This window comes from Ostrea edulis, chromosome 5 (assembly GCF_947568905.1).
Source record: "Ostrea edulis chromosome 5, xbOstEdul1.1, whole genome shotgun sequence".
In the NCBI taxonomy this organism is placed as follows: domain Eukaryota; kingdom Metazoa; phylum Mollusca; class Bivalvia; order Ostreida; family Ostreidae; genus Ostrea; species Ostrea edulis.
In genome coordinates, this window is record NC_079168.1 from 24,356,651 (window position 1) to 24,428,739 (window position 72,089).

Consider the following 72,089-nt stretch of genomic DNA (forward strand, 5'->3'; position numbering starts at 1 on the left):
TGGGTTCTCCGAAGAGATGCAATGGCTCCTCCCCAATCACATGACTAAACAAACCAAATTGATTTGTTCTTATACGAACCTTATATACCCACCAGGAGTTTATATGATCAAGATAAAGAACTTGCGGTGGGTATGAACATTCAACAGGGGATGTTACTACCCTTAGGTACCTGATACCACCTCCGGTATGTCCATGGGTCCGTATCTGCCCAATTCTTAATTTTGTATTCTTTATAGGATTCATGAAATTAATCACTGTTCGACATCTACACCTATTCATATAGATATTACAAAAATACGTAACATATATAGATATTACAAAAATATGTAACACATATAAATATTACAAAAATATGTAACATATATAGATGTTACAAAAATATGTAACATATAGATATTACCAAAATATGTAACACATATAGATATTACAAAATTATGTAACATATAGATATTATAAAAATATGTAGCATTTATAGATATTACCAAAATATGTAACATCTATAGATATTACAGAGATATGTAACAGAAATACGTAACATATATAGACATTACAAAAATACGTAACATATATAGATATTACAAAAATATGTAACATTTACAGTGTATTGATATTACAAAGATATGTAACGTATATAGATATAACATGTACAAAGATACGTAACACATTTAAATATTACAAAATTATGTAACATATATAGATATTACAAAAAACATAACATATATAACTATCACAAAAATATATAACATATATAAATATTACAAAAATATGTAACATTTATAGATATTACAAAGATATGTAACATATATAGATATTACAAAAATACGTAACACATGTAGATATTACAAAATTATGTAACATATATAGATGTTACAAAAATATGTAACATTTATAGATATTACAAAGATATGTAACATATATAGATATTACAAAAATACGTAACACATGTAGATATTACAAAATTATGTAGCATTTATAGATGCTACAAAAATATGTAACACTTATAGATGTTACGGAGATATGTAACATATATAGATGTTATAAAAAATATGTAGCATTTATAGATATTACCAAAATATGGAACATATACAGATATGACAAAAATACGTAAAATATATATATATTACAAAAATATGTAACATATATAGACATTAAAAAACTTCAATAATACCTAACAATTGCTAAAATATGCTCATTGTGAGTCTGTTTTGATCTATGTCATACCATTGATCAAACATGTTGAAATAACTAAAATATCGCAGTATTGTAAAGGAAGTACGTGCATTACGAGTTACAAAAGAAGTACATATAACTTTATAAATACATGTATGATATCTACCAAACATTAGAGAAGCAGTCCAAAATATACATGTAGTTGTAGTTCTCAAATATAATTACGAACAATATATTTGACAAATAATTAACATTATAAACTCGATTCATGACAATGGTTAAGAAACCCCTTCTAAAAATAGCCAGATCAAAATTAAAGCTTTGATTTTCTTCATGCTTAGAATTTGATTACTTTAATGTGAAATTTACATAGAAAATATTCTTATTTTTAAAAGGTATGAATTATATCTTATGAATTGAAACCAAATGGTGATCAATTATAAACAGATTAATAAAACCAGAAACCGCTTCTCAATTGAGAGAGGTATTGACAGGATTATGTCAAATCATTGGAGTTGTTAAAACTTACTGAAATAGTTAGAGATGTCTCTTCAGTTCATAAATGCTCTAACCCAGACAGTAATCGATCTTGACGAAGATGAGAAACAATAATGCATTTCTCTCTACAAGAAAAAAGGTTTGGTATTCGCTGCATGTTATACTTTTTATGCAGATTGTAGTTTGTGTTTCCTGCTTGTATGCGACATTCAGATATATCGACGACGTTTTCTCTATAAGCAATAACAATTTTCATTCATATATCGATTCGATATATACCAATGAACACGAAATAAAAGACACCATAGAGTCGTCCACTTCTGCTTCATACTTAGATATTTTATTGAAAATAGATTTTTACGGCAAACTAATAATTCACTTTTATGATAACGGGATGATTTCAGTTTCTCTATCATCAACTTTCCATATTCATGTGGTGTAGCAATATTCCATTATCACCTGCATGTGGTGTTTATATCTCTCAACTGATTCGATACACAAGCACGTGTTTTGTGTATCATAAGTTTTTAAATCGAGGCAGGATACTGATAAACAAGTTGATGGTACAAGGATTGCAACAGTCTCGTTTACAGCTAACGATAAAATATGTCACACGTGTAGTTTAAAATGATGTGATTAATATATATGTACATATCTTTGTAGATTCATTGATATCAAAAGAGACACGAAACCTCGCTTTAACGAGCCCAGCTGGAGTCCGCCTTATTTGAGATTTGTTTTTAATTTCTCTTAACGAAAAAGCATATAACCTCGTACACGCATGAGATAAAAGCTCTTGATATAACATGGCGGGCTTTACGAATTCCTAGAGGTCACTTCTGATTCCTAATGGTCATTACTAATTCACGATGGATGTGACTTATTCATGGTGGTCGTAGTAATTCATTCAATGGGCATTCAAAGAACCTCCATTTTAAAGAAAGAGAATGAATAGTGTAAGATCGGTTAAATCTGTCAGAAATAAATTCTCCCGTTCAACCATAGAGATCATATCTAATTGATTTGGTTAAAGACGTTCAAAGACCTTTGGCATGATTTGAAGGAGAATGGCAATAATTGTGCATACATTATCATCTGAAAGTATTTAGTGTAGTCAATGCTAATGTTTTTTGTTACTAATGGGTTTTTTTTTTATTTCACATATACGACAGCCAGATATGTAAAGAATTCGAATTGATATTTATTTACCTTTCACATATAACAGATAGATTTTACACAAATTAATACTTTAGTCATGACCATTACAACAGGAAAGATCATAAAAACGTTGAAGATACATGCATAAATGAATGATTGACTTATCTAAATATCTGATAATGTACTGTTTGTTTGAACATTCAAATATTCTAATTCCACACGCTCACACGTGAACTTTAAATCACTATCACTGTCAATTAGCAGTGATAAACAATTAATTTCTTATTCTACCTCAATCCTCAAGGAAGTGCGATTAAATTTGCCCTCCATCTAAATTTCTTTGTCCTTTTGAAAATGAACTTCTGTAGCCAATGCTTGATCCCAAAACCAATTCTAAATATAACTGTATATATAAGGAGTTGGAATTTTCTCGTTTGTATCATTTCAAAACTGTCAGGCAGTGGAGAGCCCAGTATGCTAATCGTCCATTGTTTATTTAAATGATCACGTTTACCTACAATAGGAAAATGTGTTACTTTTTTTTTTTTATAGCGGTTTGGAAATTAATTTCCCGATTTCAATTAGATAGTTTTTAAATTGAATTTCGCAATGTTTTGATCTCAGTTAAAACAATAAAATCAATTATACTAAATCGGTTAATTACTAATTTGTATAATTAGTAGTTGCTTTATATATTTGTCATTAGTACATGTTCGTGTATTATTGTCAATTACCGGAACACCCTTTGAAATAATTTATCATAACAACCATTCTCCTTGTTTCTTCGTTTGTTTGTTCGATTTTAATTTCGTTAAAAAAGTGACATGGAATTTATGAATTTATATATAGTAAAAACTCATTGATAAAAAAGGATATAGTAAATTAAATGATGTCAATCGATAACCAGAGAAAACTGTCATATTTGCAAATATCACTTCGTCTCAATTTAGCATTCCATCATGGGTGATATTTCGAAAATAACCTTTACTTCAAACCACAGATATTGGCTAACTTTAAAAAAAAAAAGATGTTCGTGAAATCATTAGATGAGCAAGTGCTTTTTCATATCATTTGCTTCAGGTTTTGTCTTTGCACAATAATGTATTGAATACAGATTATAACCAAGTCTCTGTCACCCACGATAACCACAGGGCGTGTATCTAACTGATGCACTTATATGCAATATTTACCAAACTAAGCAAAATAAAAAGCTTATTAACCAATCAAAAATGTAATTATATCTATAACATGCATTTTCTGAGTTTTGGATTTTGTTGGATTATATAATTCAAAATCCATCTTATTGCAACATTTACATGAAAAAGATTTTTTATCAATTACAAAACTATATGCAGTAACAATATTGACTTGAAGAAATTGTATTTTATATGTTATTTTGCATCTCATTCATATACATTATTATTCTATATTATATAAAGAAACGGTCTCCGATACATCAGTCAATGCCCAAATGGCAATCTTGATACATTTTTCCTTTTCGGGAAAATCAAAAGTACCATTTAATATACCATCATGACTTTAAAACCACCTCTGTCACAGATAAATCTCATCTGACAGGTAAACCTTTCACCTGACAGGTAAGGGATTTACCAATGGAAAAATGCTGATGGAAAAATTAGATTCCCGAAATTTCATTTTTACATCCATATAACTATTACAAAATTTAATATGTTTTCATGATTTTTTTTCGAATTTTAAAGAAAGATTTAAACAGAAATAGGAAGGAATTTGAATATGTATGAAGTAAAATGCACAAAATACAAAAGACTCTACAGTCTCAAATAAAAATTGAGAATATATTTTGAATTATTTTAACGTAGTTCCACCCACTTTCACAAAGTCAATGATTTAACAAGATTTATGCATGACAGGAACATAAATTTTGTTGGAGTCTTTTTTAATAGCTATTGTAAAAAATCGTGTTAACCATAAATTATTTCAAAAGTCTAGATTAAATATGAATAATCAATTATGAGTTTTAAATATTGAATCCAAGGGTAATAACTCTGTTTTCGCTAAATTATTCATCAAGTCCATTATGCGATAGATTTCCTTTAATTTTCACAAACACTTTGTATATTATTTGAATAAACAGTTTCATAAAATTGTTATGAATGAAAGGTGAAAATAAAAAACAGTGATCAATCTCATAACTCTTATAAGCAATACAAAATAGATAGTTGGGCAAACACGGACCCCTGTACACACCAAAGGTGTCGACCGGCCACACCCGTCGTGAGCCCTATATCCTGATCAGGTAAACGGAGTTATCCGCAGTCAAAATCAAAATCCTATTATATCGCTTTAACTAGTTTTTGTGAATTTCTTATAATGCTCTTTAAGGAAATTTGCAATTTTCTGACGTTGACACAGGTATGTGTTTGCTAATTGATAAAAAAAAATAAATATATTAATGCCGCAACATACTTATTTTATCATCATTATATGGCACTAAGATATATTATTTGAAGAATCAACAATCAAATATAAGAACCTATAATTCCAGAAAGGTGGAATTACCTTAAGATCTCATTCATGTTTGTGTTAACCCAAATTCGTGCAGTTACAAACACAACATCAGCTCTTAGTGTGATGCAAAATAGGTCGTTCTAGCACTAGAGTAACGGAGACTAATATAATCTAGGATTTAGACTTATCTTACGCCAGACAAAAACCAGATTCCTTGAACAATTTAATTCTATGTTGTACTTGATGAAAATGATTCATAAAACACACTGGTAAACTGAAATTAATAAACTCAGTATAAATAATATCAAATGCAATATGACTGTTTTAAGCAGATATATACGATCAAATAGTTTTGAAATACAGAGTTACGTTTCCCTGTTTAATATATGCAAGTTCAAAGGAAAACAGAAATATCAAAGTTACAAAGTTTGACATCTATACAATTTATACAAACAAATACTCGTATTATGAAACGAGACTAGATAAAGCCAGACATGTGAGCTGTAGGATTTAAATATTAAATCACGTGTACTATATGTTTGTAAAATTGCTTTATTAAAAGTGTATATACTATATATACTAGTTTGTATACACTCCAATATAGACTTCGCCCTAAAATGACCCTAAACTGTCATTTGTGAGATGATAAGAGTTCCATCAATCATTTACCTCCAGAATGATTCGTGATTTTGTTGAATTAAATTTGAAACCCACAGAACTAATAGCAATATTACCAAGCCACAGCACGAGAATTGTAGCGTTGAGTTGAACGAAAGCGTACGGTATCCCGCCGATTCATCAAACTGAAGATCTCCTCTGATGAAAATGGATCGATTTTATGACAAGAAATTGATAGATTTAACTAAAAACCGAACTCAGTAAATTGATACCTTACTTTAACTAGCATATAATTAGTGGTACATGCATCACGTGATGGATAACTGTTGTCTATAACATTACAAATATTACATTAATCATTCTAATTTATACCAAAATGATCTGTGAAAAAAAATATAGAAATGATTTATTGAATGACAAGTAAGAAAATAATAGATTCATTTTTCATTTTAATAAGAACAAGGAAAAATGTGTATTTTTCAATCAGTAAATCTTAATAATCAACGTTTTGAGTTTATTTGTACATTCGGGTATATATACATGCACAATCGGAACATTGAGCCTGTAAGAATGTGGGAGATTGACATCACAATTGAAAAGAGCATATACGACTCAGCCGGAACAACTGTGAAAACCTTGAAATCATTTTCCATCCATATGTATGTACCACGACAAATATAATGGGTGCCAGGTGCAAACATGTGATGCCTTCTGAAATACATCGTCAACTTCCCATATTTATATAGCAATATTACATTATCACCTGCATATGGTGTTTATATCTCTCAGCTGATTTGATACACAAGAGCTTGTTCTGCGTATGGTCAGTTTTTAAATCGAGGCAAGCTACTGACAAATAAGTTGATGGTACAGGGTTTTCAACAGTCTCGACTTAAGTCAGAATTTCGCAAATTCTATGGTCGATCTAGTTCGTCAATACAACCTATCATCGGTTCAAATGCTGTCTGACGTGTTTCACAACGAACAGTGAGCAATCTCATAACTCCTATAAGCAATACAAAATAGAGAGTTGAGCAAAGACGGACTCCTGGATATACCAGAGGTGGGATCAGGTGCCTAGGAGGAGTGAGCATCCCCTGTCGACCGGTCACAACCCCGTGAGCCCTATATCCTGATCAAGTTAACGGAGTTATCCGTAGTCAAAATCAGTGTACCAAGAACGGCCTAACAATCTGCATGAAACACGTCAGACAGCATTTTACCCATTGATAGGTTGTATTGGCAAACTAGATCGTTATAACGACCATATAATTTGCTATATGTAAAACTTATACGGTACCAATTTTGATGCACCAGATGCGCATTTCGACAAATAATGTCTCTTCAGTGATGCTCAACCGAAATGTTTGAAATCCGAAATAACTATGAAGTTTTAGATCTAAATATAGCAAAAAACAGCGTGCCAAACAAGTGGAGCCAAATTCGTCCAAGGATAAGAGCTATGCATGAGGGAGATAATCCTTAATTTTGAAATGAATTTCTAAATTTTATAACAGCAATTAAATATACATCCGTATTTTCAAGCTAGTAACGAAGTACTTAGCTACTGGGCTGTAGAGACCCTCGGGGACTAACAGTCCACCAGCAGAGGCCTCGACCCAGAGGTCATAATGTAAAACTTATATGGTACCAATTTTGATGCTATATGCTGATTTTAAACGAGACTGTTGGAATGCCTGCACCATCAACTTGTTTGTCAGTACCTTCCTTCGATTTCAAAACTGACCATACGCAGAAAATGCTCTTGAGTATCGAATTATTTGAGAGACGTAAACACCATATGCAGGTGATACGGGAATGTTGCTACATAAATATGGGGAGTTGACGATGGAAAAGTTGAAATCATCCCGTTTGTCATAACGTTGAGTTGTTAGTTTGCTGTTAATATCTATACTTTCAATAAAATATCTAAGAATGAAGCAGAAGTGGACGACTCTGTGGTGTCTTTTATTTCGAGTTTACTGGGATGCATTTATTCGACATATGAATGAAAATTATAATAGATAATACGTCGTCGATATAACTAAATGGTGAATTGAAGGCCACAGCAAGATATTTTTTTCTTCTAACAGTGGAAGGTTTTGAATAAATTCTGCTTCATAGGAATATAAAAACAGGTCAGCTAACAAAGGAGCACAATTTGTGCCCATGGGGATTCCAACAGACTGCTGGAAGACCTGATCACCAAAGACCACGAAGATGTTGTCAATAAGTAACTCCAACATATTTTTTTTATTTTGACTTCAATACTTGTGCGTATAATCTGAGTGGCGTTTAACAAAGTAATTTTTGGAATGACGGATCACTAGATAGGAATATTTGCGTTTTCTATTCTTGTTGAAGAAGCAACTGTCTATGATGTCAAAAAGTCTAGTCTTTAACTTATCGTGAGGAATGGTCGTGTATATAGTTGAAAAGTCATACGTTTTGATGTTGTTGATTTAAGAAAAGTTTTGTGATTTCAAGTTTACTAAAAGTTCTTTAGAAGTTTTATAATCCACATTTGATTTACACCACTTCTGGCATATGTAGTCGCACAGTAGGTTTGAAGTTTCTCCTTCACAGCTATTAATATTTTCATGAAGAGCAATGATAGAGGCTTGGTGGAACATTTACTGAATCCAGTAATGTATCTTTCTTTGTAAGGATTTTTATGAAGTTTAGGAATCCAGTATAGGGACGGTAACTCATATTTATCCGACCAATGTGAATCCCGCTGCAATAACTATATATAATAAAGTACATACTTACACGTGATACTCCGGTATAGCCTTCTACACAGCCACAGAACCGGATACACGAATTCCTCCATTGCGACATGACGAACAGAAACAGTTGTCAATGACTAGAAAATACAACCAATAGAAGAGAATGTAACTCTTCAGAGTATAGTAATCACTTGCACTTATCGTATTTTTGTAGGCACGCTGCCACTTTACTTGAGTATGTACAATTTTCCACTGGTGAGCGGCTCTGCGTTCATTTTTGCTATCTGTCAAGGTCGTCTCTGGTCATGGTCATTGATTGGCCACTAGAGAATCAGATTAGTATATATGAACATCAGCATTTAGTGAGGAGGAGGAGAAGGTGTAAGAAAGTCGAACACGAAGATTAAGATTTATGGTTCTTCATCTGGGGGAAAGGATGGGCGTGGGTACTTATTCCTTTTTAACTATGGAGATCAGTGGCGGATCCAGGAGTTTTGAAAAGGGAGGAAGAAGTTGACTTTGATGGAATCTCAATACTAGTTTAAGAAATCAATTGTAATTTTCTAATCCATATCAAGATGAAAAATGAATTACCGTGACGTTCATGGTTATCCTCTGTCTCGGTCAAAGGGGAACAACTCTCTTTAGAAAATCAATCGCTTACCAAAGCATATGTATGAAAATGGTATGCTCATTTGCTATAATTGTAAAGTTAACCATTTTGCTGAAACGGGAATAAAATGCAAAATAACAATAATCCTATACCTTTTTTTTTTAATTTCTTGTCATTTCTCACGATCATAATGTAGTACATCATTTGTAAATTGCAAACACGAACCATATTTCTACTCTGTCTTTTAACTTCGACGATATTTATGCATAAAATGTGCAAAACATGAGATTTTGACTGTCTTCAAACTATGGGATTGTTAGGAAACTTAAATAGTGTGTGTTTGTAGGGAGTTTACGTAAACGTCTCAATGATCCAGTAAAGTGCAGGGTACTCTACCAGCATCCTAGCCTCCAAAGTTACCGCTACTCGCCATGATGACGAAATACCGTATTGCGGTGTAAATGCACATTTGGTCGCCTCGGCAATTTTGGTCGCTGACGACTACTCGTGCCGCACGGATCGTCGTCGGGCAACAGAACGTGCAGTTAGGGTGGACACGAATGATCGTCAATTTTAGACCATACTCGAGCACGAATGCTCGCCACCCAAGCCCCCAGTCCTAAACCACAACTTTGCTTTTCCCCTCCCTCTGCTCCTCCAGCACATATTCCCTTTCTTTCTCTTTCTCCCTTCTAATCCACCTCCTTCAAATTCTTCTCAAATTTATCTTTTTCTTCTGGTTTGATCAAACCGAACAACATGGTGGTTAATAGCTACGGGAGATACAACGCTTTCTGGTAACCCTCTGAGACCAATCAGATGCTACAAATCACAGCAAATTCTATTCCGATTCGAAACAGCTCTTCAAACTTTGGACATGTTTCAAGTCTGCAGAGAATAGACTTAGTCTTGCATATCATAAAGGTGGCGTAAAGGGGTAGGCCTACAAGCAGAGAGAGAGAGTGCATGAAACACGACATGGATATACCAAAAAAAACTATAGTATTCCTCTATAGACAACAATACAATGCGGTTTGCCAATACAACTTATTGTTGGGTCAAATGCTGGCTGACTTATTTCAAAACGATTATTAGGCGGTTCTTGGCACACTAATTTTGACAACGGGTAACTCCGTTTACCTGATCAGGATATAGGGCTCATGGCGGGTGTGACAGGTCGACAGGGGATGCTTACTCCTCCTAGGCATCTGATCCCACCTCTGGTATATCGATGGCTCCGTGTTTGTCCAACTCTCTATTTTGTATTGCTTATAGCAGTGATGAGATTGATCACTGTTCGTTATCTTCACCTTTCATGCCTATTCATCATCATGTCAGAGCTAATCCCGCGCTGCCCTCTAATCACCACCATGTAATCTCTCTCATGCCAAATTCAATAACAGAAAAAGAGAACTGTGTTTGTGCTAAATGCTGTAAAACATAATGGATTCATTTTGAAAGAGCCAATTGCAGGTATGAAAAGTGCTTTATACCTATGAAGTTGCAAATGTATAGATTTCCTTACATCTGTTCAAGATGTCTCATTGATGAATTTTGACTTCATGAGTTATCTCATAATAAATACAAGACATCAAATATGTTTTATAAGATATCGTATAAAAGTAAATTCCTGTGATATTTCATAAAGTCTATAAGATATCTTACAAAGTTTAAATAAAGTCGACCGGTCACGCCAGCTGTGAGCCCTATATATTAATCAGATAAACAGAGAAATCCGTAGTCAAAATCAGTGTGACAAGAACGGCCTAACAATCGGTATGAAACACGTCAGACAGCATTTTCCCAATGATAGGTTATATTGGGAAACTATATCATTATAACAACAAAGAATCAGTCTTCACGAAAAACTTTGTGAAGCACAGACCCTTCGGGCCTCCCAGTATAATAATTTTGCAAGCCCGAACAATATTTTAATGGCCCAAAATGTTTTTTTCTAATTTGACCACTTGCTGATTCTACACTATAGATACATGTATGCTCTACTGTAGGAAACTGCATATCAAGATGATCATAGTTAGAGAAAAACTGACATTAAAAGGATTATATTTTTTTTCAACATATTAATCTCGCAGATGACATCAGCAGCTCATGTTCTACTTTGTTTTGTAAACACCACGTTTTGTTTTCTCCAGAGTTAAATCTTAGCAAAGGCCCACCCTCGGTCCAATGGGGCATGAATTTTCGTTCTCTTTCTCCTTGTACGACCGGGTTTTTTATTTGGATCTGATGGTTGTGATTGCGAAATACGCTTGTGAGGTTTTGAATTTCACGGACGAGCCCCTTCCCTAAACGGACACTGGAAGTTATTGTAAATATATAGTATGTGCATGTATTTTTATACATGCACATACTATATATTTACATTAACTTCCAGTGCCCGTGCCTCCCTATACTTCAGAAAAGGCAGCATGGTTGATCGTTTTTCGATGAGAAATTTCACTGCTAAATCATGACAAAGTCTTAGTCAATCTCACGCTTTACTTGTAATATATACAAAACGTACAATAAAACATTTACAGGCCCTCCGGACTCCTGGGTTAAATATTTTTAGAAGCCCGATCTCGATTTTTCTGGCCTCGGGCCACCGGTTAATGTCAAAGACTGTAGAATTTGCGAAATGCTGATCTTAATTTTTTTAAACCCAACCTCAACTTGTTCGTCATTAATTTGCCTCGATTTTAAAACTGGTCATACGTAGAACAAATACTTGCGTATCGAATCAATTGAGAGATATAGACACCAACTGCAGGTGGTGTCTATATGGAATATTGCTACATACATGTAAGTACAGGAAGTTGGCGATGGATAATTTGAAATCGTCCTGTTTGTCAGAAAGTCGGAAATGGATTAGAGACAGCAAATGAATAGAGACAACTCTTTTTTTACTGATTATTATAGCGAGCAGCCTTTGGGACCTCTCGTAAAGCGGTGTCTAATAATAACACGTGAATAGGACAGAGTTTGGGCTACATTATTTACCCTTATTTTCTTTCGTTCGAGTCGCATGGCTTATGCAAGACGTCACCGAATCGCTTACGGCTTTGAGCAGGGAGGGATCTTTATCGTGCTACACCTGCTGTGACACAGGGCCTCAGTTTTTGTGGTCTCGTCCGAAGGACCGCCCCATTTAGTCGCCTCTTACGACAAGCAAGGGGTACTGAGGACCTATTCGAACCCGGCTCCCTACGGAATTGTCTATAGGAAGACGGTTTATTATTATATATGTTTAAAACGCCGAGTTGTTGTGGACTGTTTCTGCTGACGTTAACTTATCTTGCCTATGTATGTATGGATGTTATCATGCAGCCTGTGTATATTTCTACCTTTTAACCACAGGCACTTGTTTCTGTAAATAACTTATGACCTCTGTATACTAATAATAACACAAGGTACCTAGTCCAGTAGAAGGCCAATCTCTAAAGCTTGTGAAAAGCGTGAAACGACTACATCAATCGAAATTGGGATAAGACAGACAAAGAATCCACACATTTTGGAGGAATTGTCACCGCAAAAAAATCAGAAAAGGGGGGGGGGTAGTTGTATAGACCTATATATATCAGGTGTCTGTGGAAAAAATATGGGGGGATGGAGTCCCTTTTATTTTTTGTAGCATTTCCCCTATAATGTTAGTAACTAAATTATATAAAAGAAGATCAATTGTGGTTAATGGTCACCATTAAAATCATCCTTTTGCCTGTTATTTTTAATTCATCTCTGACGCTCTATCTTTCTATAAATAACTCTAAAGAATTCCAAAGGTAATTTTAGAAGAACGTGCTAGCCAGTCAAAATCGCCCACGTATTCTGCGCGGTATCAGTACATAGCACTTCGTGGTATAAAACGGAAAATCGAGCTGGAGACCCATGTTTTGTTGCAGTTTTCGGCGATAAGAGGCAATGAATGCAGTCATGTCATACATGATGGTCTTTAAGTTGAATGATTGTACAATACAAAGGTAGTAAATACATTTGCATCGCATTCCCTGGAAGCTCAAACGGCCGACATTCTCAGGAGGTGCCATTCGGTGTCACTTGAAGCTAAGTACATTGTGTTATTATTAGTATACAGAGGTCATAAGTCATTTACAGAAACAAGTGCCTGTGCTTTTAACCTCTGTTTTTTTAAAGCTTTATTCATATTTTTTTATTGTTTCAATTTCATGTCGAAGTTCTTTCCAAGTTCTTCAAAGTTTACGTTTATTGGTGAACAGTTTGACTTCGAATCTGTAGGGTTAGCTGTAGCTGCTATGATGTAGCCCTCTCCGATTTTTTTTTTTTTTTTTTTTTTTTTTTTTTTTTTTGTGGGAGAGGACTACAACTCCTTAGGATCTCCATAATGGTGCAAATTCGGGAGTGATTCATTCCCCCAACATTTTCGATCAGTCTATACATTTGCTGACTTTCTTTACGTAAATAAAATGATATTCTATGTTTCTTAGTTAATTTCTTAATTTACATTCTGCAACTTACGATTTGTGAGGCTCTATTCTACCGGGTTTTTTTTTAACATTTCGATAATTTTAATTTCTCGATTAATATTTGAGCGCCATGTTTGATGTACTGAAGTTTCAACTTCCGATCGTCAAGTCATTTACATATGTCATATAAAGTAGTATTTACATCAATGGACAGGTACGGAGGTGAAAGCTATTTCGTCGGTATTGAAAAGGTTTTAATTTAATACCAAGTTAAAAACCGAACAGCAGAGTGTAAATTCTTTCTGCAACCATATGATTTTTCTTTCTTTGTCGGAATGGCCAGAGTAACTACATTTTCGCGCTGATTGTCAGTGTTTAGATTTTTCAGTTGATACACCGACGAGATCTCGCGATAACAAGCATGGCGGAGCAGACGAAGAATTTTGCGTGCTGTACATAATATTTAATGAATAATACCTTTATTAGACATGCCCGGGCACAAGGCTGGTACTCCTTTTGGTGTAAACAACATTTGGAACTAATACACGGAGCTTATTATCGGTTATTCGTTAAATTATTTTGTACCACTGCGGAGATCCTATGGAATTGTAGCCCCATCAACGTCAAAATAAAAAATAGGATAGGGCTGCATTATTGCAGCTACTGTACGTTTAGCTGAAGCGGTCCATTCGTTATGTTAAACATTGCCAGTTCAACAACGTTTTGATATTTCATTCAGTATAGGCACATATACAACCAAATTTCTGTTCTGATGTCGTTTATTACAATAAAGATATGTAGGTCTATATTCATTACATATGATTTTTTTTAAATGGTGTGGATTATTAGATTTTCCTTGCCTCTTTCCATTTCGGTTCCTTTTTTAGTTTTCGTCTGCCGTCTGTTACATTTGGACCGTTTGGGATGGTTCTCCTTTTGTTTTATTTCCTCTATTCTTTTTAGATCCTTTTTGTTTCTTTTCTTTCCTCTTTTTGGATTTCTTTTTATTCCGTTTTTTATCCTTTCTTTTCTTTGACTTTCTTTTAGATTTTGAATTTTTCTTTGACTTTTTCTTCGGGCTCTTGGACTTGGTCTGTTTTTGAGATTTTGCCTTTAGATTTTGTGATATGGAGTTATTAATGTCACCCAAACTTGTTTCATTTCGTCCTCCAACAGGCTGTACTGGTACCAAACGCTTATACCTCAAACCTGAAAAATACAATGTGTGGCGTAATTCCCGATATTGTTTCCTTTGTCATGCTTAGTAGAAGGTATCCCACAATTCCGTTGTTTTTATAACTTTATCAATGAAGGAAGAACACTATTCATGCAAAAATAAAATTAGAAAAATATTTTTTGTCCTTTGAAAATTCAAATTGTGCGTTTAATTCTCAAAGAAACTATTCATTAGTCAACTCACGAAATTAGACTTATCTTTATTTTTTAGCGCTTCATGAAAAGTTTGTTAGCGTGAAGCATTGCTGTTCACACCCTCATGTATTTTGAAAAAAATGAGATTTATTTCCAATATTTACATTTTCTTTCTGTTGGACCATTTCCAGTCATTTAAAAAATCGCACTATATTTATCGCACATTGTTTAGGAACTGGTTATCATAAAAATACCGAAGCTAAAAAGCATTGGAAATGTAAATATTGCTACATAAAATCTTAAATTTCAAATATCATAACTTTATTAGGCATATTACTCATGTCCTATATTTTACTTTTTGAAGAATGTCAGAAATTATGAATATATCATGGAGTCAATTCAACGCTCTGTGTTGTAACATAATATTCTGGACACCTGTTGCTATCTACATGTAGCTCGTGGTATAACATACGACTGTTTCATTTCCAGCAATTTTGAAATTCAGTAGAAACTAATTAATCCCGCATTAATTACACCAGTCACTGTTATAAAACGTAAAGAATCTTTACCAGCGAAATCTCTGACGATAACTTCGGCGTTTTCTGCATCAACCTGTTAAATAAAATAAATTTTCATCAAGTACACATTTACTTTTTTTCGACGATGTACAGATTTAGTTCTTTACGTGATATCGACATAATACAGCCGCAAATTTAAGCCCTAAATGAGCACAAGAAAAGTGTTCATGAAATCAAACAATTTGCACTGTACTTCAATATGATACACGTGTATAAATAAGGAAATTGAATTTTCTCTCAATTTAATTAACACAATTGTTTGAAATCAATTAAAATGAAGAACTTTACAGAAGAAAATTAATGAAATAGGATTTGTCATTACCTGATGAGAAAATTCAGCCAGAACGAAGCCGCATAGCACAACGAGAAATGAAGCTGTGGCCAGCATTTCCTGGGAGGAGGTTTTCGTATATAGATGAACCATCTGCAGAATTTTGAATTTATAGGAGGAGAACCTTAATTAATTATTCATACAACGGTCATCATTTTGATTTTGTCTATTTTCTGCTTGGGCTATGTCTTAATTTGAAATGTTCTTGACTACACAATGAGTGCTGGTCTCTAAACTAAACATTATTCAAAATCTAAGTTTAAGCTGTCATATGAACATTAATTGTTACACTCGGCACGCAAGTAAAATCCGGTTTATTCTGGTTTGTTCTGGAGTAAATACATATGCTAAATAATTTCCTGCAATTTCTTTGCACTGCATCGTGACATCGAGCTCACACTGAATGGTGGTTTACCATAAATCTAAAACACGAGCGTTGACTTTTACGAATTAATATTTGTATCATTTCATTTTAAAAGTTAGGTCTTTCATCGTTATTTCATTTTGTTGATTCATTTTTTTCTTTTTGTGCTTCTGTGGTCATTTAATCTTTTATTTATTCTATTCTCATTAATTGTACCATTTTGAAATTAATACACACTTCGCATTTTTCTTTTAATGTATAAGTATTGTTTTTGTTTCCTAATTACTAGGAAATTGAAATATCGAGTTAGATAACTGTTTTTTAAACCATACGTTTTCACAAATACCACTGTTAGAAGCTTATCATTCGTCGGAATTTTTTTTATCTATTTTGCATGAGAAAATAATTTCTTTTAAAATTTGCAGCAGAGTTTATTTTTTAAAAAGTGAAGTTTTTCCATGCATCAATGCTTCCAAGACTTGGACATATTTGTAATTCCTGGAGACAATGGCATCTACAGTTCCCATTAATTGTATAGTCTTCACAACTGTTATTCCATGGTTTTTGTGTATAAATAATTCGCAAAGTCTTACAATACTACAGCTTATTGAAGGTAGGTGAAGTTAATTCGGCCATACATGTAGTTCTAAGATCTGAAACCATGCGATACCGTGCCTAATATATCATACACATCGTACGTGAAATACATGTACCAATACACTCGCTTAACATCGTGTGGGCTCATCGCATCTTCGGTTACCCATGGGTACTTCTGATCGATTCCATTGACACAGCGCCCTTGATTTGCGACGGTGGCTCGCAGGGACTCTATAGAAATCATGGGATATGAGGAACCGGAAACTGCGACCAAGAGTGGTTCAGTCGTCGACAGACGCTAGGGACGAATGAAGCAGCCAGGGTTATACTGGGAATGTGCGCTCAGTCCCGCCTTGGACACGTCTATGACATATCTGGTGAAAAATACACCGGAAGTGGAGATGTATGAAGGATTTCCAGTGTTAATGTAAAAAGTCATTACAAATCATGGTATTATTTACTCTAACTCTCTTCGCAATATACATGTATAAATATTTTATTGTTTGTGATTGATTGAATATTGTTTAACGTCCCTCTCGAGAATATTTCACTCATATGGAGACGTCACCACTGCCAGTGAAGGGCTGCAAAATTAAGGCCTATTCTCGGCGCTTATGGCCATTGAGCAGGGAGGGATCTTTATCGTGCCACACTTGCTGTGACACGGGGCCTCGGTTTTTGCGGTCTCATCCGAAGGACCGTCCCATTTAGTAGCCTCTTACGACAAGCAAGGGGGTACTGAGGACCTATTCTATCCCGGATCCCCACGGGATTATTGTTTGTGATGACATCAACTGTTAAGTAGTATGATAAAGAGTCCTTATTCTTGGTCCAGCGCGCTTCCGGGTTGAAACTAGTGATGGGCAATCGGGAGAAAAATTTAATCGATGATCGGATTAATCGGATGTACCTTTTCGATTGATTAATCGAAAAATAATCGAATTTTAATTATTTCAAATTTATGGCATAAATATATTAAATTCACTTTATGTTTACCCTAGATATTAAGTTAATTAGAATAAATCATTAGATTGATTGTATCTTGATTAATGTCTCTCTCGAGAATTTTTCACTCATATCATGACATATGGAGACGTCCAAAATCATAATTAGAAATATGAAGTTAATCATCCCATACTTTCGATTGTATTTTCCCGGGATAGGGATATATCTCTCGACTTTTGTTGTTCTTATGGGATCCGGGTTAGAATAGAGCCTCATTACCCCTTGCTTGTTGTAAGAGCCAAATTGAAAATCCGAGGCCCCGTGTTACAACAGGTGTGGGACGATAAAGATCCCTCCCTGTTAAAAGACTGTAAGCGCCGAGCATAGGCCTAAATTTTGCAGGCCTTTACCGGCAATGGTGACGTCTCCATGTGAGTGAAAGATTCTAAACGTTAAACAATATTCAATCATTCAATCTTATCGAATGATTCAGCTTCGTCAGCCATTTTTGAATTTAGATATTAAGTCGCGATAGGAATATTCGTATTATTAAAAAACCAATACTGACGTCGGCGATTTTCGATTTTCAAAATGACAATCGATTATTCACATCTGATCAGGATATGGGGCTCACGGCGGGTGTGACCGGTCAACAGGGGATGCTTACTCCTCCTAGGCACCTGATCCCACCTCTGGTGTGTCCAGGGGTCCGTGTTTGCCCAACTATCTATTTTGTATTGCTTGTAGGAGTTATGAGATTGATCACTGTTCGTTATCTTCACCTTGCATCGTTTCAGTTATATCGACCGACAATCGAAAGTCGGCGACAATCGGTACATCACTAGTTGAAACTGGTCTATTGAATTGTAAGAGAGAGAGAGTCTTTTCTCTGCTTTCAAAATTTCGATTTTGTGTAGGGATTGTGCCAAATTTCTCAAACATTGAATCATTGAATACAATTTTCCTTTATTACACACAAAAAATGGTACATGTACACAGTCCATTTCATTTTATCTGAGTTTTTCCCCTTACGGTGAATGATAATTAAAAGGCAATACCAATCAATATGTAAATGTTTCCCTCAAATTCAATCTTTTAAAGACTTTTAAGATTTTGTATAAATATCTCCTGTCATTTTGTATCCACATAGTTTCCAATCGAGAGTATCGGACCCCAGTTAGAAGACTGTGAAATTAAAGATGTGCCCTGTGTAAAATTATCTATAGAGATTTTTCTGAAAATTTATTATACTTTTATAAAGCCGATCTATTTGTTACTAAATTCCAACAAAATATATTGTTAATTGATGTATTCGTTACATCGCGATGTACGATATAACATGCATGGTTCGTCAATAGTCAATCTTAAACGTAAAAATGCTATATGTATGATTCAAATTTTGAAGAAGAAAAATAATGCAATAAATAGAATAATATAGAAATTGATATATTTTAAGATAAAGAAAATTCAATCTATGATTTCGGACATTTTGGACTTTATTGAAAATTTTATAAAGAATTTTTGTGTTTTACACATTTGGCAAATGATGTCATAATATTTTACCTTTAATCTTTTAAAGATATAACATTGACCCTCATTATACTTTATCGCAATTCACCTTTGAATTAGAACGCTTTGGCCGATATAGTATTGCGTTGTGTGACGACACAATTGAATCTGTTTGTAATACAATTGCGAAATGCAACAGAAACTCTCATTGGTCCATATGTATAAGTCCGCCCAAATTCCCTTATACGGGAGTAGTCAGCATTTGAAAACATGACGGCCAGATGCTAGATGGAAAAAAATTTCAAAGGAAGAAAGAGAAAAAGTTGTATTCTTGTGTTGTTGTCTCATAAATTTAATATAAAAAAATTCCTAACATATTTTCCTACTATACTTGTGTCCAAACATACCTTCAAATATTTATTAAAGTCCCATACGACCCAAAAACTCGATCACAGCTTTTGATACGTAGCCATGTTAGGTACCCAGTCAATTCGAATCCCGGTTCATTTCCATATTGGCACAATAGCGTCTAGATGTGTACTAATTCCCCACAAATATTTTAGCTAAATTGTTTAAATAATATACCACCCCAGTCCTATTAAATGATAATTATTCAAAAAGCTAAACTCACGGCAGTGCGGCTTTCATTAGTCATGAGCGGCCGCGCTGGCCGATCTCCATCTAATGGGCTTATGTAGCATTTTCGTTCATCTAGAGCTTATTTTACCTAATTACAAAAACTGGTACAAAAATGTTTTAATTTCTATTAATTATTCGTGTTGAGAATAAATGAAGAGCGAATACATAACTTACAACCGATTTTATGAATAGATACCAATAGCAAGAGTTCGAATTGACCGGCTACCTAACATGGCTACGTCAACAAACGAAATCATTTGAAGCATTTTCGGGTGGTGTGTGGCTTTAATGAATATTTGAAGGTATGTTTGGACGCAAGTATATAGTAGGAAAATATGTTAAGATTTTTTTATATTGAGTTTATGAGACAGCAACACAAGAATACACCGATTTCAGGTCTCAACCGTCCGCAGCTTTTTGTTACCCGTAAATCGAAGGTTTTTATAAGAGGTGGATCTTTTCAGAGAGCTATGTACAGTTCTCCAGCTACGCTGAATCCGCTCGAGAAAGTGGGCGGGCTGTAATCGGCCAATGAGAACTCTTGTATTACATCAGACATGTCATTCAAATTGTTCAATCGTCTCATTCAATTGTGTCGTCACACAACGCAATATTATATCGGGTAAAGCGTTCTAATTCAAAGGTGAATTGCGATAAGACTAAAAACTTATACATGTGTCCAAATATTAGGTGTGTACTAGCTATACAACAGTTTCCCGTTACTTTATAATAGGCCGTTATATCTCACAAAGAGGAAATAGATGCATTCAAGATTTAGACTCCTAGACCTCCAATATGCTGGATGTCTCCCATCTTTTTTTCCGGAATATATTAAATGCCACGAGTTATATTAGTTTGTTCAGAACATCATTGAATATTAGTATTATAGAGATTGCATTTATCAAATTAATGAATTTTAAGAAGATATTGGTGAAAACGGTCTTCTTTGGTTTGTTAAATGGGGAAAAATGCATAACCGTAACAGCTGACAATCGCCCGACCGTATATTTGGTAATGATTTCCAGACGTAAACGATGGTATGCACTGTAGGGAAATTGTGAAAGAAGGACAAACTCTTAACGCATGAAATAAACCATCGTATAATGGAGGTAAGCATTGTTATTATACTTATTCAAATAAAAAGTAAAAATAAAGTAGAAAACATATTTTACACACAATTTCAACAATGCCGCGAAGTAGGTCACGGAGTTTGTGGAATATATATATAAATTCATACATGGAAAGAAGGTACTGAAAACCGGATCTAACTAAATTGAAACATACATCGTAGTTGCAAATGACAAGCAATGGATTTCAATAGAAATTAAGAACACGCACAGTACATGTAAATATTATCATATATGATACATTAAATTAAGTGTTGTCTTAAAAACCCAGAATTTCGTAATTAAAAAAGTGATTTCTCTCCCGATCTAGCCATGTGTTCAGTGTAATGAAATAGATCTATTTTGTGAAGAAGTTCGTGAAACTTTCATGAAAATTTTATTAGTGAGTGGATGTATGGGAAATGGTGTGGTGGAGAAAGTTACATACATCTAATACGTATAAAAAAAAAATCTTTAATGTAAAGATTTGAACAATTTGAAAAACTGCATAAAGAATAATTTAAATATAAAATCATTGCAGAAAAAATATTCATTACTACAAGACCAGGGGACATGCCAGTAGGCCCTTTATTTGACTCTAATGTTTGTTATCACGTTTACTCCTTCGTCCAGTGGATATCACTCATTACATAAATTCTAATTATTACACTGCTTTCCTACGCCTTTCCTGACGTCACAAACAAACGTCAATTTTATGTAGGTTTTTTTTTTTTTTTACAAATTATAAGGAAGCAAAATTCCCAACAATACAGTAATGTAAATGAGAAAGGGGGGTTAACTTGTGATAAACAGAATCTCTCCTGGTTTGTGGTTTGATTTGATCTATATCCAAACTCGTTTGATCTATATCTAAACTCGAGTTGGATATAAATCATATCAAACCACAAGCCATGGGAGATCCTCTATTTATTCTGCGAACATTATTGACACACTAATTTTGACTACGGATAAATCCGTTTACCTGATCAAGATATAGGGCTCACAGATGGTGTGACCGGTCGACAAGAGATGCTTACTCCTCCTAGACACCTGATCCCACATCTGGAATATCCAGGGGTCCGTGATTGCCAAACTCTCTATTTTGTGTTGCTCATTGGAGTTATGAGATTGATCAATGTTCGTTATCTTCACCTTTCATGTTATCAAATGCCTCAATATATTGCCTAAAGCAGGGCCTCCGTGGCCGAGTGGTTAGAGCATCGCGCACAAAATCAAAATCTTACCTCTGTTGGCGCGGGTTCGGATCCGGCGCGCGCCGGTAAGTGAGGAAGTTTCCCAGTTTACTTTCGGGAGGTCGGTGGTCTCTTCCCAGGTACATTGTATCTGGGTTCTCTCTTCCACCAATAAAAAGTGGGCGCCACCAGATAACTGAAAAATTGTTGAGTGTGGCGGAAAACAATCAATCAATCATATGCAAATTATCCATTCTAAAAAAAAAAAAAACTGAGAAACTTTCTCACTTACCGGCAGCATCTGAAAGGTGAAGATAACGAACAAAAATTAGAGAGTTAGACACGCATGTTTTATTATGAGGAGATAACGCAATCAGTACCACAGAAAATGAAAAATCATTTTCCTATGTTGAGTTATTTATAATGAGATCTGCTCGTTTTTGAGTTGATGGGATTTCCATAGCGATTACTTTGTACGTACTACATGCATATATTAATGAAATATTATTTCTGTACATACATATCTACAGATATAATTTATTATACAATTGCGTTATGAAAGCAAATCATCTTTTGACCTTTGATACCTTTGTGTTTCATTTCTTGAACATTATCTTGAGCCATCAATATGTGATTATAATGATATAGCAGATGAATTTCATTTTATCCTGAAATGTCCATTTTACAAAGATTTGAGAAAGAAATATATTAAGGGTTTTTAATTACACAAAACTAAGTGTCTTTAAATTAGTTAAGCTCCTTAGTGTAGACAATACTAAAGAACTCAATAACTTGGGAAAATTCTTAGTTCAAGCTGATTTTCATCGCCTTTTTGTCTGTTAGCATTGTAGTGTCCATATCACATTACAAACTATAAGGTCGATCTTGGACCATCAAACTTGGTCAGCTGATGCGTCTTTGGAGAAATTGTGTCGTGACCCAAAAACATGTCAATGTGGTCTCCTAGAATTATATGGCGATACATACTAATATCATGTCCGGATCATGCCATGTACAAATGTGTGGTCAGTTGAACTTGATGCATCTCAGAGAGAAGGTTTCACACGATCTAAAAATAGGTCACCGTGGCTACATATCCAAGTCGTGTTTGGTTTATATATTTAGCAACTAGTTCCTGCAAGCAGATACCTCTGGTGTCAGCAAGTTTCCGTTATGGAAATCGTTTGGAAACGTGAACAACCTAAGTTTTCGCAATGTGGAAACTTATTGAAACCATGTGTATACCCACGTTTCTGCAGATTTTCCGCATTGTTTCAGGCTTGTCGGTACTGTATTTTCATCCACTGGAATGGACACTGAGCAAGCAGTGTATAGTCACAAATCGAACAGTGAGTGGACAAGAAACAAGCTTTTAGTGGACACGATGAACGTGACATTTTATAGACTGTATATCATCTGAAGTTAGCTTCAACAAGGTTTGAAGACAATAGAGTGATTCAGCAACTATTACATTCCATAGAAATGTTTGTGACTATTTTTCTGACCTTAATTGTCATCTAGGAAATATAAAATTCAAATTGTAAAATATAGATAAAACGTTACTATGAATAATTTTATTAAAGAATGATTCCCATAAACTGTTTATAGCTTCACTTAGATATTTTGTAACCCAGAATTTTTAAGTTGGTTTATGTTCAAATGTTGATCGATTTAATGATTGAATATCTATGCCATCAAAGGAAATTAATATTTGTGGGTTTTTCGTTCCTAATAGGGCGTGGCTGTAATGTGCAGGGTGTCACTGATTGTGGGCGTGGCTGTAATGTGCGGGATGTCGCTGATTAACACATGCATTCAATGCAGCATAATTCTTATTTTGTCTTCATATAATGATACTTGCATCTCCGATGTTTTGCTTGTGATATCGCTAAGGATTTTAATGATAGACATTTCCTCGTGAATCCGTTACAGTTGTAATCAATGCCCGTATGAATATCGATAAATATACATGTAGTATGTGTATTTTAATGGTTGGGAATTTCAGTGGAAATAAATGTAAAATAGAAATAAATTTCATTTTTAAGATATTTGAGGCTAACGCGCTTCATGCCGGTCTGAAGCGTCACACTTCATACCCTCATGTATTTTCAAAACTGAAATTTATTTCTTAATTATGCAATGTTGAAACCTTTTGATACAAGTCGATTAAAAATACAACATATGCAGGAGAGAAAGTGAAGGGGAATGTAATCTAAAATGAACAGGAGTTTTCTTAGGGGATCGACAGTAGTTTTACATGTATGTCAGAGGGTATTGTAGTCGCCCATTCGGACATGTGGGTTTCATCCGGGTACTCCGGTTTCCTCCCACGTCAATGGCCCCTTCACACCAAATCCCAGCCGACGAGAAGCATTAATATAAGTTGTACCGGTAGATCTAGTTTGTTAATCGATGTAAAATGAATAAAGTTTAAACTTTAAATACAGTAGAGATTGTTCTTTTTTATGAAAATCAAATGTCTCCACAGCTCCCCAAACTGGGAGTGCTGCAAATGAAACTTCTTCCACATGCTACACTGCATGGAATTGAGGAGAAAACATGAACAGGAACATAGACGTTATGAACTCTGATAAGCCATACAGGAGAAGTGTTCACAAACAATTTTACATCCGCCATCCCCTCACATCCACTATAACTTCAAGAATAACAATTGGATCCTCAAGTCTATCGGGTAAGCCATATAGGAGAAGTGTCCACAATATATTTTACATCCTTCACCCTTCTTAGATTCACTAACTTTTAGGAAAATAACTGAATCCTCATGTCCCACCAATATGCACATCTACAAATGGCAATGAAGCACTGTACAAAGTTTGAAGTCTATCCGATACGCCACATAGGATGAGAATCGTTCACAAGTTTTTGTGACAGACAGAAAGTACAAAAAGAATATATCCCTCAGAAAGAGGGGAGAAATAACTGGTATATTGTAAAATGATATAACTGTGGACAAGAAAAGCAAAAAACAAAATTTAAAGCCTCTTCTTTTACTTACAATCAACATTGTGGTATGTTGTTAGAAACAGACTGTAAATCACACAGAAATATGTTGTTCTCTACTAAGACCCCGTCACAACCTTGCCGACTAAACATATTTAAAACGTCACTAAACGGTCGACAGGTGAAGAGTTGAGGACATTGGTCAGTACGTTTCATTCGTCTAAGCAGGTACACGGTGATGTCACGTGACATTCTAGATTTAAAACATTAATACTACCCCATGTGTAAATAGCAATGATGAATGACTCAACTTTTTCTTAATCACTTTTATTCGACAAAACTCTTTAACAATGAAAACTGTATGAAAGTCACATGCAATGACAACGCTGTACACAATCAAAATACACGTATGGAAACATCAACATTGAATAACAGACTATGATATTTAGGAAAATAGATTCACCTGCTTCACATTGTAACATACCATGAATAAAGCTCAGATTCCTTTTAAAGGCAAAATTGATATGAAGAAATATAATTACATCAGGATATCTTAAATAAAAATATGCAAATCATATTTGCTCAATAAATTAGCCTTAGCTTGAAGCCAACGGCCATGAGCTCTGGTGATCACATATGAAAGTAATAGGAGAAAATGTGTTTCTGAATAAGGGACCTTTTCCATCTAAACTGAGATGCCAAAGAGAACTGATGGCAGCCTCGTAAGATTGACTATACATTAATGGATATTCAGTGGAAATTTTAAAACTTCCGGAACAGGCTTTGTAAACAGTGGAAGATCTGTCCCTAACAGGACAAGCAGGTCGACATACTCGGCCACAGGTATCGTAGGCAGACAAATAGGTCTCTGTGTTTTCATCTGTAGGTTTTCGCACAGCTACTTGTACTGTAGTTGCAGAAACAGCCTGTCGTTCGTCTACAATGGAGAATTCTTTGTATGTGCCGTGGTAATTTAGACCATTCGACCGAACAAAGACCTTTGTCGCCCCGGATCCCGCGGGCGCACATTTTGGCTTATACAAAACACGGTTTTGGAGTCCAATTCCTTTTCCAGAATCATGGAAACTCAACGGATCATGCATATCATTGTCGTACAATGACTCATTCGAGTTGAAATGGAGCCCTCGTGGTCTTTCATACAATACACGTATATTTAGATATACCCAATCTTTAGGAGCGTAATGACCATTTACTATAAAGGTGTTAGTATAAGATCTGTCGAGTGTTGAAATGGCTTCCTCATGAGTTTGAATAAAAGCCGACTTATCTTGGATCACTTTGTCCTGTGTATGTACGCTACGCTTCCCTCTAACCAGAACAGGTGTAATGATTCCTGGGATGACGGCTCCACCGCGTCTCCTAGACCTTGCTACACAAGTTCCTCGAACACAGGCGAGATAGGGGTTTCCCCTACATCTTTGACATGTAAGCAAGGGATCATATCTAACAATTCTGTCGAAACGATCTGAGAAGGTTTCCAGATTTGTCATGGGACGGTGGAAAGGCATAAAGTTTACTGTTTGGAAAAATTCATGGCCAGGTGGTACATTAGGGCCTCTTGGGTAATCCCGCTGAGGGTCGATTCCGCGACTCCGTTGGTTGTTTTTGAATAAGTACCAAATGTAGCTGAACATTACGTGTAAAAACCAGAAAACGGGATCGAATGTTGAAGTGTCAAGGGCTGAAAAATGGCCACCAATACTGTTGTGAACAGCATTGTGATGAACCTCTATGGAAAAGATACTCATAGCTGGTTGTGGTTCTGTGATATCACTGGTCCTTAAGCGGCTTAGTAGAGCTCGGATTGCCTGCTTTCCCGGAATACGAATACCACCTACGAAAAAGGGTAGAGAGATAGAGATCATTAAGATGCAGAGATAAAGTCATCAATTCATTTATGCTTAAACGTATAAAATTATCTTTAGCTGTTCTTAAGAAAACGTTAAAGAACCTGGACGTATTTAATATATTCTCTCCGTCACAAAGTTAGCTCAATGCCCTTGACCTTTGTCATAATACGTAATTTGGGCATACGCAATCTCAGTGTCGGATCATTTAAACAGCCTGGGTGTCAAAGATTTACTTTGAACCCCTCTTCATTACAAAGTTATAACCCGAACAAATATTTTTGACGAAGTGGGAAGGACGAACAGACATAAAGACAAAATATATATCACATATGATAGATATATACGAGTTAGCTACCTGCTCCAACATTCCTAATTATTGGCGTGTTTAGTGGTGTAACCCAGTTGCCGCAAAATCCTGTTCTCACTGCCCCATTTCCGTTTCCGAAGAATGTATTCGACCACACAGCGGAAGCGGAAGGGTCGTTCATTTCTCCATCCAACGTAAAGTCCCAGTATGGCAGAGGTGTCCGGCACGCAGTTTCCATTCTGTAAATAATTTTGAAATATAGTTTGGAAACTCTCATGTACACAATTTAATTTTGAAAACAGTGGAGTATATGTTCAAGCACCATTAAAAACTTACACTAGGACGAAAAGATTGTGTCTCCCGAGAAAATTCGGTCCGTTGTGCATCAAGGCAGAAGCTTGTCCGGAATGTAGAGAACCGATTAAATCATAAGTGTTCATTGATCTGTCAATCGTCTGAAATGGTAAAACAAAAATTCCAAGATGTCCGTCACTAATTGGGTTAGTTTGAAGAATGAAATGTGTGATATTGTTCGTGTTGTTACCGCAACTGTTTTCAAACATTCATTTTGTGCATTAAGAAAATGATAAAATGCAATTGATACTTACATAATCTCGTTTAAGTCGATTGAAACAACCAAATACTCTGTTGCGCTGCCTTGCAGACAATGCCCGAATCTCCCGCCTATAGCGCCACGTAGCGGTGGCTTGACGTTTGTTTCTCGTCAGTCTGATTTCCGCATTAATTTGTCGGAAAAGAGAATCCAAGTAGCGAACGCCCTCGGCACTAATATTCTTCTGAGTATTTTCACTATACTGAGAAAGGGAATATTTACGGAGACAAAAATCCTCTATGAGTTTCCCGGGAACATCTGCCACGCTGGTGTTCAACGACTTGTACCAGAAGCATTCCAACAATTCGGCCGGATTCGGTATTTCCTGCACAAGTCCGAAAATGGCGGGAAGTCCTAACGCTAGGATCAATAAAATAGGAAAGCGCTTATATGTCTCCATTCTGAAATTAGACAAGGATTTGTAGATTAGATTTTTAATGTAATTTTCAACTGAATTTCATTATTTTGCACCTGGAATAAAACATTAATCTTCATATTTCTTCTTTCTTAGTCAGAAATTCGTATTTTGAAAACTTCTCAAGAGTTACTTTGTTTATTTTAGATTTAAAACTGTAAAAATGTCTTAAAGTTTATTATTTAAGGAGAATGACAATTGCGGTCTTTGTTTGATCTCTATAGTTTACTACAAATCTTACCTTGTTTCTTGTTTGTAGAGAGAAAACAACTCAGTTGAATTTTCAAGTCAGAAAACCTTTATATACAACAGGGCGAGATAGACAGGATATTCCGTGATTAATTGGAAATACAAAAGCCAGTGAAATCGGAGAATAATCAATCAATCAAAAAAAAGATAATAGTAATCATAAATAGTTTTGAATAGTTTTAAGTATTTAAACATTTTGAAGTATTGTTGAAAGAATATTTATGATTTTTAATTATTGAATACAAAGAATAAACATTATTCCCAGAGCATAATGAATTATCTGTTTTAGTCAATGTAGTATTTCTTTTCATTTATCGTACGATATTATGTTGAAATTTAACGAAACAGGAACTGCGTTTATATTTTTTCTGACAATTAGAATACCGAATACATATCTGTATAGTTATGCCTGCAACTCTTGTGTAATTCCCTATTAATTACCAGTTATCCCGGGTACCATGGTGATACTCTATTGACTTAATGACCTTCAATTACAAAATTGTATTTCAGCAACAAGACTACACCAATGTCTTTCCACTTTTAAATAGAATTCAATCTGAGCGTTCGCTACCTTTCAAAGTTTACATCAAAATTTAGAATGAAATTTTGGAGTGGGTAAGGTGGGGCTGGATGATGTGTTTTGTGTGTGTATTTTTACTGTGTTTTTTGTTTGTTTGATTTTTTTCTTTTGGCTTCAATTTTCATTTGATAACAAAAGAAGTCAGTATTGAATGTCTTAATCTATGTTTAGATTTACATCAGGCATTTTATTTCCCGCATTCTTAGTATAAAGTTTAAAGTATTAGAGTGAAGATTTGCTACACGTTAAGAACTGCGTGTTTCTCCACTACGTTACTGATTCATTTCACGAACTGATCAAGCCCCGCCTACAGATATGACTTATTATCCTTCATTGCTATCTTTGATAGTGACGAGGAAATATTTTCCCACATTGGAAACCCTGAACGTTTTAATCAAAGCACACCATATGTGGTAACCCTATTTTTGACAAATTATGAACTCTAATAGATTGCATGATGTAAGTATATGAAAAGTTTGAAGAACTATATATATACATTATATCATTGTTTTCAGTTTTGAAATATATCTGCGGCATATTTTGAAAAAAATTAAGATGAGCAATTAATCCACCGCCAACGATAAATTGTTGAATGAATCGTAGATTTACTCAAATAGATCATACTCTGCACTTAAAATTGGCATTGTCATACCTTTCGTCATTAGTATGTAAGGAAGTGTGATACACCTATATGGAAACTGAAAAATTTAACACATATGTATTATACCTTAAATCTATTGAGTATCTACCATGTTGAAATATGAAAGTAAAAAAGTATTTTAATGGGCATATCTCAGCTTATTCCATGATTGATTTTACCATGACAACCAAATGCATGAAAGGTAAAATACAGCGAATTTCAATGTATTTCAAATATCATTTGCACTAAAAGTATAAAATATACAATACTTTATCAGTTGTTACATCATATTTGCATGCCTATTTAATGTGATATAAGTATGAAAACAAGCATCTAAGAGGATGTCGCGGAGAAAAGCATGCAAACTCACTAAAATCGTCCAGGTACATAGAACGTTCCATTTTGTTATATCTTTTTATGATCTAGGGTGTAACATGAGATGAAAAATGTACTTTGGAATTTCCTCACGTGTTTCTATTTTTAGAAACAACTGGTTTTGATATACATTATATATATAGCAATAATTGGCATTCATGCATAGCAGTAATTATGGAAGTTTGATGCCTTATAAAATTATTGCAATACTTAAAAAAATATACTTTTTGCTATATCATCAAAACATACATTAAATTTAAAGAATATTAATGGTTTTGCTCTATTTGTATCTACACTGTATTTATAATTAAGAACAAAGCCATATGTAGGCTAAACTTTGGAATAACGGATAAAATATGCAAGTTTGGTGCAGTAGTACAGCTTAAATGGAGATCAAAATTCCATGTAATGATATAAATTATGAAGATCAATTTAGGTTTTAACAAGTAAGTGTATTAAGTAAGTAGTTGCAATAATGACCATAGTGAGTTTAACCAACATCTTGTTTACTTGATACTTTTATCTAAACATAATTGATAAGGTTTTATTTTATAGGTAATAATTGTTTTTATTGTAAATGAATACTATAAAGTCAATGAAAACTGAAAAACATAAAAATGAACAGTACATACCATAAATGAAAAAAATATTACAACATTATGAGAATGTTTGGAAGAGTTATCTCTCGTAATGCCGCTCTTTATTCAAGCACGGGACAAAATGGCAAGCAGACCGCATGCATCATATTATTGCATTAGATGTGTGATTTCAACGGTTTTTCGAACACTGTGTTTAGTGAATGCCATATATATATATTTCAAATATATGAATGTAGGACGGATGTGTCTTGTCACTTGCGACTGTTATAATGCTCTGAACAACTTCCCGGACAGTATGGTAAATATTTGGACGTGCCGAAGGTAATACTTCCAATGTTTAGAATTGTAATATTTCCGTGGACAATGACATATTAAGACTAAGAATATATCAAAAGCATCGATCGAATTTTGGGTTACAATGGAGGAGAAATAAAGCTTAGTGCTGTCATCCAGACCACAACACAGAAAGATAAACCACAATGAAGGGCAACCCCTACATTTTGTCAACACTGGTTAAGAATGAGAGGGACAATTTAATTATGGTTGGATCAGGTAGGACCTAATTTTTAATCAAATTTAAGAAAATAATTATCATATATATGTATGTGTAGATATATATGATTTTTACATATGTTTATATTCAATTTGTTTATGTATGAAAGGTGAAGATAACGAACAGTAATCAATCTCATAACTCCTATAAGCAATACAAAATGGAGTGTTGGGCAAACACGGATCCCTGGACACATCAGAGGTGGGATCAGGTGCCTAGGAGGAGTAGGCATCCACTGTCGACCGGACACACCCACCGTGAGCACTATATCCTGATCAACTATACGGAGTTATTATCCGCAGTCAAAATCAGGTGTCAAGAACGGCTTAACAATCGGTATGAAACGCATCAGACAGCATTTGACCGAATGATAGGTTGTATTGACGAACTAGATCGTTAAAACGACCATAGAATTTGCGAAATGCTGACTTCAATAGAGACTGTTGAAACCCATGTACCATAAACTTGTTTGTCAGTAGCTTACCTCGGTTTAAAAACTGACTATACGCAGAACAAGCTCTTGCATACCGAATCAGTTGCGATATATAAACACCATATGATTCTTTTAGATCTGGCCTTTTTGTACTTGTCTACAAACTTTAACAGAGAAATTTTAGGGAATTTTATTCTAAAACAATCAAATTGTATTAATGGTTTTCTAACAACACATTTGTATGTAGTTTTTCCAGAATTCTGAAAAGTAAACTTGGTAGAGAGAATGGTATCTGTTTGAAATAGCATTTTAATGTGACCCCCTCCCCCTTTCTGATGAATGATTTGCTTTTTATTATGATCTGAATGAAATCAAAAATGTATTTTTCTTTTAAAATGTATATTCATGAACAACCACAGACATATTTTGATGTTTTCATTTTTTTAATTCAATGTGTATAACACTACACATGCTCTAAAAACTTTGACATTTTGTCATGAAAACATATCATATATTCATACAGTAAAAAAAAGATACTATAAAATACATTTGCCGTCAGCAGATTTCTTATACACGTATTTTGTATACAATAGTTTGATGAACAAAAAGCAAAATATTTTTTTAAGTTTAATTATCCATTATGACTGTAAAGGTATTTTAAAACTTAGAAAATTTGCTTATTTTTCAAACTGTGACAATATGTCATTTTCATGACCTTTTTGTACGTAAACAAGATGGATGTCAGCCATGTTGACTGTAATTAGAAGAAGTGCTTATTTGATTTATCAACTTGCAAAATAAAATATATCAACAGTTATTTAAGATTTCATTGGATTTATCCCCAAAGTTGGACAAAAACCAGTAAAATTTGACTTAAAATCTTATTACAGAAGGTGTATTTTTAGAAACAGGTCTACCACCTTGTACCAGTAGAATGATCGGGATAAAAAAAATTCAGAATTTCAATTCAGTCATACTAGATATTACTGGCAAAGTTTGAATCTAAACAGAGAATTTTGGTACTGGACCATTTTGCATGTTTTTCACTGAGACATCCTCTTAATACACAATGATGTTACCATAGCAACGATAACATTACAGATCTTGGGACTCTGCAAAATTGTCTTCAATAGTCATATAAAGAATTACATTTATTAAAAAACTGTAACACTTGTATGAAAAAAAGTTAGATTGTTTGTGGGTTATCTGATGAAATGTGAAGATGACGAACAGTGATCAATCTCATAACTCCTACAAGCAATACAAAAAAAATAGTTGGGCAAACACGGACCCCTGGACACAACAGAGGTGGGATCAGGTGCCTAGGAGGAGTAAGCATCCCCTGTTGACCGGTCACACCCTCTGTGAGCCCCATATCCTGATCAAGTAAACGGAGTTATCCGCAGTCAAAATCAGTGTGCCAAGAACGGCTTAACAATCGGTATGAAACACGTCAGACAGCATTTGACCCAATGTGAGGTTGTATTGACGAACTAGATCGTTGATCTTACAGAAATTGAAATGAAATGGCGAAGCGTTGTTTTGTTTTTTTATAGAGAGGGGGTTAAATCATGCAAATTTTGACAAAAATCAACATAAAATGTGCAAATGCAGAGTTGAATTCAAATATCCATAGACATTTTTCAACACTTTAGTAATTAAAGTAAATGCAATTCTTTTTTTAATTTTTTATCATTTGTACTGTCATTACATATCAAAATGCCATAAACTTTATATAAGAAACCCTTAGCTACCAATTCTATTACATAGCAACCAATAAAGATCTATAGATTGGATTTAAAAACGCAGTGCTTTAATATAGTATAACATATATTCAAATTCTTAAATAATTAGCACACACTTTAATTAGTTTTTAGTGAATTTAAAAAACAAAAAATTAAAAGGTTTCCTTTGTAACCAATCTTACTACATAGCAACGCAAAAAAGGAGAGCTTTTCATAAATACAGTACAAACATGTAAAAAAAAAAAAAAAAAAAAGCGATTTTAGAATGGCAATAATTATAATAGTAATTAAATAAATGTAACTCTTTTTAAATTTCATCATTTGTACTCTTATTACAAATTATAATGTCAAAAACTTTATATAAGGAACCCTTAGTTACCAATTCTATTACATCATAGCAACCAATAAAAGACTTTAGTCTGAAATAAATAAGGAATGCTTTAACATATAGTTTAACACATATTCAAATTCTTAGATAATTAGCACAAACCTAAATTAGTTTTTAGTAAGTTTGATCTACAAAAAATTTAAAGGTTTCGTTAGCAACCAATTTTACCATATACCAAGTCAAAAAAGAGGCTTTTCACAAATACACTGTCAGTATAAACATGTCAAAAATATGCGATTCTAAATTCATTTTATGAATGACAAATATAATACAGCAGTTGGAAAAATGTAAAAATGATTAATGTACATTCTTCATAGCAACCTATTTTTCTACATAACAACATAAGAAAATAAATAGAATGTTTTTAAAGCATGCTCCATAAGGTCATTTCATTCAATGTTTGACAACAAAACATTGATATATTGGTTTTTATGCTAGAAAATTCTGCATTCATACACACTACATGTACAATGACTTTACTCATGTTCCTGTTGACTTTGAAACATTCGAAATAAAATGCCACAGTTTAAAATGTCACAGTATATTACATGTAGGAACAAAGTTTCTTATTCAATGGAGTTAATTATGAGTGGCAAGGTTTTTCATGTCAGTTAAATTGTTTTCAAATTCTTCCGCATACAAATCTTCATCTTCAAATACATTCTGTGCACTTTTCCTTTTTTTTCCAAGGCCATGTGACTGAAGTAGCTAGCTATTTGAGTAGCAGTCAAACATTCCTGTTGAGCAAACTGTCTCCTTCCATTTTTCTTTCCTGATCACATTTTTGTTGCCACTTCTTCTGGGTCAGATTTGTGTCCAGTAATTTCACCTTGTAAGAATATATCTTTTAGAAATGATGTTTGATTGCTTGAAAATCTTTTAACAGCTCTCTTTGTCTTCAAAGCCCATCCTTTCTTTAATTTCAAAACTTTCATCCCTGAAACTTTAGTGGACCTTTGGACAAGTTTTGTCTGCTTTGATTGTATTTGGTAAACATATTCAGTTTTTTTGATTTGTCAGAAAGTGAGGAGTGATGTTTTTTATATAATGTGACTTCCAGAATCTAAATGTTTATTCAGATGACCAAACTTTTGAAATGTGCAGAGGCATTCTGGCTCAAGACAAGTATACATATTGGTGCTTTCAATGTTATTCTGAAAATCATCTTGGTGCAACAATGCTTCCCCCTCCCCATCAACTCTTACTAGTTCATTATCACAGCCTCCGGTCTCTTCAGCTTCAAGTCTTACTGCATCTTAATTGTCCCTGCCTCTGTGTTTGACTGTTCTTCCTAGGTTCGAAAAACAACCTTCGTCCGTTTTGTCAGATGCAAGAATGGTGATTGTTGGATAGATGGTGTACACATTGGTGTTTAAAAGTTTAACACCATTTCCAATTTGATATTGTTTGAAAGCAAGTACAAAGTCTTCATGGAACTGGAAACTGTTCAAGGTTGTTACATGTATATCTTTAATTTTTAGAAACTTTTCTGAAATATTTCACCAGGAGAAGCAGAAACTATTTCAACATTCTTGATATTTGATTGGCTGACAGCATTCAAGAATTCACTTGAAGTTGTGACATTGTTTCCTTCGTTGACATGTTTTCTAATAGATCCATTTATATGAATAGCCCTTCTATCGCATATACTTTTGCCACTTTGTGGATCAGCGAAATCCACTTGAAAAACTTTCAAGTCACTGTTTTCATTTAGACAAGGAATAACCAATATTCCCTCAACACTATGAAAACAGCCTGCATTGTCAGATCGGATATATGCTTTCAAGAGTCTTGGATTTTTAGATTTTAAGCGCTCTAAACAGTCCTTCAAAGTAACATTTGAGGTTGTTGTGTCCTGGGTGGCATTATCAAAAATATGAATGATGGTATGACTCTGGCTGTCTTCACCTGTCTTGTAGGTTCCGACTGCTATATGCCAGTTAAAGTCCCTTTTTCCAAACCATTTTGACCGGGATTCTCGGTACATCATTGGTTGGAACTTCATAGCCCAATCTCTTTCCACAAGAACTCCATTTTCACTCAAACCTTCAATGATGTCACTGCTTGCTCGGTCCTGGTTGACTGATCGCAGTATGTGCTTCTTCCATTCTAGCACTGATTTCACACTCTGAAACACAATAATAATAAACTTTAAAAGCAATAATAGTTGAGCATGAAAAAATTTGCGAGATAACAACGAGGCCCATAAGCCACATCGCTCACCCGAATCACTTTGCTCCATATCTGAAGACTTTCCATATATATTTGCATGTAAAACATTAGTCCCTATTGTGGCCACAGCCTACCCCTGGAGGCCATGATTTTTACAAACTTGAATCCGCACTATGTCAGAAAAAACTTTTTTCAGCCAGTAGATTGACAATCTTGACTTTAAATCAACAGAACAACACAAATCATGTCTGAATCTTCCTTCAATCATTCATTCCTATCTCAGTCATGAGAGAATGTGGAAACCTATACATTGTCAGATTAGGATATCCATACCTTCTGTACTAGCCTGTTGGCAAATTCGTATTGAATTTTATTTTTAATTTGAGAAATATCAGAACATTAGTAGTGTCCTGGTAGGACTTATACACTGGTCAGAGTACACTGAAAGTAGGGACCAAAAAATCAAACAAATACATCCACTAATGGACAGAAAACCTTATTGTAATATTCTATGTTGCAAGGAGTATAAAAAATATTTGGCAATGAAAAATATTTGAACTCATCAAGAAATTAACGTACAATAATATGAATATATGTGAATTCTGAACTGTTCTTACATGGCTAAAACCCCTATACGGTGACTCCAATAAAGTTAAATTAAAACCATTGTCAGGCCGGTCAGGTGGAGAGGATATTGATAATTAAAGCCCCCCCCCCCCCAAAGTGAAATATTAGTTGATGTGTGCAGCAAGCTAAGTCAACATTCTCTTCTCTGGGTGTGCTTGGTAATTCAGCAACTGCTGATCTGAAATTCTGTAGCTGGTTTGGGAAGGGGTTGACTTCTAGATATGAATTAATACAAATTGTGATAATCATAAATATATTTTTATACAAAGCTATGTTAGACTTTGGATCCCTATTGTGATCCCATTTAAATTCTTATCAGGATGCTTTCAGACACTAACTGTCCTTGAGAAGAAAGTTTGCAAAGATTTTCCCTGTATAATTTTTACTCCTTACACCCGCACTTTTAAATATAGACAAAATAACTACCATATAGCCGTAAGCCAGGCGACTTTGTTGGAGCAGCCGGCGTTTATTATGCAACGACAAACAAATGCACATATATACGTACAATGTCATCATTTTTATAAACGACACTAACATGTAGAGTATTATGAAAAATATGTGAAACGAAAATAATATGAAGTTTGGCTATGTATTAAGTGTTTAAATTTTTAACCCCCATCACTGACATTAAAAACCGCCCAGGAAAAACCATAGATGGTTAACTATGGAAACCTGTGTCCGCGCAAGTGTAAATAACATCTCTGGGGCAATGCCGGACGAGCATTTAAGCAAAAATGCAGTATTAAACATTGAATAATGATAGTAATATGAGCTAAACTTTGACGTATATAAAATAAAGCTTGAGAGTCTCGTGTGAAGCATTGGCTTAGAATGACCAAACACAAGACTATTACTCGAATTCACTAGAATATTATAGGCCTTCCTATGGCCCCGCCTACTTTTTGAAGTTTTAATACGTTTCTATCATTCTACGAAACGCAGAAAAAATCTAGTATATTAGTCTTACCTCCTTATACCCCGCACTTTTAAATCTACACAAAATAACTATTATAAAGCCGTAAGCCAGGCGAGCTTATATAAAAGTTAGATATGTATATTTAATTGCTGTTATAAAATTTAGAAATTCATTTCAAAATTAAGGATTATCTCCCTCATGCATAGCTCTTATCCTTGGACGAATTTGGCTCCACTCTTTTGGCATGCTGTTTTTGGCTATATTTAGCTCTAAGACTTCATAGTTATTTCGGATTTCAAACATTTCGGTTGAGCATCACTGAAGAGACATTATTTGTCGAATTGCGCATCTGGTGCATCAAAATTGGTACCGTATAAGTTTTACATTATGATCCCTGGGTCGAGGCCTCTGCTGGTGGACTGTTAGTCCCCGAGGGTCTCTACAGTCCAGTAGCTAAGTACTTCGTTACTAGCTTGAAAATACGGATGTATATTTAATTGCTGTTATAAAATTTAGAAATTCATTTCAAAATTAAGGATTATCTCCCTCATGCATAGCTCTTATCCTTGGACGAATTTGGCTCCACTCTGTTTTTGGCTATATTTAGCTCTAAAACTTCATAGTTATTTCGGATTTCAAACATTATTTGTCGAAATGCGCATCTGGTGCATCAAAATTGGTACCGTATAAGTTTTACAATATGAGAAGCAAAAAATAAATGAAAATCAATAATTTCCCCCCAAACAAACAGGAAAATATTTAACTATTGATGTCACAATCCCAGATTTTTTTAAATTGACATCCGATTTTCAATACTGTCTTTGACGTAACCGTCTTTTGAGGAATCTGAAATCCAATGTCCGTGCTTTTTCCACATTCTGTCATTAACGTTAGAGTTCGCTATGGTAATAGCTCCGCCAGAACGCAAAGAATGCAGACCGATATTGACTTTAAGAGAAATTCACATAGTTTATTTGCTAAGAGGACGTTGTCCGAGTCGTCCAAGGTAATTCCAGTGGAACTCAAATGTCCCCTATGTTCCTCTCCAATCTTCTAGTCTCTGGCAGATTTGTTGTTGTTAAAAAAATCACTTGATGGAACGTGCTTAAATGGAATTATGTAACCATTCTCTACAATACTCAAGACACAATTTGCAAATGCCCTTCCATTTCGACAAATGCATTTTCAAACGTAAATATGGACTGACATTTTCAGTATCATGAAAATTTTCAGAAACTATAACATGAATTTTTGCTTTATCAGCTTTAACAGAATTGCAATAATCAGTTCAAATTCATAGATAATGGTAGATTGATTAATTCTATTGGCCGAAATGTGTGCACTTATATCATGAAAGGTGAAGATAACGAACAGTGCTCAATCTCATAACTCCTACAAGCAATACAAAATACATAGTTGGGAAACACGGACCCCTGGACACACCAGAGGTGGGCCATTTAACAACTACGAAGGACTAGTATTTGGGTAGATGGCTGAATGTTTTTGTTTTCACAACATGTGAATGGAAATGTCTTGAAAAGGAGCATTCCATTTCATGCAAGGTGAAGATAACGAACAGTGATCAATCTCATAACTCCTACAAGCAATACAAAATAGATAGTTGGGCAAACACAGACCCCTGAACACACCAGAGGTGGGATCAGGTGCCTAGGAGGAGTAAGCATCCCCTATGGTTTTACACAGGAACAGAATTATGATCATATGTGTCTGAAAGAAAACAATAAATACAAATCAGAAAGTCATTAAGATTAACTATGCAGAGCATGAACTATAATTTACATGTAGTTGATAGGAAGAATCAAACAAGTAAGCAAAATTGGTAGTCTCTTGGCCTTTTCATTATTATTACACATCTCTGAATAGGAAAACGAGCTGATATAACCTTACGATTGGTACAGTGACTGTAACCCGGTTTCAGTCTTCGGTCTCTATCCCATGCTAAAACCCGTCTTCAGTACTGGTCCCAGATTTTTTATTCGATAAAAAAGCATATTAAGAATATATGAGCCCCATTCCTGGTTACTTTAGATATGACATCTCATGCCTGAATTCTGATAGTTGATTGATCATATTATTTTCTCCTTTTGTAAAATGATATGTGAAAACCCCATGACCGGTACATAGGACCAACAAATAAAAACAATGTTAAAAGCTGGTCCCGTTCTCGATATTTTCCCTCAATAGACGTTTTAATCTACCATTTCATAAAAAAGATAAGGATGTGATACTCAATTTAGTTTTAGTCAGCACTCTTAGATCTTGTATAAAATGAGATGTAAATGTCCTACATTTGTCTACAGTAAATTAGGGAAATCATCCCGATTCACCACGTTCACAATAACTTAATTTTGCTATTCTCTATACTACAACAGCTATGTACTATGATAAAAAATAACAATGAACAAATTTAATTTTGTGTAATACTGTTAGCAAATGTATTCGTTACAACATTTCATAATCCATTAATGTTAACTTCGAATAACGTCAATTTCAGCACACTCGAAAGACACTGGTATTCGAATTTGAATTAACAAAGTTAATAACGCGTGTGACCAACATTTGCATTCACGCATGCTTGACAACGGCGCCTCATTGATGCCACTAAAGTGGTCAGAAATGCTTGAGGGATGTTTTTCCATATGTTGGTTAAAACCTGCCGTAAATCAGCCAATGTCACTGGCTGATTCGGTAAACGGCGTAGACGTCGTTCCATTTCATCCAAGACGTGCTTGATTGGTGATAAATTGAGGGAAACAGCTGGCCAAGGCAAGACATCGACATTCTGTGGAACAAAAAAGTCCCTGACTACACGTGCAACATGTGACCTTGCGTTGTCTTCCTGCAGAGTAATGTGATTTTGCTGTCTCTGTATGAAGGGTATCACATGGCGCTGAATAATTTCGTCTCGATAGCATACGCCAGTGAGATTTAAATTGACAATTTGTAGAGGGGTCCTTCCACGTGCTGATATTCCACCCCATACCATAACGCTACCTCCATCGAATTGTCGACGTTGCACAACACAAGCGCCCTGGTACCGCTCCCCAACGCGACGATACACTCTACAACGAACGTCACTGCTATCCAAATGAAATCTGGATTCATCAGTGAACAGAATATTGGCCCAGTACTGTATTCTGAATCGCAGATGTCGTCTGCACCCCGCTAGTCTAGCGATACGATGACGTTGAAGCAGTATTGGGCGCACCGCTGGACGTCTTGGTCTGATGTTGTGCTCGCGCAGACGATTACGCACAGTTCTTGGACTGATTGTTCGAAGTCCAGGAATGCTACGAGCAGTCAAACTTGCTGTCTGGAAACGATTTCTTAGGTGCACAAGTCAAATGTGGTTGTCCTGTCGACGCGACGTCACACGAGGACGCCCAGAACCTGGTCGATCCCGAGTACTACCAGATTGTTGGAAACGTCTCCATAATGACTGGATGGTGTTCCGATGAACTCCAAAGTGTCTTGCTATGATATTTTGTGCCATTCCAGCTTGAAGCATCCCAACAGCAAGACTACGTTGGTTTTCGCTGAGTCGTGGCATGACAGAAGGGTAAATTTTGTCAAAACTAAAGTGCTTTCCTTAACGAATAATGTCCAAACAAACCTTTTACACTTCTTATTCCAAACAGTATTGGCCAATAAACGTCGTACGTACGAACACTTCAATAAACAACATGTGTTCACTAATCATGAAAAAATCCGTGCATCTGAGTCGGGTACTATCCGATATTGTTAAAAACACCTTTATCTATTGTTTAGATTTCATAAATATAAATATAGAAAAATCATACTAAATTTTATAATGCATAGTTTCTTTTTTCCGCTAGTATATGTTTTAATCTAGTTAGATCCGGTTTTCAGTACCGTCTGTCCACATATGAATGCAAGGTGAAGATAACGAACAGTGATCAATCTCATAACTCCTACAAGCAATGCAAAACAGACAGCAGGGCAAACACGGACCCCTGGACATACCAGAGGTGGGATCAGGTGCCTAGGAGGAGTAAGCATCCCCTGTTGAATATATATATTCCACGAACTCTGTGATCTACTTCGCGGCACTGTTGAAATTGTTGCAAGTTATGTTTTCTAGTTTACGTTTTCTTTTCATTTGAATAAGTATAATAACAATGTTTACCGCCATTATAAGATGGTTTATTCTATGCGTTAAGAGTCAATGTCACGAACCATCAAGCTTCGGCAGTGATATTCACGGAAACTATGAAAAAAATTATATTGCAGTATTTAGTTTTATAATACCTTTGGTAAAGTAGAAGATGCTTACATTTCTTTTTCTCATGTGCAAAATACACCGCTCCAAGAAATGAACTATTTAATGCCATTTTAGACATATAGTAGACACGCATGTTTTATGATGTGGAGATAACGCAATCAGTACAACAGAAAATGAAAAATTATTTTCCTATGTTCAGTTATTTATAATGAGATCTGGTCGTTTTTGAGTTGATGGGATTTCTATAGCGATTAATTTGTATGTACTACATGCATATATTAATCAAATTATATTTCTGTACATACATATCTACAGATTTGATACCTTTGTGTTTCATTTCTTGAACTTTATCTTATGCCATCAATTGTCATATAGGTAAGGGCATTCTAAGTTTTAAGAACTTGTGCTCAATTCTTTTGATATAACATCTAGACAATAAAATATGTAGAAATCAAATCAATGATAATACTGTATTTGAAGAAGGTAGTCTTATTAGTGCACGCAGTATTCTTCCCCGGGGGCTCCCAGTTGATACATATATACAATTATATACACAAAATACAAACGAACGTGTAATTATATTTAATTAATTATTAGGCACCCTTCCCTCCTGTCCCGGATCCGAGTTAGAAAAGGTCCTCTGTACCCTTTGTTTGTCGCAAGGGGCGACTAAACGGGGCGGACGAGATCACTAAAACCGAGCTTCAATGCACGGTTGGTGTGGAACGATAAAGACGCCTCCCTGCTCAAAGGTCGTAAGCGCCGAGCATAGGCCTAAATTTTGCAGCTCTTCACCGGTAAAGGTGACGTTTCCATGTGATTGAAAGGTTCTCGACCGGGATGTTAAATGATATACAACAAGCCACGAACCCTTCCCTCCTAAAACCATTTTTGGAAACAGTTTATGTGTTATCTGCGAAGCATAACAATACTTGGGGATCACTTTGTCCGAATGTTCATCCGAGATCTTAAAAGCTACAAAGACAGCACTTCTAGTTGTCATATACTCATCTTTTAATTAACGTACTGTATTATGGTATGGGTTTCTGTCTGTCTGTCTGTCTGTTCGTTCGTCCGTCAATAAGTTTTTTCGCCTGTTTGTCTGTTAGCATTTTAGTGTCCATATCACATCTTACAAACTATAAGGTCGATCTTGGACCATCAAACTTGGTCAGCTGATGTGTCTTTGGAGAAATTGTGTCGTGACCCAAAAACATGTCAATGTGGCCTCCTAGAAATATATGGCTATATATACTAACATCATGTCCGGATCATACCCTGCACACATTAAGAGCTAGTACAAATATTTGGTCAGTTGAACTTGATGCATCTCAGAGAGAAGGTCTCACACGATCTAAAAATAGGTCACCGTGCCTCATTTTGGAAATTTTTTGGCTACATATCCAAGTCGTGTTTGATTTATATATTTAGCAACTAGTTCCTGCAAGCAGATACCTCTGGTGTCAGCAAGTTTCCGTTATGGAAATCGTTTGGAAACGTGAACAACCTAAATTTTCGCAATGTGGAAACTTATTGAAACCATGTGTATACCCACGTTTCTGCAGATTTTCCGCATTGTTTCAGGCTTGTCGGTACTGTATTTTCATTCACTGGAATGGACACTGAGCAAGCAGTGTATAGTCACAAATCGAACAGTGAGTGGACAAGAAACAAGCTTTTAGTGGACACGAAGCGAACAGTGAATAATTACAGGTCAAACTGTGTGAAGACGCGGAGTTGATAATGACAAGTCCTCGATGAACGTGACATTTTATAGACTGTATATCATCTGAAGTTACCTTCAAGGTTTGAAGACAATAGAGTGATTCAGCAACTATTACATTCCGTAGAAATGTTTGTGGCTATTTTTCTAGGCTTAATGATCACCTATTGTCATCTAGGAAAAATAAAATTCAAATTGTAAAATATAGATTACTATGTTATGAATAATTTTATTAAAGAATGATCCCCATAAACTGTTTATAGCTTGACTTAAATATTTTGTAATGATATGAAAAAACCCCAGACTTTTAAGTTGGTTTATGTTCATATGTTGATCGATTTAATGATTGAATATTTATGCCATCAAATGAATTTAATATGTGTGGGTTTTTCGTTCCTTATAGGGCGTGGCTGTAATATGCAGGTTGTCACTGATTGTGGGCGTGGCTGTAATGTGCGGGATGTCGCTGATTGACACATGCATTCACTGCAGCATAATTCTTATTTTGTCTTCATATAATGATACTTACATATCCGATGTTTTGCTTGTGATATCGCTAAGGATTGTAATGATAGACATTTCCTCGTGAATCTGTTACAGTTGTATTCAATGCGTGTATGAATATCGATAAATATACATTTAGTATGTGTATTCTAATGGTTGAGAATTCCAGCGGAAATAGATGTAAAATTTAAGAAATAAATTTCATTTTAAAGATATTTGAGGCTAACGCGCTTCAAAAAGTATGCCAGCGTGAAGCGTCACGGTTTATACCCTCATGTATTTTCAAAACTGAAATTTATTTCTTAATTATGCAATGTTGAAATCTTTTGATACATGTCGATTAAAAATACGGTATATGCAGGAGAGAAAGTGAAGGCGAATGTAATCTAAAATGAACAGGAGTTTTCGTAGGGGATTGACAGTAGTTGTACATGTATATCAAAGGGTATTGTGGTCGCCCATTCGGACATGTGGGTTTCATCCGGGTACTCCGGTTTCCTCCCACGTCAATGACCCCTTCTCACCAAATCCGAGCCGACGAGAAGCATTGTAGTTGTATATCTAGTTTGTTAATCGATGTAAAATGAATAAACTTTAAACTTTAAATACACTAGAGATTGTTTTTATGAAAAACAAATGTCTCCACATCTCCCCTAATCGAAAGTGCACCAAATGAAACCTCCTCCCTTTAAGGTACTGCAGGGTATGGAAGACAATGCATGAGCAGGAACATAGACGTTATGAACCCCGATAAGCCATAATAGTAGAAGTGTTCACAAACACTTTTACATCCTCCAACCCCTTACATCAACCATAACTTCAAGGATAACAATTGGATCCTCAAGTCTATAGGATAAGCCATATAGAAGTGTCCACAATATATTTTTGATCATTCACCCTCTTAGATCCATTATAAGTTTTAGCAAAAGAATTGGATCCTCATGTCCCACCAATATCGAAATCAAAGTTTCAAGTTTATCTGATAAACCACATAGGAGGAGAATTGCTCACAGGTTTTTGTGACAGACAGAAGGACAGAAAGTACAAAAACAAAGTATCCCCCTGAAAGAGCAGAGACATAACTGGTATATTGTAATCTAATACAACTGTGGACAAGAAAAGCAAATTTTAAAAAAAAATATAAAGCCTCTTATTTTACTTACAATCAACATTGTGGTATGTTGTTAGAAACAGACTGTAAATCACACAGAAATATGTTGTTCTCTACTAAGACCCCGTTAAAACCTTGCCGACTAAACATATATAAAACGTCACTAAACGGTCGACGGGTGAGAGTTGAGTACATTGGTTAGTACGTTTCATTCGTCTAAGCAGGTACCCGGTGATGTCACGTGACATCCTAGATTCAAAACATTAATACTACCCCAGGTGTAAATAGCAATGATGAATGACTCAACTTTTTCTTAATCACTTTTATTCGACAAAACTCTTTAACAATGAAAACTGTATGAAAGTCACATGCAATGACAACGCTGTACACAATCAAAATACAGTATGTAAACAACAACATTGAATAACAGACTATGATATTTAGGAAAATAGATTCACCTGCTTCACATTGTAACATACCATGAATAAAGTTCAGATTCCTTTTAAAGGCAAAATTGATATGAAGAAATATAATAACATCAGGATATCTTAAATAAAAATATGCAAATCATATTTGCTCAATAAATTAGCCTTAGCTTGAAGCCCACGGCCATGAGTTCTGGTGATCACATATGAAAGTAATAGGAGAAAATGTGTTTCTGAATAAGGGACCTTTTCCATCTAAACTGAGATGCCAAAGAGAACTGATGGCAGCCTCGTAAGATTGACTATACATCAATGGATATTCAGTGGAAATTTTAAAGCTTCCGGAGCAGGCTTTGTAAACAGTGGAAGATCTGTCCCTAACAGGACAGGCAGGTCGACATACTCGGCCACAGGTATCGTAGGCAGACAAATAGGTCTCTGTGTTTTCATCTGTAGGTTTTCGCACAGCTACTTGTACTGTCGTTGCAGAAACAGCCTGTCGTTCGTCTACAATGGAAAATTCTTTGTATGTGCCGTGGTAATTTAGACCATTCGACCGAACAAAGACCTTTGTCGCCCCGGATCCCGCGGGCGCACATTTTGGCTTATACAAAACACGGTTTTGGATTCCAATTCCTTTTCCAGAATCATGGAAACTCGACGGATCATGCATATCATTGTCGTACAATGACTCATTCGAGTTGAAATGGAGCCCTCGTGGTCTTTCATACAATACACGTATATTTAGATATACCCAATCTTTAGGAGCGTAATAACCATTTACTATAAAGGTGTTAGTATAAGATATGTCGAGTGTTGAAATGGCTTCCTCATGAGTTTGAATAAAAGCCGACTTATCTTGAATCACTTTGTCCTGTGTATGTACGCTACGCTTCCCTCTAACCAGAACAGGTGTAACGATTCCTGGGATGACGGTTCCACCGCGTCTCCTAGACCTTGCTACACAAGTTCCTCGAACACAGGCGAGATAGGGGTTCCCCCTACATCTTTGACATGTAAGCAAGGGATCATATCTAACAATTCTGTCGAAACGATCTGAGAAGGTTTCCAGATTTGTCATGGGACGGTGGAAAGGCATAAAGTTTACTGTTTGGAAAAATTCATGGCCAGGTGGTACATTAGGGCCTCTTGGGTAATCCCGCTGGGGGTCGATTCCGCGACTCCGTTGGTTGTTTTTGAATAAGTACCAAATGTAGCTGAACATTACGTGTAAAAACCAGAAAACGGGATCGAATGTTGAAGTGTCGAGGGCTGAAAAATGGCCGCCAATACTGTTGTGAACAGCATTGTGATGAACCTCTATGGAAAACATACTCATAGCTGGTTGTGGTTCTGTGATATCGCTGGTCCTTAAGCGGCTTAGTAGAGCTCGGATTGCCTGCTTTCCCGGAATACGAATACCACCTACGAAAAAGGGTAGAGAGATAGAGATCATTAAGATGCAGAGATAAAGTCATCAATTCATTTATGCTTAAACGTATAAAATTATCTTTAGCTGTTCTTAAGAAAACGTTAAAGAACCTGGACGTATTTAATATATTCTCTCCATCACAAAGTTAGCTCAATGCCCTTGACCTTTGTCATAATACGTAATTTGGGCATACGCAATCTCAGTGTCGGATCATTTAAACAGCCTGGGTGTCAAAGATTTACTTTGAACCCCTCTTCATTACAAAGTTATAACCCGAACAAATATTTTTGACGAAGTGGGAAGGACGAACAGACATAAAGACAAAATATATATCACATATGATAGATATATACGAGTTATCTACCTGCTCCAACATTCCTAATTATTGGCGTGTTTAGTGGTGTAACCCAGTTGCCGCAAAATCCTGTTCTCACTGCCCCGTTTCCGTTTCCGAAGAATGTATTCGACCACACAGCGGAAGCGGAAGGGTCGTTCATTTCTCCATCCAACGTAAAGTCCCAGTATGGCAGAGGTGTCCGGCACGCAGTTTCCATTCTGTAAATAATTTTGAAATATAGTTTGGAAACTCTCATGTACACAATTTAATTTTGAAAACAGTGGAGTATATGTTCAAGCACCATTAAAAACTTACACTAGGACGAAAAGATTGTGTCTCCCGAGAAAATTCGGTCCGTTATGCATCAAGGCGGAAGTTTGTCCGGAATGTAGAGAACCGATTAAATCATAAGTGTTCATTGATCTGTCAATCGTCTGAAATGGTAAAACAAAAATTCCAAGATGTCCGTCACTAATTGGGTTAGTTTGAAGAATGAAATGTGTGATATTGTTCGTGTTGTTACCGCAACTGTTTTCAAACATTCATTTTGTGTATTAAGAAAATGATAAAATGCAATTGATACTTACATAATCTCGTTTAAGTCGATTGAAACAACCAAATACTCTGTTGCGCTGCCTTGCAGACAATGCCCGAATCTCCCGCCTATAGCGCCACGTAGCGGTGGCTTGACGTTTGTTTCTCGTCAGTCTGATTTCCGCATTAATTTGTCGGAAAAGAGAATCCAAGTAGCGAACGCCCTCGGCACTAATATTCTTCTGAGTATTTTCACTATACTGAGAAAGGGAATATTTACGGAGACAAAAATCCTCTATGAGTTTCCCGGGAACATCTGCCACGCTGGTGTTCAACGACTTGTACCAGAAGCATTCCAACAATTCGGCGGGATTCGGTATTTCCTGCACAAGTCCAAAAATGGCGGGAAGTCCTAACGCTAGGATCAATAAAATAGGAAAGCGCTTATATGTCTCCATTCTGAAATTAGACAAAGATTCAGAGATTAAAGTTTTAATGTACATAATTTTCAACTAAATTTCATTATTTTGCACCTAGAATAGAACATCAATTTTCATATTTCTTCTTACATAGTCAGATATTCGTATTTTGAAAACTTTTCAGGAGTTATTTTGTTTATTTTAGATTTAAAACGGTAAAAATGTCTTAAAGTTTATTATTTAAGGAGAATGTCAATTGCGGTCTTTGTTTGATCTCCATAGTTTACTACAAATCTTACCTTGTTTCTTGTTTGTAGAGAGAAAACAACTCAGTTGATTTTTCAAGTCAGATCACCTTTATATACAACAAGGCGAGATAGACAGGATATTTCGTGATTAATTGGAAATACAAAAGCCAGTGAAATCGGAGAATAATCAATCAATCAAAAAAACTAATAGTAATTATAAATAGTTTTGAATAATGTTTTAAGTATGTTTAAGTATTTAAACATTTTGAAAGAATATTTATGATTTTTAATTATTGAATAGAAAGAATAAACAATATTCACAGAACATAATGAATTATCTGTTTTAGTCAATGTAGTATTTCTTTTCATTCATCGTACGATATTTTGTTGAAATTTTACGAAACAGGACAATTAGAATACCGAATACATATAGGTATAGTTATGTCTGCTACTCTCTTGTATTTTGCTATCAATTACCACAGTTATCCCGGGTACCATGGTGATACTTTATTGACCTAATGACCTTCAATTACAAAACTGTATTTCAGCAACAAGACTACACAAATGTCTTTCCACTTATAAATAGAATTCAATCTGAGCGTTCGCTACCTTTCTAAGTTTACATAAAGTTGGCACTATACACATTCAGCAAAGCTTGTGTTTGATCTGTTGAATGTATATAGTACCGACTTTAAATAAAATTTACTTTACTTTACCAAAATTTAAAATGAAATTTTTGAGTGGGTGGGGTGGGGTTGGATGATGTGTTTTGTGTGTGTGTGTGTTTGGTGTGCGTTTTGTTTGTTTGCTGATTTTCTTTTGGCTTCAACTTTCATTTGATAACAAATAGTATTCAGTATTGGGGACTTCCGGTTCCGATAGACTTGGCCATGTAGGTTCAAATTTCGGCTCCTGGGTTTTATATTTAAATTCATATGTAACCCATTGTGATTGGTTTTAAATCATTTGGAAAAGTTATAAGACGATCAAGACGCATCATTTTATAAAGAAAAAGTGGATACGGATTAAATGATACCAGATGGCAAAGTTGTGTTTTCTTAGATCTATCTCGCAAACTACTTAACAAGATCATACAACATTTATTAGATTTAGACTATTATCATTTACGTTTATAAAAACATGTTCGTTTCTTTGAGCTTTGAAAACCCATGAAAATACACAGATCTGCTACTCTAAAGAAATTAATGCACAACCTTTTATTAGGAAAAGACGTTTATTATAAAAACTATGGAAACTTTTTTAAAAACCCAGTGCCATGTTCCTATGACTATTCACTGGCACTTTTGGAATCAGTTGTTCCTGTCAAAAGTATCTACATTATGTTCTCTTGCCTTTCTATTCTTCTTTCCCTCTTTTCTTTTCTTATGATGGATGTTGCAAATTTTTTACATTACTGCCTTACAAAAAATTGAACATTCATCATAAGCTATGAAAAGCCCTGTTTCTGTCTATGTGTTGCATCTCTTTAAATGACTTTATTCCTTCCTTTCAAACTCTTATCTCTAACCTGTCTTTTCTTCTATAAAAAAAACGCCCAAGACTTTCATATATATATATATATATATATATATATATATATATATATTGTATATTTTTCTAATATTAATTATGAATAATTTATAAAACTGAAAATAATCTATTATGTGTATATATGTATATGTATTTATGCCTGTATGCACATGTGTGTGTGTGTAGCGGTATGTATGCGTATATATATGTTATTGATTGCTTTTGTAAAATATTGTGAATATGAAGGTTAATAAAAAAAATATTTACAAAAAATAGTAGTCAGTATTAAATGTCTGAATTTATGTTTAGATTTACATCAGGAATTTTATTTCCCGCATTCTTAGTATAAAGTTTAGAGTATTAGAGTGAAGATTTGCTACACGTTAAGAACTGTGTGTTTCCCTACTACGTCACTGATTCATTTCACGAAGTGATCAAGCCCCGCCTACAGATATGACTTCTTATCCTTCATTGCTATTTTTGATAGTGACGAAGAAATATTTTCCCACATTGGAAACCCTCAACGTTTTAATCAAAGCACAATGTATGTGGTAACCCTATTTTTGACAAATTTTGTACTGTAATAGATTGCATGATGTAAGTATATGAAAAGTTTGAAGAACTATATATATACATTGTATCATTGTTTTCAGTTTTGAAATATATCTGCGGCATGTTTTGAAAAAAATTAAGATAAGCAATTAATCCACCGCCAACGATAAATTGTTGAATGAATCGTATATTTACTCAAGTAGATCATACTCTGCACTTAAAATTGGCATTGTCATACCTTTCGTCATTAGTATGTAAGGAAGTGTGATACACCTATACAGACCGTCATGAATAAAAAATATAACGATATGTGTAATGATGTTGTGATTTTATTCACTGTGTTGCCCCCAATCTTGACAATTGGAGCTAAATATAAATTAAAAAACCCAACGGGCTTTGACAACACGACTTAGATACAATGGCATGTAACTCCTCATTCCACTGAATTATCCCCCCCCCAAAAAAAACATCTTTGTGATTTGCTGTCACTGCTTATCGTGTATACTGTTGTGTTTGATTCTGCTTTGTGTATTTGTCCTTTGATTAAGTATTGATTGTTTTCTAAAGATTTTCAACTTCGGAGAAAATTGACACATCCTTCAATAACTTTATTTTAAAGTTCCTCAATACAAAATGTTTGTCTTGTTGTCTGCCGGAATTCCCATATCTCCATTACGTAATACTAATATTCTGAAAATTTCTAATACTTTCAACAGGAAAAAGAATAAAAAGCCAAAAATCTCCACTGAAATCATTTTCTTAAAGCTATGACAGAGAAAGCATTAACATGCATCTATTTTGCAAAGTCCTATTATCGTATATAGCTTATGAATAATATCTAAACGTCTGCTTATGGTCAGATTTTAAATCGAAGCAGGCCACTGACAAACAAGTTGCTGGTGCAGGGGTTCCAACAGTCTCGTTTAAAATCAGCATTTCGCAAATTCTATGGTCGTTATAACGATCTAGTTTGCCAATACAACCTATCATTGGGTCAAATGCTGTCTGATGTTTTTCATACCGACTGTTAGGCCGTTCTTGCCACACTGATTTTGACTACGGATAACGTCGTTTACCTGATCAAGATATGGGGCTCACGGCGGGTGTGACCAGTCGACAGGGGATGCGTACTTCTCCTAGGCACCTGATCCCACCTCTGGTGTGTCCGGGATTCCGTGTTTGCCCAACTCTCTATTTACATTGCTTATAGGAGTTGTGAGAGTGATTACTGCTGGCTATCTTCACCTTACATCTGCAACATAAGACCACTTTAATTGACCTTCGACCATATAGACCTGAAATTCGTTAGACGAGGTTCACATTATGACCGTATTTGCAACTTTTGACATGGCACGATATCTTCATAGATCCTTCCTGAGATGCCATGATGAACCACGATGAAAAAATGAGGATAAAGAACAGTTATCAATAAATCCGATAAAGAATAGGGCAAACACTAGAAGTGGGATCATGTGTCTAGAAGGGGTAAGAATCCTTTGTTGGTCGGTTACAACCGCCATGACCCTTATATCATGATTAATCCGTAGTCAACTTCAGTATGTAAAGAACGTCCTAACAATTGGTATGAAACACGTCAGACAGCATTCGACCAAATAAAAGGTCTTAAATATTTGCAAATTAGATCATCATTACGACCATGGAATTTCGACATGTTGACTTTAAGCAACGTACAGTTGATTTACTACTTCGAAAGGATATGCCATATGGTACAGTTATTATAATCGCTTTTGGTAGAGACTGCTTGGCACTTGTGTCCAAACTCTTGTCCTCCAGTCGCACGAAACATGGGATGATTGTAATAAATCAGAACACCCCCCCCCCTTTGTTCAAACTTCAAATCTCTCAGCCTCGGAGGTAATTCTTACGAAGAATTTATTTTCAATTACATGTGATTACATGTTGTACAATCAGATGCTTTAGATACGAAATACATTAATATTGCGGTGATAGATAGCTAGCTAGCTAGCTAGATAGATGCATACATACATACATACGTAGATGTAGATAGAATAGTGAAAATTTAATTTGAAGATGCTGAGGATAAAAGTACAATAAACATGTATTTCAGGAATTTGAATAACAGAAGTACATGACGACGAGCATAACAATAGGCAAAAATGGATACATGATGATTGATGTTTATGAATTGTCCTATTTTCATCCATCTTCTAAGTAAACAAATGGATATAATGGATATATTTAGAAGCGGTCTTAATATGTTGTTAGTATACATTTACGTCTCCGCTACTTCAAGGTCGTCTGTTTACTTGTTGGTTGAAATGGCGATGTCTAAATATATTTCCATTTTTTAAAGTCGCCGTGGGTCTGGTCAACCACAGAAATTTCTGTGCAACAGACATAGACTTGGCAACACGCGAACCACACTCGCATCTGTAAAATTTTGATCTATATATTGGGTGACTGCTCCCTCTATCCACCACCGGACGATCTCCCCTCCACCTATACCACTTATGCGATTCAACGATGCTATGTGCCAGTATGCACCTATATTTTCATTGGGCGACTACCCCCACCCCCTCCAATATTTTTATTGCGAGAAAGGGGACGAATGTAAGCTTGATGTTATGAATATTGAACCCAAGTATCAAATGACGAACCAACACCCCTCCCCATTCAATTTAAGAAGTCGAAAAAAAAATTGTTATTGTTGTCAAGAATTTTAAAATCCGGTGGCTACACCCACCCTCTTGAAAAACGATGCTGCGTGCCAGCGTAGTAAATACATCGTAAATCAATATTAGCAAAATCAGCAGTTTCCTTCTACACGTTGTAGGATAATGCATGTCATATACTTATTTGTACAGATATCTAATACTTAAAATTTTATTACGATATCCATATATTCCTTAACAATGTGTTTGTGTACAAAATGTGTCAATCTACGATAAGATAAATACATGTATTGCAACATTTAATGGCGGTACCAAAACGTCCCATTCTTTCTATGATCTAGATCTCCAACTGTCTTCACCACTTGCAGACTGAATTTACCTTTGATCTGATTTAGCACAGCGGCAGGTTAAAACATGTATGACTAAATCTTTTATAAAATACTAACGGGATGGCATTGATTCCGGAACATTGACCATCCATTATGTTCGCTAACGTTGTGTCCGATTCGCTTACTCTCTACCCTAACGCCAGGTTCCACAAGATAAATAAAACTTGAATACACACAACCTGGGGATGTTTGCACATTACTGTTGCCTTGCTACTCTAAGCCAATCGGACAAATTGGCCGGCAAAGGTAATTGACATGTATGACGTCATTGAATATCACGTGACTAGATAGCTCATTAGCGACAATTTGTTTTGCGGTAGCTTTGAATATGTGTAAATAAAATGCATGTTCCTATCAATTATTGGGAGTAATGAAATAAAACAACAGCAGAAACGTGCTTTATTAAGCTTACCCCTTTTACTTTCATTACAATCATATATACGTGTGTAGTTAAAACATCGAAATATATTGGGGACCAATATCTATTATGTAGTTTGTAAATTTTTGATGTGATTGGAAAATAATGTTAAACTCTAATAAACTAGAGATTGTTTTTATGAAAATGAAATGTCTCGCTCCGATAAGCCACATAGGAAAAGTGTTCACAAAGTATTTTACACCCTCCACCACTCAGATCCACTATAACTTTAAGGATAACAATTGGATCCTCCTGTCCCTACATTATGCAGATCTGCAAATGGCATAGAAGTATTGTTCAAAATTTTAAGTCTATCGGATAAGCCATATAGGAGAAAAAGCGTTCACAACTATTTTAATATCCTCCACCCCTCTTAAATCCACTATAACTTTTAGGAAAATAATTGGATTCTTCTGTCCCACCAATATGGACATCTGGCAATGAAGCATTGTACAAAGTTTCAAATCTATCTGATAAGTCAGATAGGAGAAGTGTTCACAAGATATTTCACATCCTCCACCCCTCTTAGATCCACTATAATGTTTAGTGGAATAATTGGATCCTCCTGTCCCACCAATAATGGTAATGAAGCATTGTACAAAGTTTCAAGTCTATCTGATTAGCCATATAGGACGAAAATCGTTCACAAGATTTTGTGACAGACGGACGGACGGACAGAAAGTACAAAAACAATATGTCTCCCCCTGAAAAAGGGGGGACATAAATATATTGATGAAAGGGTTACCTTTACGTGACTTATCACATCTGGTTTAGGGGGATGTGTATCTGGGGTGTCTTTTTAAAACTGCAATTAATATAAAATGCCAAAATGCAATTCATTTACTTTACTCAAGTGAGCAACTGCTCAAAATGTCACCCTTGATATATCACTTTTAAATTTTCGCGAGTGTATGTACCTAAAATCACAGGCATCTGAAGTATGGATATTATTACAAGCTTTAGAGATTGGCCTTCTACCGGTATAAAAAAATACAGATACTGATAGAAGGCCAATCCCTAAAGCTTACAAAAAGTGTGAAACAATTACATAAATTGAAAGAGAGATGAGATTTCAGAGAAATTATGACCACAAAAAATTGGGGTGTAGTAATATCCATACTTCAGGTGCATGTGCCTAAAATAAGAAAGGAAAAGGTATCCACCTCATAACATTATTATCGGACTTTCGGCCCAACGGAATTCAGTTATTACTTTATAGAAATGCCTGGCCGACAGACAAGCGACTGAATATCAAACATCTAAATTTTTCGGTGAAACAATTGAATACTGGGTACACATTCTGACCAAATGGAACAACTTACTGTGTTTCATTTGTAAACACCTACATAAATAACACTTTGATAAATCTTTTTAGAATATGTCTTAAAATATAATCCTATAAATCACATTACTTAATATGCTTATTCACTTTAACCACAACAAAACAGTTCAATCTTCATTGAATTACTCTTACTATTAAATACAAAAAACTAGGTGCGCCAGCAAGCATATCCGGCCCTACATTTTAAAATATTCTTTGATTTCTCCGAAATTCAGTAATTTTCATGATTTAATAATATGAAAAGAAGAAGGAAATGAACCTTCCTTCAAACCGATTTCCATTTTTGGAATATGACCTGTGATTTGCATTATCCTAAAACAATGTCGACTTTTCAGGCAATTTTTCGATTAGAAACCATGGGTGGCATGCGCCAACTGAAACTGGGTTTTTTGTTGTTGTTTTTTTGTTTGTATATGCACCACTTTTTCTTAATTTCATATTAGTCGACGTACGCGGCCGATACTTTATGAAGTTAAACTTGCGGCGATTTGTTTTGCCATTTTAAAGAAATCCATGAGAAATGTGCATGATTTCAGTGAAAATATGAATTGACGAACAGATAAAAATAGTGGCTTTCTTTAAAAAGGAAATGCTTCTTACTATGGGTAATTAAACCCTGTTCGCGGATCCATGTATAAATGGTTAACAAAATTAGGGCCTTATTTACAGTTTTACACAAATGATTGCCAAGAGGTTAACCCCGTGTATATATGCAGATGATTGCCAAGAAGTGGGTCTGGGGTATACAAGTAGCAGCCAAGACTTGGGTCCTGAGTGAAGATACAGGTGGTTGCCAAAAAGTGAGTCCTGAGCACAGATAAAGGTGGCTGCCAAAAAGTGGGTTCTGAGTACAGATATAGGTTGTCGCCAAAATGTGGGTCCTGAGTAAAGATATAGGTGGTTGCCAAAAAGTGGGTCCTGAGCACAGATACAGGTTGTCGCCAAGAAATAGTCCTAGTTACACTTCTAGCTACGCCGTGAGTAGCAATAGCAGAGTCGAAGGCATACATCCAAGGTAGAGTAATTGAATATATAAGAATCAATAGGTGATGTTAGATATAGATGAAATGAAAAGGGCGTCAACATACAGTACTTTAGGAACAAAATGTCATACACCTGTGTCTGTACGCATGCATGTAAATAATTCGTAGTACAAATTTCTTCTATCTTTTTAAAATATGTGTAAATGATTAGCACGTGCTTCTTGCTGATCTGCTCTTGTGAACTCCAAATGTCAAATTGATCATGATTTTGTTTTAGTCAGATAGTTTGTCGCCTGTTGATGAAATGCGAAGATAGCGAACAGTGACCAATCTCATAACTTCTATGAGCAATACAAAATAAAGAGTTGAACAAACACGAACCCCTGGATATACCAGAGGTGGGATCAGGTGTGCCTAGAAGGAGTAAGCATCCCCTGTCAATCAGTCACACCCGCCGTGAGCCCATTATCTTGATCAGGTAAACGGAGGTATCCGTAGTCAAAATCAGTACGCCAACAAACGGCCTAATAATCGGCATGAAACACGTCAGACAGCATTTGACCCAATGATAAGTCGTATTGGCAGACTAGAGCGTTATAACGACCATAAAATTTGCAAAATGCTGATTTTAAACGAGACTGTTGGAACCCCTGCACCATCAACTTGTTTGTCAGTAGCCTGCATCGATTTAAAAAAACCTGACCATACGTAGAACAAGCTCTTGCGTATCGATTCAGTTGAGAGATGCAAACACCATATGCAGGTGATTATGGAATATTGCTACATAAATATGGGAAGTTGACGATGGAGAAGTTGAAATCATCCTGTTTGTCATAAAGTTGAGTTATTAGTTTGCCGTTAATATCTACTTTCAATAAAATAGTTAAGTATGAACCAGAAGTGGACGAATCTGTGGTGTCTTTTATTTCGAGTTCATGGGGATATATTGAATCGACTGAAAATTATCATTGTTAATAGATAATACGTCATCGATATATATATGTATCTAAATGTCGAATTGAAGGCCACAGCAAGAGATTTTTTCTTCTTACGAAGAAGTTTTTTAATACATTCTGCTCCATAGGAATATAAACACAGGTCAGCTAACAAAGGAGCACAATTCGTGCCCATAGGGATTCCAAAAGACAGTTGAAAGACGTGATCACCAAAGACCACGACGATACTGTCAATGAGGAACTCCAGAATATTTTTTATTTCAACTTCAGAGTACTTGTGCGTGGAATCAGAGTGGCGTTCAACAAAGTAATTTTTTGGATGACTGATCACTAGATAGGAATATTTGCGTTTTCCATTTTTGTTGAAGAAACAACTGTCTATGATGTCAAAAAGTGTAGTCTTTAATTTATCGGTCGTGTAAATAGTTTGAAAAGTCATACGTTTTGATGTTGTTGATTTGAGAAAAGTTTTGTGATTTCAAACTTACTAAAAACTTCTTTAGAATTTTTAAGAATCCACATTTGATTTACACCACTTCTGGCATATGTAGTCGCACAGTACGTTTGAGGTTTCTCCTTCACAGCTGTTAATATTTTTGTGAGGAGCAAAGATAGGGGCTTGGTAGAACATTTACTGGATCCAGCAATTTATCTTTACCCTAGTAAAAGTTGTTCTTCGCTAACTATTAAGTTCCAGCTTTGAATCAGATGTATGTATGCTGGTGGTGGTAATGTGCTCTGGTGCCCCATAAAGAAATATAAACAGTCTTGCGAAATTGACCAATTTCTGCAGTGTTGAATGGAGTACGATTCTTTCCATTTGATTGATTGATTGATTGTAAATTGTTTAATGTCCCTCTCGATAATTTTTCACTCACATGGAGACGTCATCATTGCCGGTGAAGAGCTGCAAAATTTAGGTGTATGCTCGGCACTTACGGCCTTTGAGCAGAGAGGGATTTTTATCGTGCCACACCTGCTGTGAAACGGGGCCTCGGTTTTTGCGGTCTCATCTGAAGGACCGCTCCATTTCGTCGCCTCTTACGACAAACAAGGGGTACTGAGAACATATTCTAACCCGAATCCGCACGGGACTCCTCCATTTGAAACAAGCATACGATTAAATAAAAGATGAAATTAAAAGAGATCAACCCCATAAATTCTATAAAGAATCCAAATAAAGAGTAGGCCAAAACTTTCATTAACCAATACCCAGTGTTCTTCAAGCTGATTTAATTTTGGCTTCTTGCGTACCATTGCAGAAATTCGTAAATAACTTTTATATTGGATTAACCGAATATAATTGCAATTGATAAAATAGGGATTAAAAATTTTCATTGTCATTTCATATCGTACTGTAAAGCTTGAATCTGAGCTTTTTTATCGTGTGATATTACGTGCATACTCGTATATTCAATGTAGTTTATATCTCTACGTCACTTTTAATATACGACTTCCTGTTAATGATGCTGGCCATTTGAATATTTTCTGTATTTAATATTACCTACGTAGAGAAAATGTCGATGGACAGAGAATAAGAATGAACGCAGACAAAGATTCTTGTTACTCTTGCATATCTTATGACGCCTGAAATCTAGGTGGACACCTAACCCCCGCAAAAATCCGATTCCGCTGGGCACAAGGAGTTCCGTTGATCTTTGCATTGTTCTCCGTCTTTTTATCCGTATACTATATTGACACAGTTTATGCTCGTTTCTTAACGTTGAAAGGTTTAACAACATTTAATTCTAGGTTAATTAGATCGGTATGATTGATGAGTTCTGATATGATGGAATGAGGCTTAATATTAGGGCAGTGTTCAAATTACAAATGTGTGGATAATATTTATAAAACAATCATTAAGAAATAATAAGAACTTTAGTATTTTTTTATATGGTATAAATGTCCACGGAGTAATGCTAGATAATAAGATAATTATTAATGGCATGAACGTAAGCGGTACTGTATTAATTGTTATGTCATAAAATGAAGTCAGGTGTCTTTTGTTTTGCATCTTTCTTCAACATTCCAGAGTTTTGTTTTGATTTTTTTATTATTATTTTGTAAGGAGAAGAGTAACTGAAAAAGTTCAAATGTAAAACGGTAATATAATGTTTAACAGCCAATTATCATTTTGCCTAGTCTGTTGCTTCTGCACATTTAAACCTACCGTACGGATATAAACTCTGCACAGGAGCAAAAGAAAACAGTAAAATAATAAAATATGGGCTAGCTTGTATTGTTTCAACATAAGTTTATCGAAGAATTAATTCAAATGGATAACATATTCTTTCGAATTTAATTTTTTTTTTTATATTTATTCTTGATAATATTATTTCTGATTGCAATCAATCCTTAAAAGGTAATTCATAATCCCTTTTTTTTTTACTAATACAATGTAAATAAAACTTGTTCCATTTAATTTTAACATATTTTTTTTGGAGAAAATCAATAGGATCCGACAACAGGCACTTGTTCCATTGAAATAAGACGTGTAATTAAGCCACTCGACCTTGTCTGTCAACTGACCTTGTCTGTACTAATTTGACAGTTATATTTCCATTTTAGGACTTTTTCTGTCTGTTAATCGAAAACCACAAAGAAGTTCTCTTCTCACGTGTGAAGGGTGCTACGTTACGGGAGTAATAGTAACAATATCATCAGAATTTAAAATAACATAAAAAAAGTGATGTAATTAATAATTTGGATGTCGACATTGGTAATTAAGAAGACCCTTACAATACATCAGATAACAGTACATGAGAAATAATGATCAAGATATTGGTTCAAATTTGAACCTTGTGTATCGTCGGATGAATTGGATTCTGACGGGACCGGACAGACTGGTACGATTCATAGCAATAATTTATATAAACCAGGCACGTAACTGTGTCTCTCAAAAGGGGCGGAGCTAGATAAAAATCGACATGCAAAATCCTCTTACTCGTGTCAGCGTGTCACAGCTTGGATTTTGTGGTCTCGTATTAAGTAATGAGCTATTGGAGAATGCATGATCGACGCCCTATTCTCCAGGAGTACAGAAGGAATATTCCAGCTAAGTATGGACCGCCCATGGAATGTACATATGATTTACAGTCACTATAGGTGGAGGGCAGCCCTACCCCCTCTCCCCTGGTTCTACATGTAACATACAACTGTTCAGGTCTTCGTTAGAAATGCTGAAAAACAAGAGATATTAGTGCACATGATTTACATAAAAACCTTGATTCAAACAACATAACCAATAAGTAGAACTTTCAAAATATATTTATATGTTTACATCAAATGCTATGTCACCATGCCATCCAACGTAGAAAAAAAAATGTCAAGAAAAAAAAATCAGAAAGTAAAAAATGAACTATTCCGAGGAGACTCCTCTCATACTTGTCTATCACAATATCCGGAATTCTCTTCGCTTTGATTGGATATTACATATGGTCTCGACTTAACAGTGTAAGGCGGTATTGACTCAACACTATAAGTTGACGTAACACTATAAGGTGGTGTTGACTGAACACTATATATTAGTATTGACTTAACACTATAAGGTGATATTGACTTTAAAACATCAATAAAGTGGTATCAACTCAACACTATAAAGTGGTATTGACCCCGGGTTTAAAATACCTGATTGAAATTCCTTGCAATTTTTTAAATCGATATTCAAATGCACCACATGTACATCAATCTCTACCCAGAGTTATCGTTCCCGCTACGCTCCACTAATACCTCTGTCAACGTCTAAAAATCATATCAAAACGTACTAAAACTAACTTAGCATACTAAACTGTAATGATAATATTTAACCAAGTCAACACTTGTCTGAATTTTATAAACGCATAAGCTGGTAAATATGAGACACCTGAGCGAATTAAAAGGTTTTATATAAATATTCATTCATCCAATAATACTAGAATAATCGTGGAATTCGTTGTTTTTGTGAACTTACTGTAAGATTTTAAGCTTAACACTAAAACTTGTAAAATCATAATTTATAATGCAATAGGTAGAAATAAGTTTTGCCAAGAATCTTGACATTCAGACGTTGACAGAGGTGTTGTAGCGCAGCGTAATACGCCCTCTGGTGAGAGATTGCATGTACATCTGTAACTCGAACAAATAGGAAATGTTTGATGGGGCACTGAGACCAAATTCTTTTCATTCTCTCAAGCGATGTTCTTTTAAAGGGAAATAATGAAGGGACACCCTCTCTATGTGAGTTTAAGTGGCGGATCTAGGATTTCCGAAAAAAAAGGGGATGTGAAAGTAATGTATTAGCCAAAATACTCAACCATTTTTACTCACATCATTTCTTAATTTGTAACGTAAAGGTATAACAACCAATCACTACACATCTTCTATCCCTCCTGTTTTCGCGGGGTTTATCCTCGTACATTTTTGGTATATAAATTGCCTTGCTGCTCGGCCAACATTTATCATCCTTACGCAGTGTTGTGACTCCGATTATGAGGGTTTGACATTTTAATGAATTATGATTTTTTTTTCTTGCAGATTTCATTTTAATTGGATACAGCGTAGTAAAAGAGGAAATATTTGGGTTATAGGTACCCTTAAAAAACCATAATCTTTGATTACCCATTGATTCCAGACCTGAGGGTCAGATGAACAGATATGATATAAACACGCACATATCTTCACATCACGTGAAATATTCCACGTGATCTGCACACCGCGAACAAATGCACACCCACAGTTCGTCTAGCTGCAGAACTGCAGCTCTCTGAAAAAATATTGTGACGCAATAGATAGCTACAGATCCACCCCTTATAAAAACCTTCGATTTACGGCGCACAAAAAGCTGCGCACAGTTGAGGCCCAATATCATTGTATTCTTCTGTTGTCTCATAAATTTAATATCAAAAAATTCTTAACATGTTTTCCTACTATACTTGTGTCCAAACATACCTTCAAATATTCATTAAAGCCACATACGACCCGAAAACCTTTTATTAGGGGTGGATCTGTAGCTCTCTGTTCCGTCACAATATTTTTTCAGAGAGCTACAGTTCGTCCGACTACCAGTGTTTCAATAAAATCAATTTATATTTTAAGCATCACGCCCATCACTCATCTTTGCATTTAAGTTAATAGAATCAAGGAAAATCCATTTATATGCTATATATTCGCACGACATTTCCCCCCAATATATCAACAACATAAAAAAAAAGGAAAAACACAAATTCAAAGTAACGGATATTACTGACACATTATTTTCTGTCGTATATTTCATTTTTGAAAATACACGAGGACATGCACTGTGGCGATTTACGCCAGCGTGCTTTATGAAGCGCGTTAGCTCTTCGTGAAATGAAGTGCTGACATGAAGTATTGCTGTTCATACTCTCTTGTATTTTTGATTGATTGCTTGTATCTTGTTAAACGTCTCTCTCGAGAATTTTTCACTCATATGGAGACGTCACCAAGACCGACGAAGGACTTCAAATTTAGGCCTTTGCTTGGCGGTCACGGCCCATTGAGCAGTGAGGGTTCTTTAGGGTGTCACACCTGATATGACACGGGACATTCGTGTTTAAAGGGACTGGTTCACGATTTTTGATAAAAATATTTTTCAATTTTGATGGTAAACATTAAAAATATAACTCATTTAATATTGACAGCCAAACATTTGACCTTCTGAATGCAAGAATAAAAGCAATATTTTAGCCTTAAATCTGTGTTATGCAAACAAAGCCTCGAGTCTTTTTATGTATACAAACAAGTGAAATGTTGATTTTTTTAATATAAAGCATCTTGATTTTACATAGTCACAGATTTTAACTTTAGATGGACACATTTACACCAAAAATGCTTGAAATTAAACTTAGATCGATATCCATTACTTTTGAAAATTTCGTAAACAATGATATACCGCAATCTTTGTTTACAAAACAAATAATAAACTCTCTAAAATGAGCTTCTGTGATAATGTATAACTTTAATTTTTATGTGAACTCTTCTAAACACATTAGACAGTAGATTTGATCATAAAAAGTGAAAAAGAAAATTGGGGGGGGGGGGGGGGGGATATCGTGAATCAGTCCCTTTTTAAGGTCATCTCCGAGGTCCCGTGATATTCACACCTGATGCCGAGCATTTGACGATGGAACTATCACTTCCTGTTTTAACGACTTAGATCTGTCGCGACCAGGATTCGAATCCCGGTCCTTCCGCATATGGGGGCGAACGCTCTAACCTCTAGACCACCGCGAGCAAAATTTACTTTTTGTATTTACATTTTACTTTAATTTCTGTTTGGATTTTCCCAGCTGTTAAAATAGTCGTACTATATTTATCAAGATTCGTATACACATTGTCCACATCCATGAGGAAATTGCTGTCATTTCCATTGGTAAAGATATGGAAAGTAAATTTATTCTTACAAATCAACAAATTTTGCCAATAAACTCCGAAACACTTGCTCCAAAATTTCTGCTTGCACTTTTCATATTGTTCCATATGCGAGGTGAAGTCCGTAAGCTATAACAGAATCTTAATTGATTAGTAAATGTCGTAAAATTATAATCAAAAATCTATTTTCGTTTTCGATGAACTACCCTGAAATAGCAAAAAAGGAGAGTACAGTGGCGGACACGCTTTGGCGGATCTAAGCCAGTTTTATTTTTTATAACAACTTAAGATAATATAATATAAAGTAAATCCGTTGTTTAACGATGGTTGATTTTGATCTTACAGAATAAATAAGTTTCAATCATATTTTGATAAATGAAATATGCCTGTTCGTTTCTTCAATCCATGATTTTAATCCTGAAATAGCCTTATGGAAATTTCCAGAACGAAGCGCCAAAAGGCATTACATCACTAGATATGCTTAGGTCTACAACCAATCGCACATTATCAGGCCTACCTAGAAGTTGCGATTGGTTTACAACATGATCAGCATAAAATTGTGTAGGTGTTCAAAATTAGCAATACTTATAATAATTTATAATGGGCCCATATTTATCATTTTATGAAGATTTACAATAATATTACTTCAACGAACGACACCCCCCCCCCACCCCCGGAGATCAACGATCTGACACGTCGATATAAAATTTTAAATGCGATATTCATCTGATATTTTCGTTGTTCTTAATTTTTCCGTGATTATAGAAGTCACTGTTACGCCTTTTTGTAATAATTTATTAACAGTTACTGATGTGTACAAACATCGATATACACAATTTTTGGGGGGTTGAACATGTTTTGTCATAACACAGATATTGAAAGTAAATAATAAGTCGAAAATTGCCCGATAGGTCAGATATCGAATGTTCCAGAGTTGTTTTGGAAAGTGTGTACCTTATAACTTATCGAAAGTTGGTTGTACACTACTTGACAATGTACAAGAAATCAGAGCACTGTTTACAATGTAGCAGTTTTTATTTTTGTCATTCATATAGTGGATTAAGTTTTCGATTATTGCGTTTGGCGAGAAGCTAGAAACGACGTACATTCATATTTTTTTGCCCCGTCGCACGGGACAAAAATTACCATTATAAACACATTCGCAATACTGAGTTTCAAAGGACAAGGTACGTTTGGGGCCAAATTTGGCCCCGCGTCCAAATTAAATGATATTCCTCAAAATTCTTTCATATGGTGTATACTTTCATAATATGGTTATGATGTCTTCATAAAAAGCTTTACTTAAGTATAATACATATGTAAATACAGTATAGTTTACGATAACGTTGTACCATTTTGACGTTACTTTATGCGACGTCATGAACAAGAAGGCTATGTCATGAACTGAATATGAAAATAATCCAATTTATGTCGTCATATGCTTCAAGTTTTATTAAACAAATGTGCACTATGATTTTTATTTGAAAAGTTTAATTGATTTTTTTTCCCGAAAGTTTTGATCAATTTTAGATGATTCGATGCGGCGGATGCTGTGATTTGAAGGACGATTAGTGTAATTGTATCTAAAATTTAAGAATTGTAGAGCAACCATATATATTCATTCAATTTTACCTTTGTATTTACATTTGCATCTTCATTGTTTTAATCTAAATTAAATGAATATCACACATATACGAAGCACGTGGATACTTGAAGCTGCTATTCTTGTGTGTAAATATACACTTTGTTCTTTTTTTTCCCGAGCGCACTAAATCTGTTTTCAGCGAAGGCACACACACTAACCAATGTTACATTGGATTGTAGCAAAAAGAGCATGAAATTCGTTCAGAAGTTATGTGAAAAGAAATATTATAAAACGAACCTGAAAAGTTTTTTTAAATTCAACAAACGACAATGGGACCGAATGTGAACCTTATAGGATGTGAAAAGATTTACAAACAATGTGATAAGTTCTACACAAGATTTGACACTGACACCATGAAGAATCTACCAAAAAATTATCTTGTCCGTATTCTATTCAATGTTTTAGCATATACACTTGCATCTATTTACACTCATTATTTGCAAAAAATATATACAGGCTCCTGACAATTAATTTTATATAACTAATCTTTCAATGCATTAGTATTTACACAAAGGAAAAAAGTTTGAATCATAAATCATATTCATTGTCTCAAACCACGTCCGAAATCCGCATGGGAGAGGATCGTATATTTTGACCCCCACCCCCTTTTCTACCTTTTGCTACATGCCGATTTAGTCAGAGACATCATGAAAATGATCTTGGTTTCCCTTGTCTAATAAATCATTCATTAATTCCTTTTCGGTCAGTTTCTAATGATGAATGAAGCAGAGACTGTCTATTGACAGTATCAAAGTCAATCACTACGACAGTGCATCAGCATATATAATGCCGTCAGTCAAAAGTATTTATATTTTCCAGCAATTGTCAAAATAATGAAAGGTGTAAGATCTAATCAGTTTTTGACACTAAGGTTTTTCACTATACTAATGTAAAAGTTATACGGTACCAATGTTGATGCACCAGATGCGCATTTCGACAAATAATGTCTCTTCAGTGATGCTCAAGCCGAAATTTTGGAAATTCGAAATGACAAAAAACTTGTAAGAGCTAAAAGGAAAACTAGAGTGCCAAAAAAAAAATAATAAAAGGACTACTAGAATCTATAATTTACTAGTCCTGCTGATTTGTGACCAGTCCGGCTGCTGAAAGTTCATGAACTGAGGAGCGAAGATAGGGGCTAGGTAGAACATTTACTAGATGATGTGTTATATCAGTCCTCGGGCCCAATTATTATATTATTATTATTATTTAATTATTTTGACTGTGTGATATCAACTCTTTCTATTTGGGAATCATAATTAATTAAATGATATTATTCTTCGACGAATTTGGCTCAACTTTTTGGCACTCTGTTTTTCCGTAAAATAGCTCTAACAAGTATGTTGTTATTTCGAATTTCAAAAATTTCGGTTGAGCATCAGTGAAGAGACATTATTTGTCGAAATGCGCATCTGGTGCATCAAAATTGGTACCGTATAAGTTTTGCATTGCATAGAGGGAGGACTTTTAAATGCATGTTTGAATTGTTGCGCACATGGTTATCTATAATTCAAATTAATCATTTTCATTCATATGTCGATTCGATATATCCCTGTGAACTCGAAATAAAAGACACCACAGAGTCGTCCACGTCTGCTTCATACTTAGATATTTTCTTGAAAGTAGATATCAACGGCAAAATAATAACTCAACTTTACGGGATGCTTTCAGCTTCTCCATTGTCAACTTCCCAAATTTATGTAGCAATATTTCATTAACACCTGCATATGGTGTTTATATTTCTCAAATGATTCGATAAACAAAGGCTTGTTTTAAATCGATGCAGGCTACTGAAAACCAAGTTGGAAGGGTTTCAACTGCCTCGTTTAAAGTCAGTATTTTGCAAATTCTACGGTCGTTATAACGATCTAGTTCGCCAATACAACCTATCATTGTGCCAAATGCTCTCTGACTTATTTCATACCGATTTTTAAGCCGTTCTTGGCACACTGATTTTGACCACGGATAACTCCGTTTACCTGACCAGATCAGAATGTCATATTCTATTTATTAACTAGTCGTGGTAGCTCGATGATAGAGCTTTCGCTTCGTAACCGGAAGGGTGCGAGTTCGAGTCCCATGACTGCGTCTTATCTAAAACGTAAACAAAGGTAGTGATTGCTCTTTCGCCAAACACTCGGTATTTAGAAGCAGGAACCACAGGTCATTCGGATATGTCCTTACAAACGGGGGTCCCGTGTCCCGTCAGGTATTGGCACGCTAAAGAACCCCCACTGCTGCGGTCTTGGGCGCGCTAAGCATAGGTCTAACAGCTATAACTGGTGACGTCATAATATGAGTGAACATTCTCGACAGGACATAATAAAAACCAAACAATCATACTTATTGTTAAAGATCATCAACAAGCCAACCAACCAATCATACTTATTGTTAATCGTATGCATACGGTATATTGTGTTTTTTGAAGGGGGGGATAAGTTGATCCGGTATCCGAGGGCTGATTTGACATACGTATTATTTTTACAATATGTGAGTTAATTTCTTGCATTTTAAAGGTAGATCAAGTAATATTTTATAAACATTGCCTTTCGTATAAACCTTGATACAGTGAAATCCCGTGGAGACCCGGGTTCTGGACCCACTAGGGGTCTCAAGACAAACACCCAGGCGTTCACTGCATCCTCCCGTTCAGAAATTTCTAGATCCGCATCTAGTCAAATACGTGGAGATCCGAGTCAGAATAGGTTCTCAGTATCCCTTGCTTGTCGTAAGAAGGGACTAAATGGGACGGTCCTTCGGATGAGACCGCAAGAACCGAGGCCTCGGTCATAGCAGGTGTGGCACGGTAAAGATCAAAGCCGTAAGCGCCGAGCATAGGCCTAAACTTTGATTCCCGAGAGGAACAATAATATAAAATACAATACGTACTGTTCTTTAGAATATAGGAATATGCTTTCACGTATCCGAAGTAGTTGAGAGACAAGTTGATAAAGGAAGATAGATTGCGACATGAACATTGGGAAGTTTAAATAACGATCAAGAAGCCGTTTGCCCCCCCCCCCCCCCCCCCCCTCCAAAAAACCCAACAACAACAAAAAAAAGAAGAAAGAAACAAAACAAACAAACAAACAACAATTGAGTTGTTTCTTATATTATTATTTTTAATTACATATTAAGCCATCCTTTACTTTCATGTAAGCGTGTCTTACTTTTGCATGAAAGGTGAAAATAACGAACAATGATCAATCTCATAACCCCTATAACAAAATGATGTTTGTTTTTTATCTTTGAACTTACATTTCATTTTTTTTCCTAGTAGATATTTAACGAAAGCTGAGTCGTCACAGGCATTGAATTAGAAAGGATTTATGTAGTCAGAAGAAATCGTATATAATTGATCAATATATTTTTGAGATATTTCCAGGAGTAATTGCTAACTATTTGAACGATTATGAGACTTGTGTAAACGCTGTGATCTGATTTCACCTGAACGCTGTGATCTTATTTCACCTCAGGTGCAAATTAGAATGTTTTATGTGATAATGAATGTTGATAACAGAAAACAAATGCATACAAAAAGTCGATAGACTACGGAAAATGATTGATCCAACATTTCTTGTTTGTTGAAAGTCGTTAAAGACTTGTGGTTACGGTTTGACTTGTGGTGTCAGCCTCTTAGTTATTCCTGTTCAAATTAGACATTTAATATGCATCGTATTATCCGCTGTATCGTTAAACTTCACAAATATGGAAGGAAATTACCGCCATAATTCTACGCATCCATCTTGTATTCTTAATTCAAACCTTGATTTTACTATCTGACATTATGTATAGCCTTACAAACTAGCACGAGGTCGACCCAAAAGTTCGACATAGTGCTTCAGTGGCGATTTTGATATTTCCACTTCATCGCTTGTGTAGCGAACAGTGTAAGAGAGAACTTATACTATATCATTTGAGAGCTGGCTTTTCTAATGATGTGGTAGCGTCTCTCTCTTGATTACGCAAGTTAAGCAACGTCGAGCGTGATCAGTACTTGGCTGGGTGACCGCTACACATTACAAATTGGTGGCAGCGTAGTGACTCTGGTGTTTGGCGGGAGGCCTGCTTCGGCGGCACGTCTTTTTACCACAAGGTAACCACAGGGTACCTCAAGGGACACCAGCGTCACCTTAAGATACCCCATGGAACCCTAATGACACCCAAGGCACCCCTTACAACCTTATTGACACCCCAAGTAACTCCATTAACACCACATGGTACCACAAGGAACCCTATTAACACCCCAAATGACATCCTAATGTGACCTAATGACACACCAAAGTATCCTATTGATACTGCAGTGTATGTAAAGTATCTTCATGCAGTGTATGTGAGAGTCACTGGACCATATTGTTCATTTAACAGTGAAATGGGGGATCCTGTAGGTGAAAAACTTCTGGATTCAGGACCACATGTATTATAAATTAAGTTCAAAAGATTAGTGGAGGTTTCAAATGATCTAAGCATCCACAGATTCCTTTAATTTAACCAATTTAGAAGTGTTGCATGATTAATTCATTCCTAACACCACATTGCTATGATCATAATTTTAACCCGAATTTCCTCCATTTCCCATATCTTGTCAATACATATAGAAGCCAATACATAGATCCAAATTATAGCATATATAGTCAGTCACTGTCATCTGTATTGTAGAACTTCTTCTTTGATTTTTTCAATTTCTGAATTGATCTTGTTCTTTCTGCCCGAGGTCGACTCCTTTGGTTTGGTTTTTTTGCAAATTTGTTTGTTTTTGGAATCTGGAAAGCTTCATCAAATTTGGAACACTCTAAACGTTGATTGTCAACCTTCTTGGCTTTTAACAATTTTTGGAACAAAGTTTGTTTTCCTACTGAACTTTTTGTTGCCCATGCTGTTGTAGAAATTTTGAATCTGGAAAAGTTAGCCATTAATTTGTAATTTCCGAATGAGATTTAGATGAATTAAGAAATTACAAGTATTATGAACTGGAAAAAAATAATAACCTAAAAAAATTGTAATTTTTAACAACATTGATTGAAATTTCATACTACATATACAGTTTACTCTCATTTTTTTTCTTCTTCTTTTGTTTATTGTAATTGATGAAATATTAACCTTTTTCTTTTAAAAAAAAAAAAAAACCAAAATGGTAGTATGAACTGGTATGTATAACATCATCTGCAATTTTTTAAAGTAATTTTTTAACAAATTTAAAGGAATCTTCAGGCATACTGTACCTTTTGAAATAATAGTTAAATATTTATCTTAATTGTTTCTACTCTTTCCAAGGTATTATTTGACTTTTTCATCACAAAGATTTAAATGCATAATATGAATGCTTCCATATCATTTTATCTCCAGTTGATTACTAAGGGATGTCCTTTGGGTTATTGAGGGTATCTTTTGTTTGTGTATTGGAATACACAATTAACATATATTTAAATTTTTTCACAGTTGAAAATATTTATTACAGTTCTAATCTGTTTTCAAAGATGTATGAGCTTATACAAGTTTAGGATACTTCTTATATATTCTCATTTGAATTACTTTATTTCAGGTAAATTTACTCTTTCATAACACAAGATGCCCAACTGTCACCTAAGTATAAATCAATCCTGTAAAGAAGTCACAGAAGGGCCAATCTAATAATTATATAATAAAACAAAATAAAGTGATTGATGAAGATATATTGCTAAAAACAAAAAAAAACAAGAGGAAGATGATCAGGGAGCAACAAAGTACTTAATGCAGTTATAATCAGTAACAACCCAGTATAATTCTTTAATCTAATTTATCTATCATTAACATTATCACATTGATTGATCATCATAATGAATGACAAAGAGGTAAAACTCTTAAGGCAGAGTAAAATTTCAACAACTATGAACCTAGTTTGTTTGCTAAATTTCAAGAAGTAGGGAGGTTTCAAAGAATTGGTGCATTTTCACCAAATACGAACAATAAAGCCCTGGCTTATTTCAGACCCAGGCACCATGAATTTTTATGTTCCCCAAACAAAGTTTGGGAACATATTGTTTTTCTGTTTCTTATTATTATTATGTTCCCCAAACAAAGTTTGGGAACATATTGTTTTTACTCTGTTTCTTATTATGTTCCCCAAACGAAGTTTGGGAACATATTGGTTTTACTCGGTTTCTTATTATTAAGGTCTTCCGTCTCCTGCGGAAGACCTTACTATTATTGTTCGCGTTCTTCTTCTTCATTATTATTATTATTATTTTCCTTGGTAGTACACGCGTTTTTCTCAGCCATTTCTCGATCGATTTTCACGAAATTTTCAGGAAAGATGTCTTTTGGTGACGAGACTTTGCTTGCAAAATTTCGTGCTTGACGTCACTTCCGATCAGGAGTTATCTCTCTTTTAATGACTTTTTGAAGGGCCTTGTTGTCCACACATCTCCTCCGTTAGTTTTGAAGCTAGAGTCTTGAAATTTCTACACAAGATAGAGTAA

At 35.1% G+C, this 72,089-nt stretch overlaps 3 protein-coding genes across 3 annotated transcripts; all 3 read right to left on the minus strand.

The window, feature by feature from the left end:
* Positions 1–14,477: 14,477 nt before the first annotated feature.
* Positions 14,478–16,246, minus strand: LOC125651693 (pre-mRNA-splicing factor CWC22 homolog). The gene is made up of 3 exons (XM_048880400.2): positions 15,988–16,246; positions 15,657–15,699; positions 14,478–14,925 (listed from the first exon to the last, which is right to left on the minus strand). The coding sequence occupies exons 1-3, from the start codon at positions 16,087–16,089 to the stop codon at positions 14,621–14,623; spliced, it is 450 nt and encodes a 149-aa protein (XP_048736357.2). The 5' UTR covers positions 16,090–16,246; the 3' UTR covers positions 14,478–14,620.
* Positions 16,247–25,623: 9,377 nt separating this feature from the next.
* On the minus strand, positions 25,624–28,787 carry LOC125651692 (tyrosinase-like protein 2). The gene is made up of 5 exons (XM_056165540.1): positions 28,758–28,787; positions 28,097–28,502; positions 27,825–27,943; positions 27,537–27,727; positions 25,624–27,165 (listed from the first exon to the last, which is right to left on the minus strand). The coding sequence occupies exons 2-5, from the start codon at positions 28,499–28,501 to the stop codon at positions 25,907–25,909; spliced, it is 1,974 nt and encodes a 657-aa protein (XP_056021515.1). The 5' UTR covers position 28,502; positions 28,758–28,787; the 3' UTR covers positions 25,624–25,906.
* Positions 28,788–45,704: 16,917 nt separating this feature from the next.
* Positions 45,705–48,923, minus strand: LOC125650803 (tyrosinase-like protein 2). Its single transcript, XM_048879324.2, has 5 exons — positions 48,845–48,923; positions 48,180–48,585; positions 47,908–48,026; positions 47,620–47,810; positions 45,705–47,248 (listed from the first exon to the last, which is right to left on the minus strand). The coding sequence occupies exons 2-5, from the start codon at positions 48,582–48,584 to the stop codon at positions 45,990–45,992; spliced, it is 1,974 nt and encodes a 657-aa protein (XP_048735281.2). The 5' UTR covers position 48,585; positions 48,845–48,923; the 3' UTR covers positions 45,705–45,989.
* Between the last annotated feature and the right edge of the window lie 23,166 nt (positions 48,924–72,089).

Bases quoted from the DNA above. Each gene is read 5' to 3' on its own strand.
- LOC125651693 (XM_048880400.2), bottom strand. From the start codon at position 16,089: ATGGTTCATCTATATACGAAAACCTCCTCCCAGGAAATGCTGGCCACA. The intron at 15,700-15,987 runs GTAATGACAAAT...TTTATTTAACAG, and splicing joins TGGCTGAATTTTCTCATCAG to GTTGATGCAGAAAACGCCGA. The intron at 14,926-15,656 runs GTAAAGATTCTT...TGTATTTTTCAG, and splicing joins TATCGTCAGAGATTTCGCTG to GTTTGAGGTATAAGCGTTTG.
- LOC125650803 (XM_048879324.2), bottom strand. From the start codon at position 48,584: ATGGAGACATATAAGCGCTTTCCTATTTTATTGATCCTAGCGTTAGGA. The intron at 47,811-47,907 runs GTAAGTTTTTAA...AATTATTTACAG, and splicing joins CACAATCTTTTCGTCCTAGT to AATGGAAACTGCGTGCCGGA. The intron at 47,249-47,619 runs GTAGATAACTCG...CCTTTTTCGTAG, and splicing joins AATTAGGAATGTTGGAGCAG to GTGGTATTCGTATTCCGGGA.
- LOC125651692 (XM_056165540.1), bottom strand. From the start codon at position 28,501: ATGGAGACATATAAGCGCTTTCCTATTTTATTGATCCTAGCGTTAGGA. The intron at 27,944-28,096 runs GTAAGTATCAAT...TTACCATTTCAG, and splicing joins ATCGACTTAAACGAGATTAT to ACGATTGACAGATCAATGAA. The intron at 27,728-27,824 runs GTAAGTTTTTAA...AATTATTTACAG, and splicing joins CACAATCTTTTCGTCCTAGT to AATGGAAACTGCGTGCCGGA.